The sequence below is a fragment of the Somniosus microcephalus genome, chromosome 21 (genome assembly GCF_052327205.1).
Source record: "Somniosus microcephalus isolate GS21.2 chromosome 21, FLI_Smic_1.0, whole genome shotgun sequence".
Taxonomy (NCBI): domain Eukaryota; kingdom Metazoa; phylum Chordata; class Chondrichthyes; order Squaliformes; family Somniosidae; genus Somniosus; species Somniosus microcephalus.
Window position 1 is genome coordinate 43,842,509 of NC_141007.1, and position 72,089 is coordinate 43,914,597.

Sequence of the window (72,089 nt, forward strand, 5' to 3'; positions counted from 1 at the left end):
GACAAGAGGCTGGTGATCAGTCAGCAAGGTGAATTTCTGCCCGTGCAGATAGTGATTGAACTTTTTCACTCCCCACACTAGGCTGAGGGCCTCCCTGTCAATCTGGGCGTAGTTACGCTCAGCTGAGGTTAGTGATCGTGACGCAAAGGCTATTGGCCTCTCTGAGCCGTCCGAGAATTTGTGCGACAGCACCGCTCCAATGCCGTAGGGTGACGCATCACATGCCAACCGAATCGGTAATGCCGGGTTGTAATGGGCCAATACCTCTTTCGATGTGATTAGTGTTTTGCTCTTCTGGAAAGCTCGTCTACATTCGTCACTCCACTTCCATGGCACCCCAGTTTGCAGTAGGGTGTTCAGTGGGTGTAGTATTGTAGACAAATTTGGCAAGAACTTATGGTAGTAGTTTACCAGCCCGAGGAACGACCTCAGTTGTGACACATTTTCCGGTGCTGGAGCCTTGACTACTGCCTGAATCTTCTCTGGGGACTTATGTAACCCCTCTTTATCGATAACGTGGCCACAATACGAGATCTGTTTTCTAAAAAACTCGCATTTGGGGCGGTTAGCTCGGAGCCCATATTCCTGCAATCTAGTGAGCACCTGCTCCAGGTTGGCAAGGTGATCACTCTCATTTTCGCGCGTGACCAGGATGTCGTCCAAATAACACTGGGTCCCTGGGATCCCTTGCAGGACTTGTTCCATTGCCCTCTGCCAAATAGCCGGAGCTGATGCTACCCCGAATACCAGCTGGTTGTATTGGTAGAGACCTTTATGGGTGTTGATTGTGAGGTATTTTTTTGATGCTTCTTCTACCTCCATTTGCAGATACGCCTGGGCCAGATCAATCTTAGTGAAACGTTTCCCTCCAGATAGCGAGGCGAAAATATCTTCAATCCGCGGAAGTGGATATTGTACGGTGTGAAGGATCGGGTTCACTGTTACCTTAAAGTCCCCACAGGTGCGAACCTTTCTTGGTTCCCCAGGCGTGCTGCTCAACGACTTTTTCATCACAGGGACAATGGGTGTAGCCCACTCGCTCCAGTCTATCTTGGACAGTACACCTGAACGTTCCAGACTCTCCAGCTCTGCTGCGACGGCTGGGCGGATCGCATAAGGTACCGGTCTGGCCTTAAAAAATTTTGGGCTTGCGTTTTCTTCAATTTTAATCGTCGCTGTCATGCCTTTTAGTGTTCCGAGTCCTTGCTGGAACACTTCTTTCGCATCAGTTAGGATCTTTGACAGTCGCCCAGGTGTGACGTCGTCATCCTTTTTGTCAGCCACAGTCAGTGCCTGTATGGAATGCCAATCCAGTTGTATTTTCTGGATCCATTCACGTCCCAGTAATGGTGGTCCTCCATCTTGCAATACATACAGGTCTAGTTTTGGTGTTTCCTTACCGTTATATATAATGGTCACCTTTATTTTTCCTTTGGGGTAGACTTTTTGCCCCGTGTACGTCTTCAAAATAATTTTTGTTTCTCTCAAGGGTATGTGTGAGAATAGCCGCTCGTAGTCCCGTCAGTTTATGACTGTTAGGGCTCATCCTGTGTCCAATTCCATCTTTACCTGGACTCCTGCTAACTTGAGAGTGACCCAAATGGTTCGATGATCCTCCGTTGTGATCACATTATGTAGTTTCAGACAACTCAGTTCCCTGCTTTCGGAGTCGTTCTCACTCTTTTGTTCGTCTGAACTATTCTCCGTCATCTTATGTACCTTCTTGTACTTTCTTTTGGTAGGTTTCTTATTGCTGGTTTTCTTTCCCGACCTGCAGACTCGTGCTATGTGTCGTACTTTTCCACACTGTCTGCACACTTTGTCTTTGAACCAGCAATCATTCTGGTCATGTGTTGTTCTGCCGCAGTGATAGCACTTCTCTGTTCCATATGACATTTCATTTGTGCCATATTCTTGCGGTGTCTGTTGCATCTCTGCAGCGCCCCGTGCTGCTGCTTCATATTATACCGCAATGCTGAAAGCCTTTTCCAGCGTAAGGTCCTTTTCAGATAAAAGCCATTGCTGGGTTCCTTCACTTTGAAGCCCACACACAAACTTGTCCCTTAAGGTATCTGCCAGTCCCGCTCCAAACTGGCAGTGTTTCGATAGTTTGCGCAGTTCTGTTAAATAATCAGCATTGCTTTCATCCTTATGCTGGTTCCGTTGTGAAACTTGAATCTTTCTTCTATCAGCAGCGGTGTGGGGTTTAAATGTTCCTTTAGTATCGTTACTATGTCTTCAAAACTCTTTTCCATTGGCTTCGTTGGGGTTACTAGATTTCGTAATAAACCATACGTCTTTGCACCCATTAAATTTAACAGCACGGTGGCATAGTGGTTAGCACTGTTGCCTCACAGCGCCAGGGACCCGGGTTCGAATCCGGCCTCGGGTGACAGTCTGTGTGGAGTTTGCACATTCTCCCCGTGTTTGCGTGGGTTTTCTCCGGGTGCTCCGGTTTCCTCCCACAGTCCAAAGATGTGCGGGTTAGGTTGATTGGCTATGATAAATTGACCCTTAGTGTTAGGGGGATTAAATACGTGGGGTTACGGGGATAGGGTGGGATATGTGTTGATGTAGGGGTTACGGGGATCGGGTGGGATATGTGTCGGTGCAGGCTCGATGGGCCGAAATGGCCTCTATCTGCACTGTGGGGTTTCTGTGTGATTTCTGTGTGAATACCGACGCTTTCTTGACATCTGACACCTCATTTGCCTTGCAGTACACCTCTATTCGTTCGACATATGTAGTCCAATCTTATAATAATAATTCAACTTTATTGTCATTGTACAATGCACAAGTACATGAACAACGAAATGTGATCTTGCAAGCTCCCATGAGTCCAGTACAAATAACATTAACATTAAACGTAAATAGCACCATCCTGGGAGAAGCAAAGCCGCTGCGTCTGTGCGCGCCACCATTCCATTTCCACCATTCCTCCTGTCCGACAATCTTCAGCCCAACGCCTGGGCCTGCTCACCAGCCGCCCCTCCCGTGACCTTCTCACCAACCGCCCCTCCTCGGGGCTCCTTCCGTGACCTTCTGCACCTGGTCTTCCCTGATGGTCACCCCTCCAGGTACTAACCAGGCCTAGGCTCTGCTTAGTTTCCAAGCCTTGCCAGTGACCCTGTCCCTAGTCCCAGGAACAGGGCTTCATTGTCAAATGCGGTGATACTGCCACTCTTCGGCATTTTGGGTGTGGTTTAAAATGGCCTCTCCTGCGCTTTCCTTCCTCCCCCGCTGCTGCCAACGCCGCTCCCGGCAGTTCTCGTGGCAATGGCGGCGCCCTGTAGGTTTCATGCGCTTCTCCTGTGCTGCTGCCAACGCCGCTCTCGGCGGTCCTCGTGGCAATGGCGGCGCCTCGCGAGTTTCTGCGCGTCTCTCTCTCCCTCTCTCCGACGCTGCTCGGCCCCTGAACACTGGCTGCGCCCTGTGTGCTCTGCCCTCTCTCTCTCTCCCCCGTCGACGCTGCTCGGCCCTTTGCTGTGCCGCTCGGTCGGGCTCTAGCCCGCCGCTGTCTGGGAAGGGTCTGTGCAATACCTGTTGCCAGCCCGTTTCGCTGGACCACCTCGACTGGAAAGCCAAGCCTGGCTCTCGACAGCCTCCCCCGCAATTCTCGTGTCTCTGCTGGATGACTGGGCGGTTGCCCGTGGTCGACGCCTGAGTCTCTGGCCTTGACCTCCAATCCACTGATCTCCAGGAACGAATCCCCGGGAGGTGATGCAGAGTTGCAGGTAGGTTCGAACCTGCCTCGTCGCCAATGTTGCGTCCGTGTATAATAAGACACAGACTGCGGAGAACGGTACAACAGGTGTTTACTCAACGTGGCTCACACTGCAACTGATCTGTACAGATTACTACTCAGTGCTATATACAGGTGTGGTCACTGCCGGTACTGCAGTATACATGAGCTGTAAAACATAGTTCCCCCCTTAAAGGTATATACATTACAGCTATTTGCACCTGCAGCTCACCAATCTTATTTACCACGCTTCGTGCGTTTACACACATGCACTCTAAACCTATCTTATACCTTCTTGTATTCTCTCTTAGTCTGATCCCACCTAATACCGTACTATCTCTTACTCTAGTGCTATCTGTCTCTTCCAATCCTTTGTGCACCTTGTTTCTCCTTTCTAATGGTGCAGCCTGGTGCACATCCCCCTGCCAAATTAGTTTAAACCCTCCCCAACACCACTAGCAAACCCCCCAGCGAGGATATTGGTCCTGGCTCTGTTGAGGTGCAACCCATCCGGCCTGAGCTGGTCCCACCTCCCCCAGAACTGGTCCCAATGTCGCAGGAATCTAAAGCCCTCCCTCCTGCACCATCTCTCCAGCCACGCATTCATCTGCTCTATCCTCCTATTTCTATACTCACTAGCTCGTGGCACCAGGAGTAATCCGGAGATTACTACCTTAGAGGTCCTGCTTTTTAATCTCTTTCCTAACTCCCTGAAATCTGCCTGTAGGACCTCATCCCTCTTTCTACCTATGTCGTTAATACCGATATGGACCACGACCTCTGGCTGTTCACCCTCCCGCTTCAGAATGTTCTGCAGCCACTCAGTGACATCCTTGACCCTGGCACCAGGGAGGCAACATACCATTCTGGAATCACGTCTGCGGTCACAGAAACGCCTGTCTGTTCCCCTAACTTTTGAATCCCCTATCGCTATTGCTTTCCTGATCTTCCTCCTCCCCCCTTGTACAGCTGAGCCACCTGTGGTGCTGTGGACTTGGCTCTGGCTGTATTCCCCAGAGGAACCATCGCCCTCACCAGTATTCTGAATACCGGTTAGAGAGTGAGATACACTCTGGGGACTCCTGCACTACCTGCCTGTTCCTCCTTGTCTGTCTGACGGTCACCCATTCCCTCTCTGCCTGCACAGTCTTAATCTGCGGGGCAACCAGGTCCTGAACCGTGCTATCCACATAGCTCTCAGCCTCACGGATGCAACACAGTGACGCCTGCTGCTGTTCAAGCTCTGAAACCCGGAGCCCGAGCTCCTCCAGCTGATGACACTTCCTGCACATGTGGTTGTCTAGCACACGGGAAGCGTCCTGGAGTCCCCACATGGCACAAGATGTGCATTCCATGGGACTGAGGTGCCCTGCCATGCCTCTATTTAATAGGCTATTAACTAACTTAACAGAAATAAACTCGAGACTTAAAGAAAAAATCACCAGCTACTCACCAATTTTTTTTCTTTTCAGCTCCTTCCCTTGTGCTGACGTCACTTTTGTTTTTTTTACCTCACTCCCTGACGCTCATGCTCCCTCCGGCTCCAGGCTCTCGGGCCTACCTTTATCTCCGGCCACTCCTCTTGCTCTCTCGTCCTTCCCCCTCCGCTCCGAATTCCCACTTTCTTCAAATTGACAACTTTAGCACTCTGTCTAGAAGCACTCCGCTAAATCCCTCTCTTGTGCTGCATTAACTGCTCTCGGGGTAGCGGTGGTAGCACTAGAATTGACTTCAGTTTCCTCACCTAGCTCCTAATAATTATCAACTGAGCCCTGGTGGAACATGTTTATATGTGAATAGCAGGTGACAAGTTCAACAATCGAATAGTCTGTAATAACTGCACAAGATCCACAATTCGTAGATAGATAAGGAAGGGTTCTTTCTCGCAATGAGCTACCATCTAGTTGTGTGATATTGTGTTTATTCCACGGACTGTTCTATTGAATGAGTTAAAATTAATATTAAAAAATATAAGTGTTTGAGTGTTTAGTGCACTCAGTAACTAAAGTGCCAGCTGTCATCCAGCCTGAGTAACTGCATTGCTATTCCTCACTAGGATTGCGGTATCGCTGGAGGGTTGTGGGCAGTCTGATATTTTGTGCACTACAACCGCATTTTCATGGAACTAAACATCAACACAGTGAACTGTTTTTAAAAAAAATAGAACAAATGCCGACTATTATTATGCTTCTGTTAATCATAAAATAACCCTGGGGGATTGCAATGTGGTTGGGGGCATTTTCAGGTAAGGTAACATCCTGGAACAGAATGTGCCGGAAAAAAAAGGACAGAACTTCCATCAAATTGGCATCAGACAAAATTTACACCACATCAGAGTAAACGTTTGCAACATTCAATATTGTTTTGCTAATGCACAAAGGCGTATGAAAACAGTGTTCCATTTGCATCAAGACACATCAACAAACTAATTGCAATCATTAGTTGTTCGCAAATGTATTGAGTGATGAGCTGTTTCATAAAACAGGAGTAGGCTATTCAGCCTCTCGAGCCTGCTCTGCCATTCAATTAGATCATGGCTGATCTGTACCTCATTCCATTTGTCCATCTCTGTTCCATATCCCTGGATACCCTAACCTAATAAAAATCTATAGATCTCTGTTTTGAAAGCTCCAATTGTCCCAGTATCCACAGCCTTTTGGAGGAGAGAATACCAGATTTCTACTACCCTTTGTGTGGAAAAAGTGCTGCCTGATGTCCCGCCTAAATGGCCTGGCTCTAATTTTAAGATTATGTCCTCCTTTTCTTGATTCCCCCATGAGAGGAAATAGTTTCTCTGTATCTACTCTGTCGAATCCTTTTAACATTTTAAAACCCTCAATCAGATCACCCCTCAATCTCCTATATTCAAGGGAATACAAACCAAGTTTATGCAACCTGTCCTCATAATTTAACCCTCTAAGCCCCATTTTCATTCTGGTGAATCTGCGCTGCACCCCCTTCAAGGCAATATATCCTTCCTGAGGTGTGGGGCCCAAAACTGAACGCCGTGCTCCAGGTGGGGTCTGAGCAAGGCTCTATGCAACTGAAGCATCACTTCCTCCCCTTTGTAATCCAGCCCCTTGAGATAAAGGCCAACATTCCATTAGCCTTTTTGATTGCTTTTTGTACCTGTCTACTAGCTTTAAATGATTTGTCCACTTGGACCCCCAAATCGCTGATCCTTTAGATGTTCTAATTTCTCACCTTTTTAAAAAAAAACTACTCCGATGTATCTTTCTTTGTTCCAGGGTGGATGGATGAACTCTCACTTGCCCACATTAAATTCCATCTGCCATAATTTTGGCCACTCACTTAATCATGAATACAAGTTCCATTCACTGAAAATTAGATTTGATTTCAGGTTGGTGGGATGAATGTTTCCTCTCTCTGTCTCTGTGTTTGCCTTCTTGCTATATCGCTCTCTGTCTTTCTCTGCAATGCTCTTTTGTAAATGAATATATCAAAATCCATCGTACAAAATTGATCATAATTCAGCATCAATTTGGCGTTAAATCTGAAGCCTTGCCCATTATAAGAATGATGATGGACATGGGATGGGGGAGAACAACCTTGTGTAGCGTGAGTTTCTCCCCAACATATCCTCCCTGAGCGACACCTCATCCTCATCCTCGTTGATTTCAATGTTCACCTCTGTGAAGAACCTAAGAATATTTTTCTACATTAAAGGCACTGTATAAATTTTGTGTTGTCATCTTGTGCCACTTTACCCGGCCATCTTCCTGCTTGATTGTCTTCCTTGCTTTTGTAGATGAACAGTGCCTGGACCTATGGGATTGAGTCTTGCCTCTGCTTTGCTGCCAGAGGATATTTCTTCTGCAAAGAGATTATGAAGCATTACCACATTACTAACAACCGCCTCATCTCGGGTGGAAGCTGAAGCGAGCGAATGGATAAGACTTGTGGTAACTATTCTTAAAATGTCACGTTCAGCACAAGCATGATGGTGGTAGTTGTTGTGGTGTTGCCAGTCATAGACCACATATCTCTCTGCAGTAGCATTTAGCATGAATTTTACATTTAGTCTGCTGCCTCTGAGCTATGGGTGTGTTTAACGCTTATGAAAGGATCATATGAAAATGTTAACACTTGCTTTAGGAAGGGGGTCAAACCTCTCAAGAAATAAAATAGAAAAACACTTTTAAGGAAATCTTCTGGGTTATGCAGTTCTGCAAAAATAGATTGCTCAAGAAATACAGCTTCTAAATTATATGGAAAAGGACAGATTTATGGGAAAATTATGGATAAACATAATTTAATAGGATAGCGTCAGCATGGTTTTATGAAGGGGAAGTCATGTTTGACAAATTTGCTCAAATTCTTTGAGGATGTAACATACAGGGTGGATAAAGGGGAACCAGTGGACTTCCAAAAGGCATTTGACAAGGTTCCACACAAAAGATTACTGATCAAGATAAGAAATCACGGGATTGGGGGTAATATACTAGCATGGGTGGAAGATTGGCTATCTAACAGAAAACAAAGAGTTGGGATAAATGGTTCATTCTTGGGCTGGCAATCAATAACTAGTGGTGTTCCGCAGGGGTCAGTGCTGGGACCCCAACTCTTTACAATCTATATTAACGATTTGGAGGAAGGGACCGAGTGCAACATATCCAAGTTTGCCGACGATACAAAGATGGGAGGGAAAGCAGTGAGTGAGGAGGACATAAAAAACCTGCAAAAGGACATTGACAGGCTAAGTGAGTGGGCAGAGATTTGGCAGATGCAATATAATGTTGGAAAGTGTGAGGTTATGCACTTTGGCAGAAAAAATCAAAGAGCAAGTTATTATCTAAATGGAGAGAAACTGCAAAGTGCTACAGTACAAAGGGATCTGGGGGTCCTGGTGCATGAAACACAAAAAGTCAGTATGCAGGTGCAGCAGGTGATCAGGAAGGCCAATGGAACCTTGGCTTTTATTGCGAGGGGGATGGAGTATTAAACAGGGAAGTCTTGCTGCAGTTATATAGGGTATTGGTGAGGCCACACCTGGAATACTGCGTGCAGTTTTGGTTCCCATATTTAAGAAAAAATATACTTGCTCTCGAGGCGGTTCAGAGAAGGTTCACTCGATTGATTCTGGAGATGAGGGTTTGACGTATGAGGAAATGTTGAGTAGGTTGGGACTCTACTCATTGGAGTTCAGAAGAATGAGAGGCGATCTTATCGAAACATATAAGATTGTGAGGGGGCTTGATCGGGTGGATGTGGTGAGGATGTTTCCACTGATGGGTGAGACTAGAACTAGGGGGCATAATCTAAGAATAAGGGGCTGCCCTTTCAAAACTGAGATGAGGAGAAACTTCTTCACTCAGAGGGTAGTAAATCTATGGAATTTGCTACCCCAGAGAGCTACGGAAGCTGCAACATTAAATAAATTTAAAATGGAGATAGACAGTTTCCTAGCAGATAAGGGAATTAGGGGTTACGTGGAGAGGGCAGGGAAGTGGACGTGAGTCTAGATTCGGATCAGCCATGATCCTATTGAATGGCGGAGCAGGCCCGAGAGGCCGTATGCCCTACTCCTGCTCCTACTTCTTAAGTTCTTATGTTCTTATGTACTGTTGAATCCATTGAGAGAAAAATCATCCTATAAATACCTGAAAAAGTAAGCGTGAGAAACTCCTTCAGAAAATAATGACTATCTTTCAGTTCCCTGTTAAGTGAAATATTGTATGTCACAACAAAGATGAATATAACTTGTTTTGGCAGTGCCTGGTCTGCTGGACAGCCAGCAAGTTATGGTCTTCAAGCTAACTTTTAGGGTCGCCCTTTTAGAACTGAGATGAGGAGGAATTTCTTCTCTCGGAGGGTCGTAAATCTGTGGAATTCTCTGCCCCAGAGAGCCGTGGAGGCTGGGTCATTAAATACATTTAAGGTGGAGATAGATAGATTTTTGCAAGATAAGGGAGTGAAGTGTTATGGGGAGCGGGCAGGGAAGTGGTTTTGAGCCCAAGATCAGCCATGATCTTATTGAATGGCAGAGCAGGCTCGAGGGGCCAAGTGGCCTATTCCTGCTCCTATTTCTTATGTTCTAACTTAGTGCCTAACATCAACACAAGATGATCGTCGTAAGATTGAGATAGTTGCTTTAATAACATGCCCAGGTTACTTTGTAATACCTTGTGATTTGATTGGTTGAAAGGAACAGTCTTTGGAGCTAGGGACTAAGGTTAATTGATGTGAGCTACACCTCAGGATTGGGCACCATACCTGTGTAGGAAGTGCAAAAGAGGCAGGCTAAAATCTTAAAAGTAAAGTCAATAAGAAATGAGGTAAAATAAATGTTAAAATAAGTATGAACTAACACGAGTTAAAATGATGAAAATAGAAAAGACGAGGAAATGGTTGCACAATAAGGTGGGGGGCGGGAAACTGAAAATAAAAATCAGTAAAATTTGCCTTTAAGCTTTTCAGTGTCTATTTCAGAAATATAACTTATTGGAATGATTAAGCTACTGCTGACATTTGAGTGACATTGTGGCCCTAACAGAGAATTTTTCAACATCATGGTGCACCAGCTGAATCATGGTAGCATAGTGGTTAGCACTGTTGCCTCACAGCGCCAGGGACCCGGGTTCAAATCCGGCCTCGGGTGACTGTCTGTGTGGAGTTTGCACATTCTCCCCGTGTTTGCGTGGGTTTCCTCCGGGTGCTCCGGTTTCCTCCCACAGTCCAAAGATGTGCGGGTTAGGTTGATTGGCCATGATAAAAATTGGCCCTTAGTGTTAGGGGGGATTAAATACATGGGGTTACGGGGATAGGGCATGGGTGGGATGGCTGTTGGTGTAGGGACCGGGTGCTAGGTTTTGGATGATCAGCCATGATCTCGTTGAATGGCGGAGCAGGCTCGAAGGGCCGAATGGCCTACTCCTGCTCCTATCTTCTATGTTTCTATGAAAGCTGTTTGAATCAGGAAGCACTGAATCCCCTGAGGCTGCTGGCAATCTGAGAATTAACCCCCGTTACCTCGTCACACAATTCTACACTTACTGTAATCTGCATATGGGGAGGTGGAAGATATTATGTCCGTGTGTACTTGAGACACGGACTGCAGGAGTTGGTTATAACAGGTCTTTACTGAGTGGAGACAACCTGGAACTACTATGCAAAAGTTACTACACAGGCTTATATACAGGGGTGGTCACTACTGGTACTGCAGTATACAGGGGCTGCAGAATATAGTTCCTTCTGCAAAGTACATACACTACAATTCCTCCCCTTTTAGCTAAACAGTACATAACATTCGATTAATAATTAAATAACATATTTACAATTACAGTTGCTAGATACATTAGTTGAAGTTAAGCAATTATAAGTTCAGTCTTTGAGGAGGCTTCCTGATTCTGTCTGGATAACGCCTCTTTAGGGTATCAGGTTCTTCTGGCAAAGTTGATTCGGGATCAACGTCGTTGTTTGGTTCATCGGCTTCCAATGTCACCGATTCTGAGGTAAATGCAATTGGTACTTCGGTTTCATCACCAGGTGTATCGGATCGTGGTGTGGAATTGACGTTTTCCAGTGACTCTAGAATCTGGTCAGCATGGCGTCTTACAATGCTCTCTCCAACGTCCACAGTATACATTAGAGGTCCTTGCCGTGTACAGATCGTTCCTGGCTGCCATTTCTCTGTGCGGTAGTCCCGGGCCAAAACTGGTTGACCTATCTTGAAACTCCTGGTTGGCCTTTCATTCATATTCTGAAACTGCCTGTTCTCCACATCTCTTCTGATGTTTGGCTTAACCAAATCCAAGCGGCATCTTAGTCTTCGATTGAAGAACATCATGGCTGGGGTTTGGTTGGTAACCGCATGTGTCGCATTCCGGTAGGCAAACAAGAAGTTGTCCACCTTGTGTTGTAGGGGTATGTCTTCATTACACATTGCCTTGATAGCCTTCTTGAATGTTTGAACGAACCGCTCAGCCAATCCATTGGTGGCTGGATGATATGGGGCGGATGTGTAATGCTTAACACCATTGTTCTTTAAGAACCGCCGGAACTCTTCAGACACAAACTGTGGTCCATTGTCGGAGCAAATCTGTTCAGGCAGCCCATTTCTGGCGAATATGGTTCGTAAGACTGTGATAGTTTTTTCTGTGGTGGTTGAGGACATTTTTATTACCTCTGGCCACTTTGAATGTGCATCCACCGCAATTAAAAACATCGAGTCCATAAATGGACCAGCAAAATCAATGTGCACCCTTTGCCATGGAGATGAGGGCCACTCCTAAGGATGTAGAGGGGCTTGTGGTGGGGCGTTTTGGACCTTCTGGCATCCTGTACAGCTCTTGGTCATCGCTTCGATTTCTCTATCGATTCCCAGCCACCACACAAACGCTCTGGCTAAGTTCTTCATTTTTACCCATCCCAGATGACCCTCATGAAGCTCATTGAGCATTCTATCCTTCAATTTGGGTGGAATTACTACTCTGGATCCACACATCAAGGTTCCTCTGCACACTGACAGCTGTTCTCTTCTCGGCGAGAACGCTGGCAGCAGTGGTTCGCCATGTGCTGGCCATCCCTTCACCATTAAATCATAGACCCAGGAGAGTGTCGGGTCATTTCGTGTTTCCTTTTCTATGTTTGCATTCGTCACAGGGAGACATTCGACTATGGTCGAGTGGAATATCTCCACTGGATCCACTGCAGGTGCTTCTTCCACCGTCGGCAACGGTAGGTGCGACAATCCATCAGCATTCCCATGCTGTTTAGTTCCTTTGTACTCGATGTCATATTGGTGTGCCCCTAGGAAAAGGGACCACCTCTGTAGCCGTTGTGCTGTCATTATCGGTACGCCCTTCTGAGGGTTGAAAATGGAGACAAGAGGTTGATGATCAGTTAGTAGAGCAAATTTCTGACCGTGCAGGTAGTGATTGAACTTCTTCACCTCCACACCAGGCTGAGGGCTTCTCTGTCAATCTGGGCATAGTTACGCTCGGCTGAAGTTAACGAGCGTGACGCAAAAGCTATCGGCCTCTCTGAACCATCAAGGAGTTTATGTGACAGTACCGCGCCAATGCCGTAGGAAGACGCATCACACGCCAGTCTTATCGGTAGTGATGGGTTGTAGTGAGCCAATACTTCCCTTGAAGTGATGAGGTCCTTACTCTTCTGAAAGGCCCGCTTACATTCATCGCTCCATTTCCATGCTACTCCGGTTTGTAGTAGGGCATTCAGTGGGTGCAGAATTGTGGCCAAATTCGGCAAAAACTTATGGTAGTAATTCACCAATCCGAGGAATGACCTCAGTTGCGACACATTTTCAGGCGCTGGAGCCTTAACTACCACTTCAATTTTGTCAGGGGACTCATGTAACCCCTCTTCATCAATCACGTGGCCACAATACGATATCTGTTTCTTAAAAAACTCGCACTTGGGGCGATTGGCTCGTAGCCCATGTTCTCTTAGTCTAGTGAGCACCTGTTCTAGGTTGGCAAGGTGTTCACTGTTATTTTCACCTGTCACTAGGATGTTGTCCAAGTAACACTGAGTCCCCGGAATCCCTTGCAGGACTTGTTCCATCGCTCTTTGCCATAGCGCCGGAGCTGATGCTACTCCGAATACCAGTCGATTATACTGGTAAAGACCTTTGTGAGTGTTTATCGTGAGATACTTCCTAAAGGATTCTTCAACCTCCATCTGCAAATATGCTTGTGCTAGGTCAATTTTTGTAAAATGCTTCCCTCCAGATATTGAGGCGAAAATGTGTTCTATCCTCGGAAGAGGGTATTGTACTGTGTGAAGGACTGGGTTCACTGTCACCTTGAAGTCCCCACAGATGCAAACCTTCCTTGGCTCCTCAGACTTATTGTTCAACGTTTTCTTCATGACAGGAACAATGGGTGTCGCCCACTCGCTCCAGTCTACCTTAAATAACATGCCTGCATTCTCCAGATTCTCCAGCTCTGCCTCGACGGCTGGGCGAATTGCATATGGTACCGGTCTTGCTTTGAAAAACTTGGGAATTGCATTCTCTTCTATTTTTATCGAGGCGGTTACGCCTTTAAGAGTTCCCAGTTCTTGTTGAAATACCTCTTTGGCGTTAGCTAAGATTGTTGACAATCATCCAGGAGTGACGTCGTCATCCTTTTTACCAGCCACCGTCAGTGCCTGAATGGAGTGCCAGTCTAAACTTATCTTTCTGATCCATTCACATCCCAATAATGGTGGTCCACCATCTTGCAGTATTTACAGATACAATTTCTGAATTTCCTTGCCGTTGTATTCGACAGGCACCCTTATTTTTCCTCTGGGGTATACTTTTTGCCCCGTATACGTCTTCAAGACAATGGATATCTCTTTCAAGGGTATGAGTGAGAATAGCTGCTCATAGTCACGTCGATTCATGACGGTCAGAGCTGATCCTGTATCCAATTCCATTTTGACTTGGGACCCTGCTATCGTGAGGGTGACCCAAATGGTTCGGTGATCCTCTTTTGCGATTATGTTGTGAAGTTTGAGACAGCTTAGTCTCTTGTTCCCGGATTCACTATCGCTCATCTGGTCTTTGGAGCTACTGTCCGTCATCTTTTGTACTTTCCTGTACTGTTCCTTAGTAGCCTTTTTGTTGTCGTTAGCCTTCTTCCCAGACCTGCAAACTCGTGCAATGTGTCCCATCTTTCCGCATTGCCTGCATATTTTGTCCTTGGACCAGCAGTCCTTCTGGTCATGGGTTGTTCTGCCACAGCAATAACATTTTTCAAATCCCCGTGTCATTTCGTGGGTGCCGTATTCCTGTGGCTTTTGTTGTATTTCCGCAGCTCCCCTTGCTGCTGCTTCGTACGATACTGCCACGCTGAAAGCCTTATCTAGCGTCAGCTCTTTCTCTGAGAGTAACCTCTTCTGGGTTCCATCACTCAGGAGTCCACAGACAAATTTGTCCCGTAGGGTATCTGCCAGTCCTGCTCCGAACTGGCAGTGCTTTGATAGCTTGCGTAGTTCCGTAAGGTAATCAGCATTGCTCTCATCTTTATGCTGATTTCTCCTGTGGAATTTAAATCTTTCTGCTATCAGCAGCGGTGTAGGATTTAGGTGTTCCTGTAGGATATCAACAATTTCGTTAAAACTCTTCGCCTTCGGTTTGGCTGGAGTAATCAGGTTCCGCAATAGGCCATACGTTCTTGCACCCATTAAGTTTAGTAGTACCGATGCCTTTTTCTCATCGGCTACTTCGTTTGCCTCGCAATATACCTCGACTCTTTCCACATATGTGGTCCAATCTTCTATTGCATTATCGAAGGCAGTGATATTGCCAGTCTTCGGCATCTTGGAAATCTAAGATGGCGCCTCCCGCGCTTTGCCTTCTTCCCCGATTTACAAAATGGTGCCTTCCGCGCTTTGCCTTCTTCCCCGCTGGATTAAGATGGCGCCTCCTGCACTTTGTGCCTTCTCCGCTGCTGCTAGCGCTGTTGCTGGCGTTTTATGCCTTGATGGCGACGCCCTATGGCCTTCGCGCACTTCCCCCCGCACTGCTGCTAACGCCGCTCTCCGTGGTTCCCGTAGCACACTGCAGCTCCTCGCGGCTTTCTGTGCTTCTAATTTTTTTAATATTTCCCCGTCGTCGGAGCAACCCTGCGGAACACTTGCCTCCCTCTTCTCGGATCTGTACGCTGCCCGGCTTCGTAGCACCAGCCGCGCCCTGTGTGCTCCACCCTCTCTCTCTCTCCTCTTCCCAACAACGCTGCTCGGCCCCGTTGAAAAGCCACCCGATCGAGCTCTAGACCGCCGCAGCCCAGGAAGGATCTGTGTACTAGCTGCCACCAGCCCGATTAGCTGAAACACCATCGACAGGATAACCAAGCCCCGCTCTCGACAGCCTCTCCTGCAAATCTTCAACTCCGATGAATCAGAGGCGGATGCCCACGGTCAACGCCCGTTTCTTCTGTTCGTTTGACTTTTTTTTTCTTTCTTCTGGCTTCGACCTCTGATAACTTCACTTCAGGGATGGATCCCCATGAGGTGGTGCAGACTGTAGGTAAGTTCGGATCTGCTCATCGCCAGTATTATGTCCATGTGTAACTGAGACACGGACTGCAGGAGTTGGTTATAACAGGTCTTTACTGAGTGGAGACAACCTGGAACTACTATGCAAAAGTTACTACACAGGCTTATATACAGGGGTGGTCACTACTGGTACTGCAGTATACAGGGGCTGCAGAATATAGTTCCTTCTGCAAAGTACATACACTACAGAAGAAGAAAGAGGGTGAGAGGACATCTGGGATAGAGACTCACTGGAGTGATTAAAGGGCAGACCCGAATGTTAATTCCTATTTCTGTTTGAAGATAGGCTTTTGTACCTAATGCAGAAATTTGTGCTTTTGACATTGCATTTTAACAGCTGTCAAGCCCATACATTCTTGAAGCTAAGTTTCATGCACTTGGTCAAGTTCTGTGTTTACTGGAAATGTGGCTCACAAATAATTACAAGATTCACAATATTCAGCTTAACAACATGGCTGTATATTGATTCCAGCTGATGTGATTATGCACAAGCATTGTTACCAGCAGTGCATAGAATTTTAAACCGTGAATTTTCAGCAAGTGTTTTTAATGAAATGTGTTGTAACATTGTAGTTTCTGGTGTGTGGGTTGGGCTGACTCTTCAGCGGAAATTTAGATTGATATATACCAGTGCTTTCCAAAATGTGTTGACAGAAGTAAACTGTGAATAATAAGTATGGCTGCACAAATATTCCACCTTCTTCAGTTCCTTTTCTTTTTAATGATTTCTGGAGAACAGACAGGTAAGAGATGGCTTTGCTGTGAAATCTTTCAAATGTTTAATAATTGCGGTATATTATACTCAAAGAAAATGTTCAAACTCCATTAAAAAATTATATTAGTCTAAAGTTATCTGACGCACTCAATCTGCCTTTGGAATTCTCTTCAGAAAGCCCTCTGCCTCGGTTCAGCTTTAAGACTCTCTCTAAAACCCACCTCTTTAACCAAGTTCTGGATCACTCCTCCTAATCTCTGCTCTTTGGCTTGGTGTTGGATTCCCTCACACCTCTGTTGGAGAACTTTGGGACATTTCTCTACGTTAGAAGGACTTTATAAAAGTGCAAGTTGTTGTTCTATTATGTGGCGATGTGATAACTTGAATGTGATTTTGATTAAAGCTTAGAATGATGAAATAGAACTATTTTAATATTAAAGTATTTTTATTTACATACCAAAAGTAAAATGTTACAAATAGAGTTCTTGGCAGAACAGCGTTGAACAAATGAAAATCTCTGTGTGATGAAGAAGCTTAAACATAGGACATGCTTCAACAACCCTGGTGGGACTTTTTAGCTTATTCAATATGAAAACTGCAATCAGTAGGTATAAAACAGTCAGCTTTCATAGACTAAGATATGAAACACTCTTTCCGTATTTCAATCCTGCAATGGATAATTTATAGAAATCATTTGCATTTCAACTGAAGTGATTCAACTGAAACTAAGCTGACTTTTTACTAGTCGAGCACATTTGCCCTCAACCTGGCATTTGTTGATAAAGAGGTTCAATAAAACTTACTCAAATTTCTTTTGTTTTCCATATATAATTTTAAAAAGTATTTTCAGGTGTAATGATTTTTTAGAGCAGAAGTGAGCATTATGTGTGTACTGCCACAGATATATTGCTAAGTCTCTTCAAAATAATTTTGATTAAATTCACAATTTCTTTGACACCGTGAATACATCCTTAAGTCCTAATGTACTTTATAGGGATACTATTAAATGCGTGACCGTCAGATCAGCAGCAACGATGGCGCCGATTGAACTGTTATAACTTTCAGAATTTGTCAGTAAGTTGACAACTAAACCACAATCTTTCATTGCATCTGAAAATTCGGGGAGTATATGACAAACAGCACACGGCAAAAAAAAATTATTTGACCATATTTTCCCTCAAATGCTAAAACATAGTTAGGTCTTCCTCACTTAATACCTGATTAGAAGTACAGGCAAAACACCCATTGCAGATTATGCACTATCAGAAAAACTGTGATTAATTTGAAAAACTGAAAAGGTTTTCAGTGTGCCTGCCCCTCTTTGCCCCGTTTCAAGGTTTTTTTTTAATGTGCAATCTCAAAAGTGAGCAAACACTTTTAATTTGAACCAAAAATATTCTATTTTTGCCTCTCTAATAATTGAAGCTCCAGCCAAATGTGTTTCTGAAAATCAAAACCACCGTCAGTTAACCCAACACTATTTTTGGACATGAGCCACACAGCTCTTGAAATAACTAAGTGTGTGTTACATTTGAAATCCGCCATACAACAAATATTCTTATATAAACTTTCCACCAAACTGCAGTTTAGTGGAAACCTAAGAATATTTGTTAAATGACTCGTTTTCAAATGTGACGGTCATGATTGTTTCAAGAGCTGCGCAGGGATGGTAAGGAAATTGAGAAGGTAGTCTTGGCATGGCTGCTCTTGCACACATCCTAGTGGCTGGCCAAGGATGTCATTGGTAGCTGTATGAGAGTAGAGTACCTGCTCTTCCCTTTTGGACAGGGAAGGTATATGGCGTGAGAGTAATCAGACCACCTAGACATAACCAAAGTTAATTTTCAATGTTATTTTTCGGGATACGGGCCTCACTGGCAAAGCTGGCCTTTACTGGCCATCTCTAATTGCCCCAAGCTGGCGGGGTCCTCTTTAAATATACAGATCAGGCTCTGTTGATGTCATTGGGGCCCAATCCACTATTTTAACTAGAGGCCTAAGCGGGGGATCAATGATGGCTTCCCCACCAGACCAAACCTGTCGGGAACGGGATCGTGGGTCAGAAGAGGCCCAGGCAGGAAAGTTTTTAAAATATTTTTTAGCTTTCCTTGTGGGGCCAGGAGGAACAGCAGTGCACTTCTGTGCGCCTACACTGCCGCCCGCCCCCACCCCATTGCCCCTTTTGCCATTGCCCCTCACCACATACTTCACTTCTAGGAATCATTCCCGTGGGTCCCTGGCAGTGACCTCCTGCCGCCCGAATTTCCATTCCCTTCTGGTGCCAATTCAGTGATTTCTGCCGGGTCCAGGTGGAAATCGGGGCCTGGATGTGGAAATGAGGCCTGGGAGTTAAAATCACTCCGGGCCTCAACATGTGAGCTTGTTGCTCAGACAGACCAATCCCACCCTGATTTAAAACCGGGGCCCTAGTGTTCCCTACAATCTGCAATGTACGTGTTACTACCCAAATATCTACTTAAAAGATAGTACGACCCAGGGATGATAACAGAGCACCCTTGCCCCATATAATGGTCACGGGAATACAATTCAGTACTGCTACGGGTATTCTCCTCTTTACAGAAGACGGGTAGAAAAGCTATCGAGATGAGAGACATCTTGAAACCATCAACTGGTTTATTTTCGATTAATTATATTGAATGAATAGTATAGAGTTTTTACAGTGAGGACAGCCAATTACTTATACTCCTCAGTTATAGAAAATAATAAAGATGCAAATATCAGCTAAATATAGGAATCTTCTAAAGCTGAGCTATACAAAGCTAGTTGGTTCAGAACCTTTTTAACATGCAGATTTTCTAGAACACTGCTTCCTCTGTGGCTGGACGGATAGAGAGAGCACCAAGGAAACGTTTCTGTCCATGCTTTAAATCTGTGAGATGAAGGGGGGTTTGACTCACTGATCTGTCAGTCAAGATTACTACCATTTGATGTGTGGGCATGAGGCATTTTAGCATCTGCCTTAGCCGTGCCCCTTATTATGCGATGGAGTGGTGTGACACCTAGGGCTTGATTTTAATAGCCCTGAGGAGGCGGGTTTGGAGGCAGGCCTGTTGGGGAAATCGGGACAAATGGCTTCAGACACCCAACCTGCCTCCATCCCGCTCCCACCCGGTTTTCCTGAGTGTCTGGTTAGCCGCTCCCAAACTGACCTGTCTCCAACCAGTGGGACAGGTAGTTAAGGCAGTTAACAGCCTGTTAACTGCCTTGCTAATCCTATTTTGATAGTGGTTTCCCATTTTCCTGTTTCTGGCTCCTGCTTCCCAACTAGTCAGAAACAGGCCAGGTTCAGGGAGACGAGTTGCTGAAGGGCATGATTTGTATGCATTGGTGGAGTGCTTTAAAAGCGCTCCTGAAACATGGCTGACACTCAAATGCAACAACTTTGCTGTTGTAGGTTTGGGATAAGATTTTGCACATCTACTGACCTTGTGACTGTTCAAGCTGACACTCATCTGCAGTGTGACCTGAATGGAATAATTTCAGGCCACTTCGACTGTGCGCTTGCAAGATTGTTACCTCAATTGAAATCTCTAGCAAGGGGATGGGAAACATTTATGCCCTCTCATCCTGGTCCTCATAATCGGAGGAGCAGCAGCCATGTGGCTCACCACATATCTTCCTGTGAAGAGGAGTAGGAGGAGGACGAGGGGAGCCTTGCATGCCCTGTTGTGACCAATGCAGCATCCCTCCAGTTCACTGCTGCCCGTCAACCAGGGTATGCACACTGCCATGCCACACTACCATAAGCTTACTCTTCAACCATAGGTGGCCACCATATGGCTCTGTAATTGCAGGCGACAGTTGTCCAACGTCTTACTTCTTCTCTGCTATACCCTCTTATTTCCTATCACTTTTACCATCAGCATTACAAATGTAAGTCACCCTGGGCCCTCAATGTGCTTTTGCCATTTCCAAGAACACATAGGCCACACAATCAACTGTTTATCATAATTTATCTTTAACACATGACAAAATATACCTACCATAATTTATCTTTAACACATGACAAAATATACCAACAACAGTTAGAAAAAAAAGAAACATCACCCAAGTGAGTCCCTTTGTGACTATAGGACAGAGATGTCATTCCATTCTGAACAGTCACCATGGTGACTTATTTCCTCCATGGCCATAGTTATCCTTTCCACTGAGGTAGCCATCCTTTCCACGGAGGTTGCCATCCTATCCATGGTGGTGCATTCATGTGCCATTGCCTCCACCACGGCAGTGCTGGTATTAGAGATGGACTCCTCCATTCTCTCCACACTCGTACTAACCCTGGAGGCAAACCCTTCCAGAGACTCCTGCACTTGTTCCTGTATTTCCCGAACCGCTCTTTCTGGATGGCCCCAGAGGCACAGCGTCTGCATGCAGCCCAGCAGAGCTAGGAGAGTCCTGCGACCTCCGCAGAGGACTCTCCACTGCTGTCGCTGTCTCAACCATCTGCTGATGCTCTCTTGTGCGCTGTGATTGACCAGGTGGCAACACTGCTCTAACTCGCGATGGCCCCACCGAGGTGTGCGTATCTGCGCTGGTGCTGGGTGCGCTGAGTCCTGGTGATGCTGCTCCCCCAGAGGCTTCGGGTTCCTCTGAGGAGATGTCCGGCTCTTCATCCTCGAGCGTGGGGAGGGGGGCGCTCGATGGTTCTGTGGGAGAGTAAAGGCTTGAATTAGACATCTGATATTGATGTAGCAGACACAACCTTTTGAGTAGATGTTACAAAGCGATTCTCTATGAACATCATATGCCATTGCTTTCTGAGAGGAGTGAAAATCTATTACGTCACCAGCTTCCTCTAGTGTGCCCGTCTCTCCATCGCCCACTTCTAGGTCCTCGCCACCTCCAACAATCTTGTTTGCGGCCTCCTCAGCTCTGGTCAATGTTCTCTCCCTCTTATTGTGGGCTATCTTTTCCTGCAAGGAGGGACACAAGCGGTGTTTCAGCCACAGTGATGGAGTGAGTGTGATTAATCTCTACCATAGAAGATTTGCGGGAGACGAAGATGGGGTAAGGTGCCAAGAGGAAGAAAGCTCCCTGTGCATTGTTAGTTGTTGTCATTGCACGTGAGAGCGAGTCTAAAGGGTGCATAGGCAGGATGCTGAAGTGACTCAGTACAGAGATAGAGATGGATAGGAAAGGGTGCAAGGGAAGTAAGAGTGAGGTGGGATGTGAAGGAGGAGGCTTACTAAGCAGAGTGCAGGTGATGAGAAGAGAAGGGAAGCAAAGTGAAGGCAAGTGAGATGGGTTACTCACTTTTGATGTTCTCACAAGATCATTAAACCTTTTGCGGCACTGGATCCATGAGGGTGTATAAATGCACCTTGCGCTGACCTCCTGAGCAATGCGCAGCCAGGCTGCCTTGGTCTGCTGAGGAGGCTTCCTCCAGCCATCAGGAGGGAAGAGAATCTCCATGCGCCCTCTGACAGCATCCACAAGAACTTGGAGGGACTCATCATTAAACCGAGGAGCTGCCTTGCCTCTGGAAAAGTCATAGCTTTGAAAAGAAGTGCAGGAAACCACAATGGAAAGGCTTAGGCTGGAAGGCAGCTTTAAAAGCAGCTGCTATTATGATGTCATCAGTGACGGCCAGCTGACCCGATCCCACTCATTGGACCGGCCAGCGCGCCTCCATGAAATTAACAAGCTAGTTTAATAAAAACCACAACTCTGCAGCTGATCCTGCCGGAAGCGGCTCCCAAACCCGCCCACCATGCAACCCGACGCCAACCCGCCTCGGGAATTAAAATCGCGGCTCTGGACACTCAGATGTTGCAAGGGAGCCATCTTTCTCCAGTGACATGAAATGTTAGAGATTACCCTCACTGGTCCCCTCTTTCTGCACCTCTATTCTTTAATTCAAGAAATATTTACACAAAGGGAAAGTTTTGTTTGATAATTGATGATCGCATTCAGAGCTTTCTGACTGTACTGACTATATTTTCAATTGTGTATTTTACAGATGTCCGTGTTTCCCAGTCTCCTCTCATTAAACAAGTGAAAAATGGAGAATCAGTTTCAATAAACTGTGAATTTTCATCCACAGAAGTGACCCTTGTAGGCACCTATTTAAAAAGGAAACTTTCAAATCCCATTGATCTGATCTATGTCCACAAACAAGGTAATACGATAGACGAGTCATACAGGAGTCGTCTTGTGTATGAAGGAGATGTGAAAAAATTCACCATAACCCTCAAAGATCTTCGGGAAAATGACACGGATATTTACTTCTGTGTCTTTGGGCTAAGACAGGGTAAAGTATCAGACCGATTCGGACAAGGAACAATGCTTACTGTCTCAGGTATGTTTAATGTTTCAAATATTCATCTGACATAATTTACTGAAATAAAACTTCTACTTAAAAAAACGATGTCCCAGAATTTGCGGTCGAGATGACGGTGAACTGGCAGCGATCGCCATCAATCTGCCTTTGAAACTGACCGCACCTTCGGGATTTGGCGCAGGCGCTTGCGGAAGTCCCGAAGTTCCGGTCGGTCAGTGACAGCTCCGAAACAGGCTGCGCTGTGCACTTCCGGCAGAGCTGGCAATCTGTGTAATCAGCCAAATCAAGGAAACTGACAGAAACTTCAGCTCTTCTGCAGTAATTACGCTGTTAGATTCCTCACTAAAAGTTAGACCCAAAGGGATTAGGTGTAACTGGGGTTTTAACAGAGTTGTTACTGCTAAACAAATGTTAAGGGCCTGGAAATCTTCTCGCCGCGCCCGGTCGGTAACTGCTTAGCACCACGTTAGCGCCCCCTGGAGGCGCTAACGGGAGGAGCTAAGGTGCCCAATTTCTAGCCCAAAATTTTCAAGAAACTTTTCAAAAAATATTTTAAACTTTTTTTTTTAAGTTTGTCCATCTTTAATTCAGGTTTGCCTTTTCCCCAATGTGACAGCCCCAATCTTTGTTTTGCTCTCTAACATTTTTTAAAAGTTTAAAATTTGAAGAGCTCACTCATTTCCTTGTTCGCTGTCTATGAGACTTCTGCATTTTGATCGACTGCTTAGACAGCCTCTTGATGCCACAGCAGCTCGCACAAGAGAATCCCCATTAACTTCTGTTGATATCGAGGGTCGGAAAACCAAAGTTCTCGACACAGGGATTGCGAGATCCTTGTGCAAAGTGTACTTCAGGGGCAGCAGTGAACACCTTCGCATCGCTGCTGACTGCAAAATCCAGGCTGATATATACATAGAGAAAAATGGATATGTGAGGGCACGTGTCATTTTGTTGGTTTTCATTAATTTTGTGTGTACAGGAATCCGTCAAATAAAAATGCCATTCATTCTGATCATTTGTCCCTGAACAATTCCATCAGTTTGTATATTCAGCATCTTTTAAGCTTTACTTCCTGAAAAATGACTGCAATTGTGTTCGTCAGTTGTATCTTAACCCTTTGTATGTTGAATCTCATCTTTAAATCAAAACAAAATTCCTTCCAGGTCATGGTAAAAATCCCCAAATGCTACAGGGATCTTACTGCCATTGTACGGCGCATTGGTTGGAGATGTCACTGTTGTGAAAATAGATATGCCAGGGAGGAAAGACAAAAGGATATTGTCCTGGCATTAATATTCCCTCTAATTTTTTTTCCTTTGCGCGGTATCTGTTCCAGGGGCAGGAGCTGTTGAGTGGCCTGCACAGAACCGCATGGTTGGTGCGTGGCCGCGTACCTTAGGGGGAGCATTACCTAGCATTATCTTTTCCCTCTCTTTATTCAGGCAGAATCCCACTGATACTATGCGAGATTGAATAAATTGAACATTACGAGTTGAGGAAACTGGGTGATGCAGTGAATTAAAAATTTGTCCTTTTATTCTGGGAGCCAATGCTCATCTAACCCAGCAGAGGGTACTTTTCTTTCTTTAGGGTTATTTCATATTGTTGTGGGCTGTTGTAGGAGTGCTTGATGCTAACAGTTATACTGGCCGTTAAAAGTTGAGCAAATGTTCTCTTTCTTATGAATGGCATTTCTCACCTCCTAGGATCTATAATTCACTTTGGAGGTCTGAAAAAAAATTATAACACAGTAATGTACTAATGATTCGGACAGAAGAAGACTATTGGTCTATCTTGGTTTCAGCCATGGCTTACTGGTAGCACTCTCGCCTCTGAGTCAGAAGGTTGTGGGTTCTAGCCCCACTCCAGAGAGACTTGAGCACATGATCCAGGCAGACACTTCGGTACTGCACTGTCGGGAGGTATCACCTTTTGGATGAGACATTAAACCGATATTCCATCTGCCCTCTCAACTGGACATAAAAGATCCCATGGCACTATTTAAAGAAGAGTAGGAGAGTTCTCATGGTGTCCTCCCTCAATCAACATCAGTAAAAGAAACCCACAGATTATCTGGTCATGTATTTCATTGCTGTATGTGGAACCTTGCTGTGCACAAACTGGCTGCCGCATTTCCCTACATTACAACAGTGACTATAGTTCAAAAGCACTTCATTAGCTGTAAAGTGCTTTGGACATCTTGAAGTCATGAAAGGCACGATATAAATGTAAGTTCTTACCTGTTTCATTTATTGATCCTGCACTTCCAAACGTCCCATCAGTTTCCTTTCTGTGATTCTGGAACAAATAGCACTCTTTTTCCTTTCTTGTTAGAAATTCATTCTTTTTAAAACCAGCCATGAGTTTCTATTCCACCACTCCTGCTGGTAATCTGTTCTAGAATTCTATCACCCTCTTACAGGAAAAAGTTGCCTAAATTTCTTCTTTTCTTTTGGCACCTTTAACGTTAAATTGTGTCTCTCTGCCCTTGAACCTTGTGCCTGACGGAAGAACTTCCTGGATCTACATTTTCCATGAAAATCTTGAAGACTTGTATCAATTTTCCCCCTCATCCTCTTTCCCTATGGAGAGTAAAGTCCCAGGGTTGATGATCTTTCCTTGTGACTGTCTCAGCCCTCTAAATTCAGGAATCAGTCTCATAGCTGTCCTCTGGAGAGCTGAGACCAAAACTTAGCACTCTACTCCAGATGTGAGTACAAGACAAGATACAATACAAGTCATGGCCTCAGCTAGACAACTTAATAATTGATTTTCTTTCTTCACTGTCTGGAAGCACTGACAGATGATTTTGACAATTTACCTGACAAAATCTCAACAACTCTATCCTGATCTGTACTTTGAGCACATTCTCATTAAGAATCTTGGGCTAGAAATTCATTATAGAAATATAGAAGATAGGAGCAGGAGTAGGCCATTCAGCCCCTCGAGCCTGCTCTGCCATTCAATGCGATCATGGCTGATCATCCAAATTCAGTACCCGGTCCCTGCTTTCTCCCCATACCCCTTGATCCCTTTAGCCTTAAGTCATAGTCATAGAGTCATAGAGTTATACAGCACAGAAAGAGGCCCTTCGGCCCATCGCGTTCGTGCCAGCCGGAAATATATCCAACTCCTTCTTGAATATATTTAATGAACTGGCCTCCACCGCCTTCTGTGGTAGAGAGTTCCACAGGTTCACCACTCTCTAGGTGAAGAAATTCCTTTTCATTTCTGTCCTAAATGGCCTACCCTTTATCCTTAGACTGTGTCCCCTGGTTCTGGACTCCCCGACCATCGGGAACATCCTTCCTGCATCTAGTCTGTCCAGGCCTGTCAGAATTTTATAAGTTTCAATGAGATCACCTCTCATTCTTCTAAACTCCAGTGAGTACAAGCCCAATCGACCCAATCTCTCCTCATACATCATTCCTGCCATCTCAGGTATCAGCCTGGTGAATCTTCGCAGAACTCCTTCCATGGCAAGAACATCGTTCCTCAGATAAGGCGACCAAAACTGCACACAATACTCAAGATGTGGTCTCACCAAGGCCCTGTACAACTGCAGCAAGACATCCTTGTTCCTGTACTCAAACCCTCTCGCTACGAAGGCCAACATACCATTTGCCTTCTTAACCGCCTGCTGCACCTGCATGCTTACCTTCAGCGACTGGTGCACAAGGACACCCAGGTCTCATTGCACTTCCCCTTCTCCCAATCTATTGCCATTTAGACAATAATCTGCCTTCCTGTTTTTGCCACCGAAGTGGACAACCTCACAATAATCCACGTTAAATTGCATCTGCCATGTTTCTGCCCAATCACCCAACATGTCCAAATCATCCTGGAGTTTCTCGACATCCTCCTCACAGCACACACACCCACCCAGCTTTGTGTCATCTGCAAATTTGGAGATATTACATCTAGTTCCCTTGTCTAGATCATTAATATATATTGTGAATAGCTGGGGTCCAAGGACTGATCCCTGGGGTACCCCACTAGTCACTGCCTGCCACTCGGAAAAGGGCCCATTTATTCCAACTCTTTGCTTTCTGTCTGCCAACCAGTTCTCTGTCCAAGTCAATACCTTGCCCCCAATCCCATGTGCCTTAACTTTACATGCTAATCTCTTATGCGGGACCTTATCGAAGGCCTTCTGAAAGTCCAGATACACCACATCCACTGGTTCTCCCTTATCTGTTTTACCAGTTACATCCTCAAAAAATTCCAGTAGATTAGTCAAGCACGATTCACCTTTTGTGAATCCATGTTGACTTTGTCCGATCCTGTCACTGTTTTTCAAGTGCTCTGCTATTACATCTTTTATAATGGACTCTAGCATTTTCCCAACTACCGATGTCAGGCTTACCGGTCTGTAATTCCCCATTTTCTCTCCACCACCTTTTTTGAACAGTGGGATAACATTAGCTACCCTCCAATCCATGGGTACTGTTCCAGATTCCATCGAATGTTGGAAGATGATCAGCAATGCATCTGCTATTTCTAGGGCCACTTCCTTAAGTACCCTATGATGTAGATTGTCGGGCCCTGGGGATTTATCAGCTTTCAATCCCATCAATTTCCCTAACACCATTTCCCTACAAATACTGATTTCTTCCAGTTCCTCCCTTTCATCAGACCCTATGTTCCCCGGCATATCTGGGAGGTTATTTGTGTCCTCCTATGTGAAGACAGAACCAAAATATGTATTTAGTTGGTCTGCCATTTCTTTGTTCCCCATTATACATTCCCCTGATTCTGACTGCAAGGGACCTACGCTTGACTTCACCAATCTTTTTCTCTGCACATATCTAAAAAAGCTTTTACAGTCAGTTTTTATGTTCCCTGCAAACTTACTCTCATATTCTATTTTCCCCTTCTTAATTAATCCCTTTGTCCTCCTTTGTTGAATCCTAAATTGTTCCCAATCCTCAGGATTATTTCTTTTTCTGGCCAATTTATATGTCCTCTCCTTGGATCTTATGCTATCCCTAATTTTCCTTGTTAGCCACGGTTGAGTCACCTTTTTTGTTTTATTTTTGTGCCAAACTGGGATGAACAGTTTCTGTTGTTTATCCATGCGGTCTTTGAATGTTTGCCATTGTCTATCCACCATCAACCGTTTGAGTGACATTCCCCAATCAATCCTACCCAACTCGTGCCTCAGACCATCGTAGCTTCCTTTATTTAAATTTAGGACCCTAGTCTCTGAGTCAACTACTTCATTCTCCATCTTAATGATGAATTCGATCATATTATGATCGCTCCGACCCATGGGCCTCGTACAACAAGATTGCTCATTTATCCTTTCTTGTTACATAATACCCAGTCTAAGATGGCCTGATCTCTGGTTAGTTCCTCGACATATTGGTCCAAGAAACCATCCCGTAAACACTCCAGGAATTCCTCCTCCACAGTATTGTTACTAATTTGGTTAGCCCAATCTATATGTAGATTAAAGCCACCCATGATGACTGCTGTGCCCTTAATGCACGCTTCTTTAATTTCCCTTTTAATGCCATCCCCAACCTTCACCTTACTGTTTGGAGGTCTATATACCACTCCCACTAATGTTTTCTGCCCCTTGGTATTTCTCAATTCTACCCATACAGATTCCACATCATCAGAGCTAATATCCTTGCGGTCTGTCAGTAGCTGCAGCTGGATACACTTCCTGCACATGTAGTTGTCAGGGACACAGGAAGTGTCTGAGTTCCCACATAGCGCAGGAGGAGCATACCACGTGGCCGGGCTGTCCTGGCATGACTTACCCTTTAATTAATTGAAATTAAATGAAATCAATCAATCCCACCAATTACACTACAGTTAAATGGTTTACCAAAAGTCCCCATTACACCAGAGAGACCTTAGTAACTATAAACCACAGAGTTAAAGTTTTAAAAGAGAGAAATACTCACCAACCAATCACCTACCTGCTTTCTGGTGACGTCACACTTCAATTACTTTTTACTTCTCTCCCTCCCTTTGAGCTCGGAGAGTGCAGATTAGTACGCCTACCTGGACTCTGGCACTTTTATCCCGCCTCTCGGCCCTCGTTCCTCGCAGGTCCGCACTGCCGCCGCCTCTGCTGCTGCTGTGGGGCCTACCTGGACTCTGGCACTTTTATCCCGCCTCTCGGCCCTCGTTCCTCGCAGGTCCGCACTGCCGCCGCCTCCGCTGCTGCCAAGAAATGGGCAGTATTTAGACTAAAAATGGTTAAGTAGCATCAGTTGAAAATCTTCTAGGCTGCACGTAAAATTTGTCCTCACTCCTCATTAAAATGATTGCAGTCATGATTCTCATCTAAAAACCCAAGCTCATTGGCATTACACTAAAAAGATGGACCAATATTGGGGGCAGTCTAAACGCAAGTAGTTTTTGCCACAGGCTTTTTTCATTGCTTAACGGGGAGGTTCATTGATGCTGCAGCACCTCATTCTCAGCACTGTTGGGTGTGCAGCTGCTTCAACAACCATAAGAGGAAGGACAAGCAGAAGGAGCACTTATTTACAAATTCTGATGTCAGATCGTTGCCCCATGGAGAGAGCCCGCAGATTTTCACAATGAAAATTTGGAGGCATTGGTTTTAGCGGTGGAGAGAAGGCAGGCAGTCCTATACCCGTCAACAGGCAGGAGGCTTTCGCCACAAGCCTATTGTACTGTGTGGAAGGAGGTGATACACCATGTCTCGGGCAGCACTGTGGTCCCCAGGACCCACACACAGTGCAGGAAGAAGGTTAACAAGCTCACACGGGTGGTCAGGGTGAGTGAAGGCTTCAACAAATGCTACATATCACCATCTGTACCATAGGCTTCACACACTGCTCAATGCACCACACTCCCAGCACAATATTGTTCTTGTCTATATGTGATTAATTGTTTTTGATAAATTTATTACTGGATTGTTGCACATTTGGTGCGGTGTCTCATTTCAGTTCTGGGGTGTGGCATGGAATTGCAAAGTGATATAATGACGTCTGATGAGGTGGTCACGGACCGACCTTGCAGAACGCTGATTGAGTGGCTGCCTCCTCCATCTTGCTACTGTCCGTCCTCCTATTCCTGCTGCTCCTCTGACTCCTCCTCCTCCTCTTCCTGAGGTGGTGTGGCTATGCCTGGTGGTGCCCTCATAATGGCCAAGTTGTGCAGCATGCAGCAGATGACGACAAAAAGTAACACCCGCTCAGCCGAGTACTGGAGGGCTCCTCCCGAGCGGTCAACAGTTGCTTGAGCACTCCGATGGTCTACTCAATGATGTTTCTTGTGACAGCATGGCTCTCATTATATGAGTACTGGTCAGGAGTGTTGGGGATGCGGAGGGGAGTCATGAGCCAGTTGAAGAGCCCTTGTCTCCCAGCAGCCAGCCGCAAGCTTCATATGGTGGCTGGAACAGATCTGGCACACTGGTCTGGCGCAGGATGAAGGCATCGTGGCTGCTGCCAGGATAGCGGGCATTGACGGTCAGGATTCGTCGTGTGTGGTCGCACATCAACTGCGCATTAAGTGAGTGGTAGCCTTTGCGGTTTCGGAATACCTCAGGATTGTTATGAGGTGCCCGCAAAGCGGCGTGGGTGCAGTCAATGGCACCCTGCACCATGGAGAAGCCCGCTCTCCTGGCAAAGCCACATGCTGCTTCTCTCTAGTCATGGGGAAGGAAATGTAGTCTCTTCTCGTTCTGTACAGAGCACCTGTGACCTGGCGGATGGAGCAATGGTTGGCAAACTGGGAGATGTTGCAGATGTCGCTTGTCGCACACCGGAATGATCTGCTGGTGTAGAAATTGAGGGCGATGGTGACCTTGACTGCCACTGAGAGAGCCATGGTGGTCCTGATCTCAGGCTCGAGGTCTGGCTGCAGGAGGTGGCAGAGCTCTGTGATCACGTCCTCGCTGAAGCGGAGCCTTCTAACACACTGGTCCTAAGTGAAATTCATGTAGGAGAACTGCTGCTGGAATACCCTGGGTGGGTAAGGCCTCCTGTTGAGAGCTCTGTTGGCCCTCCTACCTCTGGCCACATTTTGCACTCTTTCTCTGTGCCTCAGTTGCCTCCGATGTTGATGCTGGAGGGCGAGGTCCAGTGCCAGTACAGCCCCCATGATAGGATCCAAATATTGCACTTTCAAATCTTCCCTCAATGAAACTGAAGAATCATTATGTGCCAGAATACTCGTTAAAATGGAAAACGCTCAAATCGGTCAAAAGGCCTCTTTGCCGATGTGAAACTAACAACGCAGCATTGTTGGCCAACGAAAACTAAACCGGATGTAGACACCTTTAAATAGCACTCCTCCAGGGGACATCTGACTGAAAACCATCGCCTCTACCCATTACCACCCCGTTAGCGCCCCCGGAGGCACTAATGGGAGGTGAAACGGAACCCAATTTCTAGCCCATGGTTATTAATTGTGTTTGGAATATTATGTGGTCTCTCTCATTTCACCTTTGCACACAGGAGGACGCAGTGATATGGCGTGAGACAGGGATTGTAAGATGGGGATGTGGTGAACTATGGGGAGCTGGGGTTTCATTCATGCAAATCAGAGTCTGATGAGCCAGTCATGGAAAGCCCGTCCAGAAAGCTGACTGTCTCATTGCCTTCGCTCCCTCTGCTGTAGATCCTGGAGGGCAAGGACCATTGCCAGTACAGCCCCCATGACCTTTAGCAAGTGTTGTAGGTTGGAGCTTTTCAGAAATAATTATGGGGTTTTGTACTTGCTACAACACTCACTGATACCAAAGAACCTTGAAATGAATAAAGAAAACTGTTCCAGTAGCAGGAAGTAACATTCAACCACTCAAACTTCAAAAACCTGTCAGGTCTGAGTGATTGCTGATGATCTCTTTAAAAAGCGTCACTGGCACCGGCTTCCTGCTGTTGCATGCCACCTCAACCTGTCATTGTCTTCTCCAGCCAGTAAATTCATTGGCTGCAATGAATTTGGGAGATCGGGCATTAAGTGAGCATTGCACACTCACTGACGTCATGATCTTCATGATGGCGAGGTCCCTGGCAATCATGTTCAGTGGCAGCACTAGTGGCAACAGCAATATGGTGTGCCGTGTTGGAACCTGCATCAGGTGACATTAAACCTCTCAATGGCATTTTAACGCCATCTCGTAGCACTAACGGGTGGCGCAAACTGTTGTGTATGTACCTTTAAGGGAATAACTGGTCTCAGACTGCAGTACCGGCATGACCACCCCTGTATAAAAGGCCCTAGCAGGCTTCTGTAATTTCAGTTTCCAGGTTGTCTCCATTCAGTAAAGACTTGTTATAATCAACTCCTGCAGTCCGTGTCTCAATTATACACGGACATAATACTGGTGACGAGTAAGAAATGAACTTACCTGCAACTCGGCAGCACCTCAGACGACGTTATTGAAGGTTGGAGCCAGAAGAAAGAAAAAAAAATAATCCAAAGAAACTCGAGAAATGGGCATCGACCGTGGGCAAACGCCCTCCAAGTCATTGAATTGAAAAGTTGCAGGAGAGACTGTCGAGAGCCAGGCTTGGTTCTCCAGTCGGTGGTTTCCCAGCTAATCGGGCTGGTGGCAGGCAGTGCACTGATCCTTCCTGGGCTGCGGTGGGCTAGAGCTCGATCGGGTGGCTCTGCAACGGGGCCGGGCAGCGAGTTGGGAATCAAAGAGAGAGAGAGAGGGTGGAGCACACAGGACGTGGCCGGTGCTTCGAAGCCGGGCAGTGTTTGGACCTAAGAAGAGGGAGGGAAGTGTCCCAGAGGATCCGCTCCACGACGGGTACGGTTCTTCAATTAACGGAGCAAATATTGAAGCGCGATAGAAAAAGAAAAATACCGCGGAGAGCGGCGTTGGCAGCAGCGATCGGGGAGGCGTGAAGACCATAGGGCGTCGCCATGACAGGATAGTAAAATAAATATAATCATCAGCAACAGCGTTGGCAGCAGCGGCAGCGGCGGGAAAGCGCGGGAGGCGCCATCTTAACTCGGCGGGGAAGAAGGAAAAGCGCGGGAGGCGCCATCTTAGATTTTCAAGATGCCAAAGACTGGCGCTATCACTGCCTTCGATAATGCAATAGAAGACTGGACCACGTATGTGGAAAGAGTCGAGGTATATTGCGAGGCAAACGAAATAGCTGATGAGAAAAAGGCATCGGTACTGCTAAATTTAATGGGCGCAAGAACGTACGGCCTATTGCGGGACCTGATTACTCCAGCCAAACCGAAGGCGAAGAGTTTTAACGAAATTGTTGATATCCTACAGGAACACCTAAATCCTACACCGCTGCTGATAGCAGAAAGATTTAAATTCCACAGGAGAAATCAGCATAAAAATGAGAGCAATGCTGATTACCTTACGGAACTACGCAAGCTATCAAAGCACTGCCAGTTTGGAGCAGGACTGGCAGATACCTTACGGGACAAATTTGTCTGTGGACTCCTGAGTGAAGGAACCCAGAAGAGGTTACTCTCAGAGAAAGAGCTGACGCTAGATAAGGCTTTCAGCGTGGCAGTATCATACGAAGCAGCAGCAAGGGGAGCTGCGGAAATACAACAAAAGCCACAGGAATACGGCACCCACGAAATGACACGGGGATTTACAAAATGTTATCGCTGCGGCAGAACAAACCATGACCAGAAGGACTGCTGGTCCAAGGACAAAATATGCAGGCAATGCGGAAAGATGGGACACATTGCACGAGTTTGCAGGCCTGGGAAGAAAATCAACGACAACAAAAAGGCTACTAAGGAACCGTACAGGAAAGTACAAAAGATGACGGACAGTAGTTCCGAAGACCAGATGAGTGATAGTGAATCCGGGAGCAAGAGACTAAGCTGTCTCAAACTTCACAACGTAATCGCAAAAGAGGATCACCGAACCATTTGGGCCACCCTCACGATAGCAGGGTCCCAAGTCAAAATGGAATTGGATACAGGATCATCTCTAACCGTCATGAATCGACGAGGCTACGAGCGGCTATTCTCACACATACCCTTGAGAGAGACATCCATTGTCTTGAGGACGTATATGGGGCAAAAAGTATACACCAGAGGAAAAATAAGGGTGCCTGTCGAATACAACGGCAAGAAAATACGGAAATTGTATCTCTACATTCTGCAAGATAGTGGACCACTGTTATTGGGACGTGAATGGATCAGAAAGATAAGTTTAGACTGGCACTCCATTCAGGCACTGACGGTGGCTGGTAAAAAGGATGACGACATCACTCCTGGATGATTGTCAACAATCTTAGCTGACGCCAAAGACGTATTTCAACAAGAACTGGGCACTCTTAAAGGTGTAACCGCCTCGATAAAAAAAGAGGAGAATGCAATTCCCACGTTTTTCAAAGCAAGACCGGTACCATATGCAATTCGCCCAGCCGTCGAGGCAGAGCTGGAGAATCTGGAGAATGCAGGCGTGTTATCTAAGGTAGACTGGAGCGAGTGGGCGACACCCATCATTCCTGTCATGAAAAAAACGTTAAACAATAAGTCTGAGGAGCCAAGGAAGGTTTGCATCTGTGGGGACTTCAAGGTGACGGTGAACCCAGTCCTTCACACAGTACAATATCCTCTTCCAAGGATAGAAGATATCTTCACCTCACTATCTGGAGGGAAGCGTTTTACAAAAATTGACCTAGCACAAGCATATTTGCAGATGGAGGTTGAAGAATCCTCTAAGAAGTATCTCACGATAAACACTCACAAAGGTCTTTACCAGTATAATCGACTGGCATTCGGAGTAGCATCAGCTCCGGCGATATGGCAAAGAGCGATGGAACAAGTCCTGCAAGGGATTCCGGGGAATCAGTGTTACTTGGACGACATCCTAGTGACAGGTGAAGATGACAGTGAACACCTTGCCAACCTAGAGCAGGTGCTCACTAGACTACGTGAACATGGGCTACAAGCCAATCGCACCAAGTGCGAGTTTTTTAAGAAACAGATATCGTATTGTGGCCACGTGATTGATGAAGAGGGGTTGCATAAGTCCCCTGACAAAATTGAAGCGGTAGTTAAGGCTCCAGCACCTGAAAATGTGTCGCAACTGAGGTCATTCCTCGGATTGGTGAATTACTACCATAAGTTTTTGCCAAATTTATCCACAATTCTGCATCCACTGAACGCCCTACTACAAACGGCAGTAGCATGGAAATGGAGCGATGAATGCAAGCGGGCCTTTCAGAAGAGTAAGGACCTAATCACTTCAAGAGAAGTATTGGCTCACTACAACCCATCACTACCGATAAGACTGGCGTGTGATGCGTCTCCCTACGGCATTGGGGCGGTACTATCACATAAATTCCTTGATGGTTCAGAGAGGCCGATAGCTTTTGCGTCACGCTCGTTAACTTCAGCCGAGCGTAACTACACCCAGATTGACAGAGAGGCCCTCAGCCTGGTGTGGGGGGTGAAGAAGTTCAATCACGACCTGCACGGTCAGAAATTTACTCTACTAACTGATCATCAACCTCTCGTCTCCATTTTCAACCCTCAGAAGGGCGTACCGATAATGATGGCACAACGGCTACAGAGCTGGTCCCTTTTCCTAGGGGCTCACCAATATGACATCGAGTACAAGGGAACTAAACAGCATGGGAATGCTGATGGATTGTCGCGCCTACCATTGCCGACGGTGGAAGAAGAACTGGCAGTGGATCCAGTGGAGTTATTCCACTCGACTATAGTCGAATGTCTCCCTGTGACGAATGCAAACATAGAAAAGGAAACAGGAAATGACCCGACACTCTCCTGGGTCTATGATTTAACGGTAAAGGGATGGCCAGCACATGGCGAACCACTGCTGCCAGCATTCTCGCCAAGAAGAGAACAGCTGTCAGTGTGCAGAGGAACCTTGATGTGTGGATCCAGAGTAGTAATTCCACCCAAATTGAAGGATAGAGTGCTCAATGAGCTTCATGAGGGTCATCTGGGAGGGGTAAAAATGAAGAACTTAGCCAGAGCGTTTGTGTGGTGGCTGGGAACCGATAGAGAAATCGAAGAGATGATGAAGAGCTGTACAGGATGCCAGAAGGTCCAAAACGCCCCACCACAAGCCCCTCTACATCCATGGGAGTGGCCCTCATCTCCATGGCAAAGGGTGCACATTGATTTTGCTGGTCCCTTTATGGACTCGATGTTTTTAATTGCGGTGGATGCACATTCAAAGTGGCCAGAGGTAATAAAAATGTCCTCAACCACCAGAGAAAAAACTATCACAGTCTTATGAACCATATTCGCCAGAAATGGGCTGCCTGAACAGATTTGCTCTGACAATGGACCACAGTTTGTGTCTGAAGAGTTCCGGAGGTTCTTAAAGAACAATGGTGTTAAGCATTACACATCCACCCCATATCATCCAGCCACTAATGGATTGGCCGAGAGGTTTGTTCAAACATTCAAGAAGGCTATCAAGGCAATGTGTAATGAAGATATACCCCTACAACACAAGGTGGATAACTTCTTGTTTGCCTACCGGAATGCGACACATGCGGTTACCAACCAAACTCCAGCCATGATGTTCTTCAATCGAAGACTACGATGCCGCTTGGATTTGGTTAAGCCAAACGTCAGAAGAGATGTGGAGAACAGGCAGTTTCAGAATATGAATGAAAGGCCGACCAGGAGTTTTAAGATAGGTCAACCAGTTTTGGCCCGGGACTACCGCACAGAGAAATGGCAGCCAGGAACAATCTGTACACGGCAAGGACCTCTAATGTATACCGTGGATGTTGGGGAGAGCATTGTAAGACGCCATGCTGACCAGAATCTAGAGTCAGTGTAAAACGTCAACTCCACACCACGATCTGATACACCTGACGATGAAACCGAAGTACCAATTGCATCTACCGTAGAATCGGTGATATTGGAAGCAGACGAACCAAACAACGACATTGATCCCGACTCAACCTTGCCAGAAGAACCTGATATCCCAAAGAGGCGTTATCCAGACAGAATCAGGAAGCCTCCTCAAAGACTGAACTTATAATTGCTTAACTTCAACCAATGTAGCTAGCAACCGTAATTGTAATTGTAATTAGTTATTATTTAGTTGTTAAATGAATGTTATGTACTGTTTATCCAAAAGGGGAGGAATTGTTGTGTATGTACCTTTAAGGGAATAACTGGTGTCAGACTGCAGTTCCGGCAGTGACCACCCCTGTATAAAAGGCCCTAGCAGGCTTCTGTAGTTTCAGTTTCCAGATTGTCTCCATTCAGTAAAGACTTGTTATAATCAACTCCTGCAGTCCGTGTCTCAATTATACACGGACATAATACAAACCACACAAATTTCTCCCCCCTTGTTTTTTCTACCTCATCTCACAGCTTTACGTTTATTCATGTTGAACCCCATCTGGCACCTAGCTACCGATTGATCTAACTTGCTCAAACTTCTTTGAATTATTGCACATTGGCTAGCATCATTGACACTAGCCCTGAATTTTGTGTCATCTGCAAACTTAGATATCTTGTAAAATATTCCTCTAAACCATTTCTAACAATTATACACAGAGCAATCCCAAACACCAACACCTGTGGGACTCTACTGATGACACCTCCCCACCCTTTGTTGGTTACTTCTAAACGAAGGATCAATTCACCCTAATATGATGCTATGTATCCCATGGGCACATATCTTGTGAATCAGTCGCTTCTGTACAATAATGTCAAGTGACTTCCAGACATCCAGCTAGATTAACATTTACTGCCTCAACCCTTATCCATTAGATAAAACCTCCTCAACCAATTCCAGAAAACTGGTCAGTCATGATCTGCCCCTTTTAAACCCCTGCTGACTCTCTTTGATAAGACTGTCCTTCCAGATGATCCCTTATGCTATTCTTCATCAACATCTCAAACACTTTCCCCACAACAAGGGCAAGGTCCAAAGATCTGTAATTTTCAGGTTTTATCCCTTGCCCCTTTTTCTAAAGAATAAGGTCACATTTTCTACTTTCTGATGCATTGGGACATTGCCCAATTCCAATGAACTTTAAAAAGTATCAGTGAAAGGATTGGGAATCAACTCAGCCATCTCCATAAGTATCCTTGGATGGAACTTGTCTGAGCCTTGTTGGATTCAGCCTTCTAAACCGATCTACATGATCTTCGCTTGTAAAGTTTTATCAGTCTGCTTTCGCCCTTATAACCCTCTTTAAACGCAGGCTTATCTTCCTTTAAAAATAATCACAAAATACTGATTTGGTTATTAAACAAAACATGTTTGCAAATTTTACTGTGCAAATTCTATAAATGTGCATTAAATATCCAGCCTTCCAACATTACATGGCTTTGGTCTGTGAAAAATCACCATTTGAACCATTGACAGCATATCTTATTTAAAGACCTCTTAGTTCATGAGCTCATAAGTGTACACAGAACCTTAAATGCAGAAAATGATGTGGCACATATTTGTGTTATAATCAGTAACACAATATATTCTGTCTTCTGTACTTCATTCTTATCTTCTGTAATGGTTTCAAGAACATTGTAGAAAAGGAAAAGGAAATAATTTAATGACAATATAAAGATATGAAATGTGCACCTCTTTTGTCAAAACAATAATATATTTTGTATCCTCCCAGATCCCAACATGGAGCGCTGTCCAGACGGCTGTGTGGAAGCAGAAAAATGCAAAGAAATTTCATATAAGGATCCAATTGTGATTGGTGTGATTGTTGCTGCAATAGTTGGCATGCTTTGTGTACTGGTTCTGTTACTTTGGCGCGTAAGTTCCTAATTTCTTTATAGCAAATATTGATTAAAATATACTTTATAGATATTAAATAATACAAAGTGAAACAAATGAAATAAAATACAAATAGTTCTAGTGAAGAATTTACCAGATTGTTAAACTGGTTTAAAAAAATGTTGCTCTGAAGAACAAATTGTATGTCCTTTACTGTCCATTTGAAAATGGATACCTGTAAATCATACGCTGTCTGCTTTTTCCTTGCCTGGGATACATTCAAAAAACCTGAGACATATGCATTAAAAAGATTATGGGTTGCCCCGATCTATCATACTCCCCTCACCTCCCTCCTCCATGGAAAAGGGAGGAGATTCGTAATTTAAAACAAAATCAAAGCAGCTGCCTTCCTTTTCAAGACTTCTGATAATGATCCCTCTGAAATATGAGGTTAATATAAAATAAACTTGGTTTTACCAGTCTTAGACAAGAACCTTAACACGTAAGACAAGGTTTGTCTAATTAAATGTATTAGGGCCCCGACAATCTTTGGGAGTGCAATCCTGGCAGTTCCTCCATGATCATATGAACTGCTCAACTCTGGGATCACACATACTGCTGAACTCCACTGCTGATGTAGCCGAAGTCTGCAGGCTCCGGGAACATCCCATGACGACTGAACATTTGGCACTTTGGGAGCACATCTGCAGCAACCTCCCCTCCCCTCGGAAGCTTGCTAGTCCTTGCGGGGGGGGGGAGGGGGGTGCGGGGTGGGGTACTGGGAACTGGGACTGGGCCCCCCACCCCCTCACAACAATGCTCGCCCTGCCCTCTGCAGCCCCCCCGTGTCATTTATTTTCCATACAGTTGTGTAATTCAGTGATTCTCAAACCTTTCTGTCTGGGGGGACACCCTCCAAATATGAACATATTTCTGGGGACTCCCTGTTCTAACTTCAGAAAAGTTGTGGGAGGCACCCGATGGAAGACAGTGCAGAGAATGTCTTTTATTAGAGAAACAAAAATAATATGCTAACAGGCACGGTAAAATATAGAAAGCGGATGCCAAATGATCAGACATTTCCAGGATCCACCAGGCTTCCTTGTGAATCGCTAGTGTCCAGGGATCTCTGTTTGAAAATCTAAGTAATAATTCAGAGGAATGTGATTTTTTTTTAAATATCTTAATTTTTAGGTGAAGAAACTCTGCCAACGTGACCAGCCACAACGAGGGCGAGCCCCGAACTCCGTGTATGAAGATATGAACCTGGTTCGAACACAAAGCATGGCACGATAGTTCTCAGATGAATTGTGTTAATATGACTGGATGTCACGGCCTTGTGCTTTCGATTCACTTTTGCTATGAAAGGTGAAATGTATCCATGGAATTGTAAAATTCTAAATTTTTTACAAATTTATAGTGCCTTCATAATTCTTTTTGCAATGCAAGAGTTTGTTGAATATAAAACATCATTTGTTTTATATTTATAGAATTAGTACAGTGCCAGCTTTGTAGAAGCTGGTACTTGTATATGTGTTACATGTATATTATGATTGAACAGTACACCATTGTAGGGGGGGGAATTTAATTTGTACAGCTCTTTTATCTCATTAAAAAAAACTCCCTTTCTCTCTGCTCTTCCCTGCCCTCACTGCCTTTAAGTGTCCATGTGCTGTTCCACAGGCAAGAGAGAAAGCCCACATGCCCCTGCTGCCAGGCATCTATCAATGCCACACTTGTAGTACGAGTGTGAAACAGGAGGACGTGCCTGTCTGTGAGGATCATCTGATCTTTAATCAGTGCCTCCTTTTAATAGCATAAGAATCTTTAATCAACCTCATGAAGAACAGTGGATGTATATATCTATACGCAAATGTGCTACACCACTCTACCAGTGATTTAAACACCGGAAATACTTATCTGAGATGCTGGACAGCTTGTTCTGTTCCCAGATATTAGCTTCTTTGTTAGTGTGCAGAGAAGCCTAACTCAGTTTATAGCACAAATATCTAAAGGGTTTATACTGAGACTTTCATGAGCCATTCTGTGCCAGAGCTAACAACTTGAAACAAAAAACTCCAGGTTCCCCTCCTTTCTATCCTGATGGTGGTCACCTATATAAGCATAGGGTTTCATGGGCTCCAGCAACTCTTGTCATACCTCATCTCACTGAGCCTTCACATGCGACCCTAGACAGTGTCAGCAGGCTGTTTGACTGTGTGGGGTTGGGAAGGTTTATTTTGTGTAGCAAAATCATTGCCCAGGGCACACGGCGCGCGGAGGAAATCTTCCTGTGTGGAGGCAGTGCAGCTGAGAACCATCTTGTCCTGATCTGACAGCCATACCTGCACACGATCCAGCAGGGGCTCGCTGCATTGCATTGGGAGCAGGATTTACAGATACGTTTTTCTTCCTTCCTTGCCCGAGGCCAACTGTAGGGTCAGCCTTACTGTCCGTGCTGAGACCAGCTATTTCAGCACACATTGATCACACTTGGCAGCTTTTGGTATTTGTGTGTCACATCCACACAGTGGAATTGTTCATTTTATCTGGTTTTTGGTGCACCTTTTTTTGTGATGTTTGCAACAAAAACGTGTCCAGATTACATCTGCCATTTAGTTAGTTATATGTTTGTGGCTATTCTGTAGTTTGTGGTTATTTCACCATTCATTCTAAACTGCAACGCCCCCTCCAAATTAACGTTCATGTTTCTGATAACTAGATGTTGGTCCAGGTTCTATTGGCAGGTTCGCCAAAACCTTTTCAGTTGTTAGGTTAAATCTTTCCAGAGTGAGCCGTGTTTTCTGAAATGAATGTGGAAATCTGCATTGTAATTATCAGATTATTTCTTGTTCACATAAATCAATTGTGTGAGTTTAAATTCAAGGGTACCAGGACTTTGCCAGAATTAACAGAAACTCTAATAAAATAAAGTAATGCCACTTACTGAAAAGTTCTCATTTAAAAATGAGAATGGTTGTACAACTTTAAACCATGAAAATAATTTTAAACATAGAAACTGTAGAAGGTTTATCGCAATTATGATTTTATGACTCTGATAATTCTCATCTTCAATTTCTCTCCCTCTTATTACTGCTGTTATTGCTCCTTTGAACTTTTCCTTTAATTCCCCTTAATCTCCAGATTTGCTGCCCCTACGCCCTTCCTCCTGGCTGAATTCCCTTCACCCTCCCTCGTATTGAAACAAGATTCATAGTAACCTCTGCTCTCATTTTTTCCCACAATATCAAAATTGTGGAATTTCTTAACTCCCTTCGTCTTTCCTTCCTCCTACAATCTAATGGCTTTTTAAAACCTAAGCCCGGTATCTCCTTATCCTGCTTCTCAGGATCTTTTCAACCTTGATGGTTCCTTGCACAAGTGTCCTTGGGTCTTTACCAGGTTTCTCGATTTAACAAACAAGGCTAAATCTCAGCTGTAGCATGATATTAAAACAAAACTCTGTGGCAAGGCATACAAACTGAGTCCACGAGTGCCTTCTTACAGTTTGGTTTGTTTTACAAGCCTGTTAGCAAGATCTTTTGTTCTTAAAAATGGATGCAGAGTACAACTGAATTATGAAACAATGTCATGAATACCTTGATGGAAACATAGCCACGTGCTGTGATGAATCAAAGAATCCTACAGCAGTGCTATTGAAAAACAAGTTCAGGAAATGTGGACATCAGTGGTGATATCTCAGTGTGACGTTAAAGCTAACCACTAAATGTCAGCTGTATCATAAGGCCTCAGTAGGGTGTTTTTTTAATTTGAATTATAGTTTCCTCTTATCTAGTATACAATGTCTTGAATATGCTTTAGTGTCAGTAGCAGTACATTTATGTTGACATTTTTATGTACTTCCACATACCATTCCCCAACAAACACGGTGAATACAATGGCCTAGAAATTCAGTTGCGTTCGCCAGCCGTTAACGCCATAAGAGGGGTATATTTCCAGCGCTAGGCACTTAGCGCCCGGGCGCAGGCCGATCTGCGCCTACGCCCAAATTCAGTAGACATTTAGCGCCGGCGCAAAGTGTTTGCGCCCGCTCAGCTGCGCGTGCAGCTTATGACGTCATTTCGTCGTGCAACGCTGTTTGTGCGCCCCAAACCGGAAATTCAGTGGCGCCCGCCCAATGTGGGCGTGGCGCTGTTAAGAACTGTGAAGTGGAACGCAACAGAGGCCCTGTGGGCCTCGGGGAGCACTAATTAAAGGGCACTTACACTGACCTATAAAGCCCAGCCATTTTGCTGCAATGACTTTACTGCTTTGGATTTCTGGACAGAGACCAAGGAACAGAGCTTACTGATTTGGGACAACATAGGAGAGGTATTTTTGGCTTCTGGCCAGAGCTTTGACATTTGAATCATTGTGATTTCACTGTTTGCAAGTTTATTATGGGGGCTGTATGGGGTTCCAACCCTCAGTTGCAGCATTATGTGCGAAGGGCTCGCAGACGCTGTGTGAGAGGGCCAGCCATGCCTAGACGCAGAGGGGCCATCAGGCGTCGGCAACGTAGGCCTTACCCACTCAGGCAATACCGGCAGCAGGTGTCCTATCTCACCATGACTGCGGCGCATTGTGTTAAGAGGCTGCGCTTCAGAAGGGAGGTGGTTGCAGAGATCTGCCAGCTGCTTCACAGAGATCTGCGTCCACAGCTGATGTGCAGGACGTCTCTCTCGGTGGAAGTGAAGGTCACGGTGGCTCTGAACTTTTATGCAAGCGGCTCCTTCCAAGCCGCTGCTGGGGACATAGCGAACATCTCCCAGTTCGCCGCGCATCGCTGCATCCGGCAGGTCACCGATGCACTTTTCGCGAGGAGACACCAATTCATCTCTTTCCCCATGACCCTAGAGAGGCAGGAGCAGCGTGCAGTCAGATTTGGCAGGATCGCGGACTTCCCCATGGTGCAGGGCACCATTGACTGCACGCATGTGGCTATGCGGGCACCTATCGACAATGCCGAGGATTACCGCAACCGGAAGGGCTACCATTCCCTCAATGTACAGCTGGTGTGTGACCACAGGCAGCGCATCCTAGCTGTCAATGCCCGCTTTCCAGGAAGCAGCCACGATGCATTTATCCTGCGCCAGACTACTGTGGCTGACATGTTCGAGGCACAGCCTCCACCAAGGGGATGGCTTATTGGGGACAAGGGCTACCCTTTGTGTACATGGCTCATGACCCCGCTCCGCGCGCCCAGGACCCCAGCGGAGGAGGCATACAACGAAAGCCATCAAGCCACAAGGAACATCATAGAGCAAACGATTGGCGTCCTCAAGCAACGGTTCCGCTGCCTGGATCGTTCCGGCGGACCTCTACAGTATTCGCCGGATAGAGTCTCCCAGTTCGTCGTCGTGTGCTGCATGCTGCAAAACCTGGCTATCCGCAGGACTCAGGCACTGCCACCTGACGTTGCACCACCACCTCAGGAGGACGAGCAGGAGGACCATGAGGAGGAGGAGGAGGAGGAGGAGGAGTACCAGCCCAGGAGGGAGCCACAAGGTCCAAGGGCCGTCCGCTGGCGGCTTATTGAACGACACTTCTAGGCCCCCTGTCAGGGAATGGCCTGTGGCAATGAACGCACCTGAATGCAGCCGCTCCGCAAGCCCTCAGCCGGTTAACGCAACAACCACTTGAAACATGACACCTGGACATGCTGAATAAATAAAAAGCTTTATTTTACAAACTCAGGGCCCTTCCCACATGAAACAGAAAAACAGACGAGACCCCCAAAAACAGTCAAAAACATCTGTCACTCCCACAACCTGGGGAGGAATAACAAAACTTGACCATCCAATTGGCCTTCATCATCGGCCTTACAAAAATAAGCCCCCCCCTCCACAACACAAACACCCCCATAAAAACAAAAAATGCCTTCATCTTCGGCCTTACCAAAATAAGCCCCCCCCAGAACATAAACACCCCCATATAAAGAAAACCGCTATCACCACACTCTACTGGGTGTGCCGAGAGGGCGAGTCCTTATGCAGGCTTCTCCGGCCCCTGCCCGACCTGCTGCTCCGCCTCAACCTGGGCCCTGTGGGTGTGGCAAGGCTGGGGGAAGGCTCATGAGGGCCACAATGCGTGACGGCAGATGCCCTTGGGGGTCGGCCTTGACGAGGCCCGGCCCGGGAGGGGCCGGCTGCTGACTGCTGCAGCTGTGGCTGGCCAGCATCAGTCTCAGCAGCAGCTCGTCGCACCTTGGCTGGGGGAGTGGCAGTGTCGGCTGCACCAATGGGGGCAAGCTGGCTGATGCCAGGCGCGCGCTGTTCGCCAGAGACACTGGCACTCGGCCGGGCTGGCAGTGCAGCAAGCGCAGCAATCTGGTGGAGGCCAGACCGCTGTGCTGCAGCAGGGCGGCGGGTGCCCTGGCGATGCCTCCGCGCCACAGCGAGTGTGGCAGAAGTGAGTGCCCGAACTGCCCTGGTATGTGCCCGCATCAGATCTGCCAGTGTCTGGACGGCACCACTCATGGACTCGCGACTCGCGTCCTGCGCTGCCGCGAGTTGCTGGACACCCCTGTCCTGCGCTGCCGCGAGTTGCTGGACACCCCTGTCGTGTGCTGCCGCGAGTTGCTCGACCCCCCTGGCCTGTGATTCCCCGAAAGCGACCACACTATGAGCCAGGGACTCAATGGCCTGAGGCAACTGTCCCACAACCCCCATGAACTCCTTGTGGCGCCGCTCCGACGCCGCGGACATCTCATCAAGGAGGCGCACCTCCTGGGCGAGGACCGTCTCCGGACTGGAGGGCGGACTCTCCCTCTGGGGAGAAGGCCGCCGAGCTGCCCGACCCTTCCCGCGTGCCTCGACCCCACTGGGCCCAGGAACTGCCCTCCCCTGCAACACTTCCTCCCTCTGGGGAGAAGGCCGCCGTGCTGCCCGACCCTTCCCGCGTGCCTCGACCCCACTGGGCCCAGGAGCTACACCCCCCTGCAACACTTCCCCCTGCCTCTCCTCCAGGCCAGACGTCTCCCCTCCATTGTCATCCCCTGGCGCAGATGAGGGTTCCCCCGATGTGCCACCTTCCTCCTGGTCCTCGTCGTCCTCCTCCTCCAAGGGCCTGGCACTCTGAGCTTCAGGGACCACCTCCTCCTCACCAGCTGAAAGCAGGAAGGCACAAGAGTAGCTTTAGAGTGAGGACAGGGCATCAGCGAGGGAGGCATGAGTGGTGGCATTATGCGCATTGGTCGGACAGTGGGAAAGGATGTAGATCTGAAGCGCAAGGGCAACGAGAGAGGTCCAACCGGTCATGTCCTTACCAGTGGGTCCCAGTACAGGGTCCGCATCTCCAATGGCAACAGGGCCAGTCACCCGGCCACGCATGAGTCGAGCCACGCTCTCCTCCAGCTCACTGAGCGCCTGGTACTGGGGACGGCCTCCCCCGGTGGCAGACTGGCTCCTCAAATTCCGCGCCAGCTTGGCCTGCAAGAGAAAGGATGGCCTCTAAGTACAGTGTGGTGCCCTGTTGCTGTGTGCACTGCCTCCCATGGTCGAATAGCTTGGCCAGTGTGTTAAGTGCAGAAAGTGCTATTGATGATCATGCCAGTGCCATAGCTGCGGGAGGAGGGCTGGCCATTAGGCCTTTGAGGTCCCTTTGCCCGTAATGTGAGGTGCCCATGCAAGGATGAGGAGGACACTGGAAAGGGTATTCACCTTCACCATCCGAGTGAGGTCGTTGTACTTCTTGCGGCATTGGTCCGCACTCCTGGGGACATCGCTGGTGGATGACACCCTGTGGGTGATTTTCTTCCAGGCTCTCCTGTACTGCCTCCTGGGAGCCTTCTTGCCACTGTCTGGGCACAAGATCTCTCTTTTCTTTTCCACACCATTAACCAGCACCCTCAAAGCATGCTGGGAGAAGCGCTGCGCTCGTTCACGGGCCTTCTCCATGGCTTCATGCGCGATTTGGGTCCACCAGCAGTGTTGAGGCCTAGCTGCAGGGCTCCACTATGCAGGGCGTGGCAGCAGTCAAAGTCGACCCTTCCCCCTTTAAGAGCTGGTCGGCGTCAGGGTGTCTGCTGTCAATCAAAACATGACCGCACCTGCGCTGCGCCCGGCCTCGGTGTTATCAGTCCGCATCGCCGGCTTAGCGCCTGAAGATAGCAGTGCAACGCCAGTTTCAGCGCTCGCCCAAACTCTTGGCCAAATCTACTGAATTTCGGCGAAGTGGCCTACACTTTCCGGCGGGCGCTAACTTTAGCGACCGCCCGACTTTACCGCCCCAAAAGTGGCCAGACTGAATTTCTAGGCCAATCTCTTGCTGGATCGGGGCCAGTGCAGCACCAGTCACCAGAAAGAGGGCGAGTGTGACCTGGCTTGCCTCCTTCGCCTCTGATTCTCCTTCCATTCTGTGGGAAAGTGCCTTTCATTCACTCAGTGCATCTCCTAGATGGTTCAGCTAAGACCCAGTGCCCACCTTATGAATGGTGGGCACTGGGTCTTAGCTGAACCATCTAGATTACAGCAACGTAAACAGTTTCCAAACCCACAGCAAATTCGAGATTGATTTAACTCTCAGTTCACTGTGTGCAGTGTAAATGCATCATTAGTAGCACAGTACACCGATGTACCAGTTTGCTGAACCTCATTGTTCTTTGATGTAATGTTTTCCTGACTAACCTGTTTGGACATCATTCACACCTTTGATCGCTGTGATTATCTCTCTGCCGAGGTGCGACAAATGGCAGTTAGAAAGATTACCTGTAATCATCTGGCATTATTCTTTGACGATATAAGCTGTGTCTTTATGCATCTTTCCACTTCACCTGATGAAGGAGCAGCGCTCCGAAAGCTTGTGATTTCAAATAAAACTGTTGGACTATAACCTGGTGTTGTGTGACTTCTTACATTCACCTTATGAATGGCCAGGGCAAACTTGTGTCCTAACGGTCTTCAGTTCAGCAAACTGGTACATCGGTGTACTGTGCTACTAATGATGCATTTACACTGCACACAGTGAACTGAGAGTTAAATCAATCTCAAATTTGCTGTGGGTTTGGAAACTGTTTACGTTGCTGTAATCTATAATTCAAGTGAAAAACTCTTCGCTGGTGTTGTGTAAGTTCCCAATGTGATTGTGGTTGAACTTTATTGCTTACACACCAATCCCTGCAGCGCTAATATTTTGGTGTGTAAGTGCACCCCACATCATCATCTTTCTCATGTTTTGATTTTTATGCATAATAGATAATTGTCTGAGAATAGATGTATTTCATGGATTGTGATTGATGAGTAGCGGCCCTCATCAAAATTCTAGCTACAACCATGGAAAGGCTTTGTTAATAGGTAGGTAACAACTAGTTATGTGTGTGGATACAGAACCTTGTTCTTTTTATGATTATGTAATTTGTCATGTTGTACATTGAGCGACTAATAAAAATTTAATATTCAGTGTTTTATGGCCATCCTTTCCTGCATAGATGTTCAAACGTTAATGCTGAAATGTAGATCATGATCGCTTAGCTCTGAACCCTTTGTGGTTTCCTTTTTCCGTCATAGGTTATTAACGCGACCTTTCCAGCGTTGTTTTCAGTAATCACACCGTTCTAAACCTAAAGCCTTGTGCTGCTTGTCAAGTGCATTTGCAACAACATCTGTCACTTCTATAGTCCCTTTAACACAATAAAACGTCTTGAGCACTTCACAAAGGTAAAAATAACCTGGCACCGATCAATGATGTGAGAAAGGGTAGGGTTGGTGACTGAGGGCAAGAATAAAGAGAGGGTTTTGAAGAGGCTGTTCTAATGGGATAATATTATTCTCTGCAGAAATGTGAAATAACTTCACCATTTCCAATATTATCCTTGATTAAAACAAAACAAGTTCATTGGATTACATAAAATTATCATTTTACTTTATCGTCACCAACTAGTGATTTAAAGCAACATAACTTTTCTAAATTTGACACAATCAAGCTAATCCATTTTTGTTTCAACTTTGTTGGCTGAAGTGTAAAAGAGGCCACACAAAGGTTGGCTTTTTGTATCCTACATGCAGATTGACCCAATTCTGCTGTACAGTATATACTCACAATTTTTAAATACTTTTATTTTTTTACATCTCTTACACAAATGATTAATTCCATGACCAATGCCTGCTCAGGCCTCTGCCAGTGTTGCTGCTGAGCCAAGTGGCAGGATATGCTCAAGTAACAGAATGGTGAGAAGTTTCCAAGAGTTGATGCCTGGTCAAAACCTCCCCAAGCAGCCTGCCCAAAGCTGGTAACTCACCATTTACCCAGGCCATGTTCTACCATGCTAAGGTGCAGTGTGTTGATAGGCTAAAGAATGGCATGCTGGTATATCAGTACATATCTGTTTCAAACACTGCAATCTGAATTTGTACAGCATTACTGCTGGCAAAATAAATTGCAAGGAAAAATCTGTCCTCATTTGAACTTAACTCTCTTATGCACCAAGCTAAATGTTTAAGACCTCTTTATTTGGCAGCTATCAAAGAGCTGACACAGACATGATGGGCCAAATAAATGGTCCCTTTCTATCCTAAAAACTTCTATGATTCGATGATGATATCAATGTGTCTCTCAGTTCCTAAATTCTCCATATCACTCTGCTTTGTTTACTTAAATGAGATTATTATTTAATATCTTAAGATTCAATGCAAATGTTAAGATTATAAAATTCAAAGGAAGTTTGAAGAGTGTTTGGATTAAGCCTTATGCTACAGATCAAAGTCCCTGTTCCAAGGAATATTTGATTTCCATACACTGAGTGCACAGCTCTGGTAAGCAAAGGTTAGTTCATACTTTAGATGTTTGGCCACAGATTCATTATTTTCTGCAAGATGTCCAGAGACTATTAAAAGCTTTTTAGAGATTGACATATAGCAGAACCAATAAAAATCCTAGTTTTATCTGCATGAGCAGTTATAGGTGCATGAGCAGAACTATTTACTGATCTACACAAGGCTGAGGTATGGCTTCTCAGGCCGAGTATGATTGTCAGGTGATCAAAGTAAGATTCTGACAAAGAGCACAGCCTTTTGATACATCCAATCTATTTCCCACCAAAGTGGAATCATAAATTGTAACCATGGCATCCAGTTCAAATATTACCAGGTACCCATGATACTTTCCATTAGCAACAACTCCTCGCAATTATACAGAATATTTTAACACAGAAAATGTCAGAAGCGTAATAGAGGAGAAATGCATACCAAGCAATAGTGGAAGAGTTTGGAGAGGTGACAAAAAGTGTAGTTGAGAAGATAGGTTTTAAAAAGACTTTTAAAGGTGGGTATAGATGTAGCAAAGGGGACTGGTTTAGGGAGGGAGTCCCAGAGGGTAGGACCAAAAGTGGTGGAAAGCCTTGCCACCAAAGGTAGAACAGAGTGATTGGAGTGAAGGCAAAAAAGGCCAGAGTTGGAGGAATGAAGGGCACAGAACGGGTCGGTTGGGATGAGACTATGGAAGAATTTGTACATAAGGATGAGGAACTTGAATTTAATGGGCTGGATTTTACTTACTGAGATGAGTTGGGGGCGGGACTGCTGCCTTCTGGGTTCTAGTCCCGCCCCCAGTGATGTCTGACGAACTGACGCTATTTTGCCCTGATTGGCCCTGTTAAGCCTGCCCTGCGAGCTTGCCGGCCAATTAAGGGAAAGCTGGTGTCAGATGATGTCAGTTGATGACGCTTCATCTGCCGATTTTCTTAAAAGCATATGCACCACATTTGTTTGACAGATGATTTGACAGTGTTTGACAGTATTGAGGTGCAATACTGACAATCACCGCCCAAAGGTGAGCCCTTGCACCCAGACTCCCCAATTACTCTCTCCTTAGGATAAAACAGATGGCAGCTGCAGCTGAGATTGCAGAAGCCGTCTGTCACTTCTCCTGATGAGATGAGGCTACACAAACACTTCACAGCTTGTCACCTACAGAAACATCTAACCGCATTAAACAGTACTTTCACAACATTCTCTCACTTCTCATACTCACCGTTGTCACTGTGCATCCTTCACACCACTTCTGCAGCTGTCATCCAAACACCAACATTACAACAGACCCACAGCACGCCTCACTTATCTGGTGGGGTTCCCCGACATCGGGAATCCCGCAGCAGAAGGCTCAAAATGGGAAAAAGCCTCTTAACTGCCTGTTAACTACCTGGTAACAGGCAGTTAAGTGGCTATAATCCTCTTCATGCCACTAGCAGTCAGGTCCCTGCGCAAATCGGGTACCCGACTCCCGGGAAGATTGGTTGGAGGCGGGTTGGGAGCGCGTTTGGGACCCGCTCTCATTTAAAAAAATTCCCAGCAGTCCCGCCTCCAAACCCGCCTCCTCAGGGCTGGTAAAATCCAGCCCAATGTGTCCGATGGGACAGGAGAACAATGGAAGTTGGCAAGGATGGGGGTAATCTCATTTTGTTTCAGTAGGATTTTCAGTAGAAAATTGAGTAGAAAACCGGTAGGAGGGGAGGCAGCCAGCGGACCGAGGGCGGGAAAAGCAGGCCCTGGAAGTTCGGACACCGCGGGAGGCTCGGTGGTCAGACTGGGTGGAAGGAGAGCCAGGGAGAAGCAGGCCCCGGGACGTCGGTACCACGGCAGCTGAAGATTGTCGGGCAGGAGTGCGGGAAAGGCGGAGCGAGGCGGGAGCGGACCCTATTGTGATGGCGCCGATGAAGATGGCTGCCGTCCTTGCGGGCTCCGTGCGCACCAGGCAGCTAAGTGTCCTTTGCTGCTTGGTGCGCTCGGCTCGTTAAGAAAAAAGCATTTCACTGACTGGATTTCACTTGCTGTATTTGGTTATGTGACAAATAAAATTAAAATTGAAATTGAAAGTAACTTGCTGAGGTGGGTTTGTATCACATTGACACAGCCTACTGCAATTCCTCTTTTAGGTCAATTCTTGCATCTTCACATCAATACTTAGACTAAATGTTCCAGCTTGGCACAGTAGTAGCACTCTCACCTCTGAGCCAGAACGTATTGGGTTCAACCCCACTCCAGGTCTTGAGCACATATTCCACCTTTACACTTTTGTCTTATTCGTTCAGGGAATGTGGGCATCACTGGTAAGGCTAGCATTTATTGCCCATCCCAAAGTGCCCTTCAGAGGGTGGTGGTGAGCCACCTTCTTGAACTGCTGCAGTCCGTGTGGTGAAGGTAATCCCACAGTGCTGTTCGGGCGGGAGTTCCAGGATGTTGACCCAGCGATGATAAAGGAACAGAATGTATTTCCAAGTCAGGATAGTGTGTGACTTGGGGGGGAACTTGGAGGTGATGGTGTTCCCATGTGCCTGCTGCCCTTGTCCTGCTAGGTAGAGGCCATGGGTTTGGGAGGTGCTGACGAAGAAAGACTACCGTGCTGCTGCTGTTGCTGTCGTTTGGAAGAGCTGTTAAACTAAGGCCCTGTCTGCATGTTCAGCTGGATGTGAAAGATCCCATGGCACTATTTGAAGAAAAGCAGGAGAGTTCTCCCAATGCCCATGCCAACATATATCTCTTACCAAAACATTTAAGCATATTAACTGGTCATTTATCTCATTGCTGTTTGTGGGATCTTGCTGTATACAAATTGGCTGCCCATAAAACAACAGTGAATACACTTCAAAATAATTAATTGCATGTGAAGCACTTTGGGGCATCCTGAGAATGTGAAAGATGCTATGTAAATGAAAGTTTTCCTTTCTTTATAAGTGTCAGTCCTAACATTAGGAAGGTGAACATCTACGGTCCATTTTTATCACCGGACTGAAAATCATGGGCAGCGTGTCCACAGTATCCCTATACGCACAGCTGGTGGGCAAGGCTTACAATCATAAGATCAGCCTGTCATGTCCAAAATGCTTCCTCTGAAATTAAGAAAAAGAACAGGAAGTGCTGTAAATACACAATTGGCCAGCTAGCATTTGAAAGAAGAAGACAGGTTAATCATTCAGGTAGGATTGGTCATCAGAAATGAATCGTTCCTGACATGCTGGAGGCCTGGAAACGTAATGAGATGAAATAAAAATGATCTGATATGTATAATGTAAGGGAAGTTAGATATTATGGTACTTAGCATATTTTGCACATTTTACTTTGGAGATTAAATGGGCTGCGTAGAGTTCATGAAATTGTACTTGAACAAACAGAACAACTGGCATTTATATAACCCCTGATCGTGTCTCAGAATAACCTCAAAGGATTTCACATACAATTAATTATATTGAAGAGCAGTGACTGTTATGTGAGCAAACATGGCAGCTATTTTACATACAGCAACGTCTCACAGACAGCAATGAGATGATTGGCCAGTTAAGTCGTTTTTGGTGGTGATTGAAGGAGGAATATTAGGCAGGACACTGGGAAAGCTCTGCTCACACTGAGAGATCTTCCTGCTCATAAGCTCCATAATATCGCCCGTCCACACCCCTGCCTCAGCACTTCTGCTGCTGAAACCCTCATCCATGCTTTTGTTATCTCCAGACTTGACTATTCCAATGCTCTCCTGGCTAGCCTCCCAATTTCCACCCTCAGTAAACTTCAGCTGATCCAAAACTCTGTGACTCGTGTCCTAACTTGCACCCAGTCCCGTTCGAGCCGAGCAGTGAGGTCGATGCCCAGGACTGGCGCAGCGTGGACCAGTAGCGGGGTCGGGGTCTGCAGCCTATGAAACCCAGGCAGAGGGGACCTGCGGGAAGGAGGGATGAGGACAGTAGGAGTATGTTTGTGTGTGTGTGCTAGGCCGATGTAGCAGAGCCTGGTCTCCAATCGTCTTGGATCCCCTTGCCATTGGACCAAGACCTTGCTCTGTCAAGCCATTGTGGTCGCTGGTGTGCAACGGCCACCCCACGTTAAAAGAATTCACGCACAGGCATCTTCCACCCTTTAAAATGAAGTTCGGGACCTGGAACGTCAGGACCCTCATGGACAACCCCAACAGCGACAGACCGAAATGCCGTACTGCTATCGTTGTGCGGGATGTTTCGACATAGACATCGCCGCCCTAAGCGAGACCCAGCAGGCAGGAGAAGGCCAGCTCAAGGAGCAAGGTGGTGGTTACACTTTCTTCTGGAAAGTCAAAGCTGAAGAAGAATGCCACCTCCATGGGGTAGGCTTCGCCATGAAAAATGAGCTAGTTGAATGTCTCAGTGACTCGTTTTGTAGAATAAACAAATGCATCATGACTCTATGGCTCACCCTAGCCCGGAACCAGTGCGCTACAACCATCAGTGCATACGCCCCAACACTGGAAGTCACAGACAAGACCAAAGAGGAATTCTACTCCAGTCTCGAACAATCCCTGTCCCGAGTCCCAACGGGCGACAAGCTGATCCTCCTTGGCGACTTCAACGCCAGAGTTGGAAAGGACACAGACCTCTGGGGAGGCGTGATCGGCAGAGAGCGGGTAGGGAAAGCCAACTCCAACGGTACCCTCCTCCTGACGAAATGCTTAGAACATGGCCTTGTCATAACCAACACCTTGTTCTGTCAGAGAGATAAGTACAAGGCATCATGGCAACACCCTCGCTCAAAGCACTGGCATCTGCTGGACTATGTCACTGTCCGAGCGAGAGATTGCAAGGACGTCCACATCACCCACGCCATGACAGGAGCTGACGACTGCTGGACAGACCACTGCCTAATCCGCTCTGTCATCTCCATCAACGTAGCCCCAAAACAGCGGCGGCAGCAGAAGCAATGCCACAGGAAAATCAACACTGGAGCACGCAAAGACCCTGCTAAAGAAAGCCCTATTCAGCCTGTGCCTCACAACCAACCTGACGGCTCCCAGTGATTCATAGAAACTTAGAAACATAGAAGATAGAAGCAGGAGTAGGCCATTCAGCCCCTCGAGCCTGCTCCACCATTCAATGAGATCATGGCTGATCAATCAAATTCAGTACCCTGTTCCTGCCTTCTCTCCATATCCCTTGATTCCTTTAGCCTTAAGAAATATATCCAACTCCTTCTTGAATATATTTAATGAATTGGCCTCTACTGCCTTCTTTGGCAGAGAATTCCACAGGTTCACCACTCTCTGGGTGAAGAAATTCCTCCTCATCTCTGTCCTAAATGGCTTACCCCTTATCCTTAGACTGTGACCCCTGGTTCTGGACTCCCCGACCATCGGGAAAATCCTTCCAGCATCTAGTCTCTCTAGTCCTGTTAGAATTTTATAAGTTTCAATGAGATCCCCTCTCATTCTTCTAAACTCCAGCGAGTACAAGCCCAATCGACCCAATCTCTCCTCATACATCATTCCTGCCATCCCAGGTATCAGCCTGGTGAATCCTCGCTGCACTCCTTCCATGGCAAGATCATCCTTCCTCAGATAAGGCGAACAAAACTGCGCACAATACTCAAGATGTGGTCTCACCAAGGCCCTGTACAACTACAGCATGACATCCTTGTTCCTGTACTCAAACCCTCTCGCTACGAAGGCCAACATACCATTTGCCTTCTTAACCGCCTGCTCACCTGCATGCTTACCTTCAGCGACTGGTGCACAAGGATGCCCAGATCTCGTTGCACTTCCCCTTCTCCCAATCTATTGCCATTTAGATAATAATCTGCCTTCCTGTTTTTGACACCAAAGTGGATAACCTCGCATTTATCCACATTATATTGCATTTGCCATGCTTCTGCCCAATCACCCAACCTGTCCAAATCATACTGGAGTTTCTCAGCATCCTCCTCACAGCACACACACCCACCCAGCTTTGTGTCGTCTGCAAACTTGGAGATATTACATCTAGTTCCCTCGTCCAGATCATTAATATATATTGTGAATAGCTAGGGTCCAAGGACCGATCCCTGCGGTACCCCACTAGTCACTGCCTGCCACTCGGAAAAAGACCCATTTATTCCAACTCTTTGCTTTCTGCCTGCCAACCAGTTCTCTATCCAAGTCAATACCTTGCCCCCAATCCCATGTGCCTTAACTTTACACACTAATCTCTTATGCGGGGCCTTATCGAAAGCCTTCTGAGAGTCCAAATACACCACATCCACTGGCTCTTCCTTATCTATTTTACCAGTTACATCCTCAAAAAATTCCAGTAGATTAGTCAAGCATGATTTACCTTTTGTAAATCCATGTTGACTTTGTCCAATCCTGTCATTGTTTTCCAAGTGCTCTGCTATTACATCTTTTATAATGGACTCTAGCATTTTCCCCACTACCGATGTCAGGCTTACCGGTCTGTAATTCCCCGTTTTCTCTCTACCACCTTTTTTAAACAGTGGGGTAACGTTAGCTACCCGCCAATCCACGGGTACTGTTTCAGAGTCTGTCGAATTTTGGAAGATGACCAGCACTGCATCTACTATTTCTAGGGCCACTTCCTTAAGTACTGTAGGATGTAGATTATCAGGCCCTGGGGATTTATCGGCCTTCAATCCCATCAATTTCCCTAACACCATTTCCCTACAAATATTGATTTCTATCAGTTCCTCCCTTTCATTAGACCCTATGTTCCCCGACATCTTTGGGAGGTTACTTGTGTCCTCCTTTGTGAAGACAGAACCAAAGTATATATTTAATTGGTCCGCCATGTCTTTGCTCCCCATTATAAATTCCCCTGATTCTGACTACAAGGGACCTATGCTTGATTTCACCAATCTTTTTCTCTTCACATATCTATAAAAGCTTTTGCAGTCAGTTTTTATGTTCTCTGCAAGCTTACTCTCATACTCTATTTTCCCCCTCTTAATTAATCCCTTTGTCCTCCTTTGTTGAATCCTAAACTGCTCCCAATCCTCAGGTTTACTGCTTTTTCTGGCCAATTTATATGTCCTCTCCTTGGATCTTATGCTATCCCTAATTTCCCTTGTTAGCCATGGTTGAGTCACCTTTTTTGTTTTATTTTTATGCCAAACTGGGATGAACAAATTCTGTAGTTTATCCATACGATCTTTGATGTTTGCCATTGCCTATCCACCGTCAACCCTTTGAGTGACATTCCCCAATCAATCCTACCCAACTCGCACCTCATACCATCGTAGTTTCCTTTATTTAAATTCAGGGCCCTAGTCTCTGAGTCAGCTACTTCACTCTCCATCTTCATGAAGAATTCTATCATATTATGATCACTTCAACCCAAGGGGCCTCGCACAACAAGATTGCTAATTAATCCTTTCTCATTACATAATACCCAGTCTAAGATGGCCTGATCGCTAGTTGGTTCCTCGACATATTGGTCCAGGAAACCATCCCGTATACACCCAAGGAATTCCTCCTCCACAGTATTGTTACTAATTTGGTTAGCCCAATCTATATGTAGATTAAAGTCACCCATGATAACTGCTGTGCCCTTATTGCACGCTTCTCTAATTTCCCTTTTAATGCCATCCCCGTCCTCTGCATTACTGTTTGGAGGTCTATATACCACTCCCACTAACGTTTTCTGCCCCTTGGTATTTCTCAGTTCTACCCATACAGGTTCCACATCATCAGAGCTAATATCCTTATTTAAAATTGTGTTAATCTCCTCTTTAACCAGCAATGCCACCCCACCTACTTTTCCTTTTTGCCTATCTTTCCTGAATATTGAATACCCCTGGATGTTGAGTTCCCAGCCTTGGCCAACTTGGAGCCATGTTTCCGTAATCCCAATCATATCATATTCGTTTACCTCTATTTGCGCAGCTAATTCCTCCACCTTATTACGAATGCTCCTCGCATTAAGACACAAAGCCTTCAGGCATGCTTTTTTAACGCTCTTAGATCTTTTAGAATTATTATTTACTGTGGCCATGTTTGATTTAAACCCTTGGGCCTAGAAATTCGGTTGGTTGCGCCAGCGATTAGCGCCTAAAGAGCCCGAGAATTGGGGCATTACCCAATGTTCGGGCGGGCGCAATGAAGATAGCGCCACCTCCCATATTGAGTTTCTTTTTAGCGCCTGCGCTAACTCTTTGCACGTGCCCGCGTGCGCAGGCAGATCATGATGTCATTTCAGTGTGCAACGCCCTTTTGGCGCCCCGGACCGGATATTCGGTGGTGCCCGCAACCTTTCCGCCTGGCGCTATTAGTGACAGTTGGATGGAACGTTCCCAGGCCCTTCTCGGAGTCGGGGGGCGCTATTTAAAGGGGAGAGCTCTAGTATAAAAGCTGCAGCCACTTGGCCTGTTCATTTTGATCGTTGCTGGAGAGAGTTGCTGACCTTCTGTTGCACAGTAATTTTCTGATTTAGCCTTCGGAGACTTGGGACCTGCAGCCCTGTCTGGAGCAGTTGGAGCGCTAGACTTAACTGTGTCTTGCCTGTCTGGCACAGCAATGGGAGCTGCTTTGGAGGGGCACGTCCTCATGGCCGGACATTTGGCAGGGGCACAGAGATGGCGGGAGAGAGGGCCGGGATTGGCCAGAAGGAGGAGGGGCAATGGAGGTCGCCCAATCCGACGATACACTGATACGTTTTCAGGCAGCAGGTGTCATACGTTACCATGTCGGAGGAGCAGTGTTTGCGAAGGCTCAGATTCGGTAAGGAGGTTGTGACTGAGCTATGCCACCTGCTTGCTGCAGATCTGCAGCCGCGTCTACGGTGCAGGACCTCTCTGTCAGTGGCCGTCAAAGTGACTGTTGCCCTCAACTTTTACGCCAGCGGATCCTTTCAGTCAGCCACTGGGGACATCGCGAATATATCACAATTTGCAGTGCATTGTTGCATCCGGCAAGTGACAGCTGCCCTCTATAGAAGGAGGTGTGAATTAATCACCTTCCCTGTGACCCTGGAGAAGCAGGGGGAGCGCGCGCAGGGCTTCGCTGCTATTGCAGACTTCCCCATGGTGCAGGGGGCCATTGACTGTGCACACGTGGCTTTGCGGGCGCCATTACAGAATCCTGAGGAGTTCCGCAACTGCAAGGGGTTCCACTCCCTCAATGTCCAGCTGGTCTGTGACCACCGGCAGATGATCATGGCAGTCAACGCACAATTCCCTGGGAGCAGCCACGATGCGTTCATCCTGCGGCAGACTTCAGTTTCTGACCTTTTTGAGGGCCCAGCTCACCCACGAGGCTGGCTTCTTGGTGACAAGGGCTATCCTCTCTGCCCATGGCTCATGACCCCACTCAGTTTGCCCGCCACCCCAGCAGAACAGCTTTACAACAGCAGCCCTCAGGCGACCAGGAACATTGTGGAGCACACTATTGGTGTGCTCAAACAGCGATTCCGCTGTCTAGACCATTCAGGGGGAGCCCTGCAGTACTCGCCGGAGCAAGTGGGTCGCATCGTCGTCGTCTGCTACATGCTCCACAACTTGGCCATTCGACGAACGCAGCCAATGCCAGCCAACCCTCAAGGTCCAGCAGAGCAGGCAGACGAGGGGGAGGAGGAGGAGGAGCAGGCGGATGAGGAGGAGGAGGAGGAGGAAGATGGGAGGGCTCCTGAAACTGGAAGGGCCGTTCGTCAGAGGCTCATAAGGACTCGGTTCTAGGCCCCTCTGACGGAATGATGGGTGTCATTCGTACCGCGCACTTCGGCTCGCACAAAGCCTATGAAGGCCACCATGATTGTAAATAGTTCGGAGTACCATTGTAAATAAAAAATGTTCTTTATTGTCAAAAAAGTGCTTTCTTCCAGCATTACAACGTCATGTCAACAGAAACCATAACTAACAAAATAACAGATAACTCTCTGGCAAAGCTGCAAAACTAAACAAGCCATCACAAACAATCACAACAGGTGAGGGCATCCTTGAATTTGGAGAAAGATACATCTCAGCACCTCCCTCTACTGCTGGCCCCTTGATGGAGACCGACTTCTCTTTCCTGTTCGCCCCCTTCCCTCCCTGCAGCTCCTACGTAATTGAACCCCAGTGGCGGCGTCAAGGCTGGGGGACACCTGCTGAGTGCCTGCAAGCGCAGAAGCCCCTGAGGGACGGCCTGGACGACCTCTGGGCTTGGAGGGCGCGGAAGCTGGCTGCTTCAACAGGGCATGGCTGGGAGCAGTGTGCACTGCAGGTGGTGGCAGCTGCACTGCAGACGTTCCAGCGGTGGCATGAGCAATGCTCACCTGCCGAGAGAGGACACCTGCACCATGGTCAGATGACACACTGGCTCTCTGAGGGGACCGGTTCGGATCATCCGCCACAATCGCCTGCTCCACTGATTCATGGCCTCCTGTGGTACTGGAAGGGCCCGGGGTGATCCTGGCTGATGCAGATAGGGTGGCAGCAGTGAGAGTTCGCGTTGCCTCAATTTGAGTGTGGACGAGGCCAGCAAGTGACTGCGTGGCAGCAGTGAGGACCTGTGTGGCAGGTGCCAGTGCTTCGGAGAAGCCCTGGACAGTTCTTTCCACTGCTTCGGACAAGGCCGGAGCAGTCCATTCCACTGCCTCGGACAAGCCCTGGACAGACCTTTCCAGGGATTGTCCGAAGCCCTGGACAGTCCTCTCCATTGCTGCCCCGAAGCCCTGGACAGTCCTCTCCATTGCTGCCCCAAAGTCCAGCACACTCTTTGCCAGTGTGTCGATCGACTGAGGCATCCTCCCCACTGCAGCCATAAGCTCAGTGTGCCTGAGCCGGGCCTGGGTGCTCATTTCGGCAAGGCTACGCACCTCCTCTGCACTCTGTGCAGCAGTCATCGTGCCCTGCCTTGCCCTCCGGGGAGCTGGTCCCCGAACTTGCCTACCCCCCTCGCGTTGCTGCAGGCCGCTTGTTCCGGCAACAGGCTCCTCATCAGAGGCCCCCCCCCTCCCCTCCAGGGAACTACTATCCCCAGTCTGCAGATGTGTAGGCTCCCTTGAGGCTGGAACGGATGGTCCGGCTTCCTCCTGATCCTCGCCTCCGGAGGCACTGGCACTGGCAGCTTCAGGGCCCGGCTCCCGAGCTGGTGATGCAGCATCTGAAAGCAGGGAGGTGGAAGAGTGGCTTTAGCAAAAGGACAGCTTGGCAGCAAGGGATGCCAGATTGCGGCAAGGCTATGACATGGGTCCACAGTGAGAAAGCATGCTGGCGGGGGGAACAAGTGGAAGGAGACAGTTGTAAAAGGTGAGAACCTTACCATCGCTGTCGACAATGGGGTCAGCAGCTGCAGTGGTAACAGGACCACTCACACGTCCTCCAAGAATCTGGTGCACTCTCTCCTCGAGATCCGTGAGAGTGACCACTTGTGGGGGTCCTCCACCGGTTCGAAGCTGGTCTTTGCGAATCTTCGCCAGCTTGGACTGCAGGGGAAAGGAGGGGAAGTTATGTTACATGATGCCCTGACTGATCATCTCATGCCCCCCATGGTGCAAGAGCCCTTACATGATGCCCTGAGTGAGCATCTCATGCCCCCCTTGGTGCAAGAGCCCTTACATGATGCCCTGAGTCAAATGTGGATGTGTGTGCCCAGAAAGGGCCATCGGTGCTTGCTGGCAGATGGGCAATGGGGCACAGCCTACCCTGTAGCCATAAAAACAGGTGCAAATGAAGGGATGCAGAAGTTTGCAGAAACAACACTCACCCTGACGACCCAAGTGAGGTCGTTGAATTTCTTTCTGCATTGGACAGGGCTCCTGGTCACCATGTTGCTGGAGTTGACCCTCTGGCATACATCCCTCCAAGCTCGTCGGTAGTCCTTATGATTCAGCCTCCTGCCATTGTCTGGGTACAGAACATCTCGACGGCGCTCCACTGCAGCCACCAATTGCTCCAGAGCCTCATTGCTGAAGCGCTCTGCTCTCTGTCTCACCTTCTCCATTTGGTCCAAGTTTTTAGCGCCAGAGAAGGGCCTGTGCCGATTCTGAGGCCTACAAGGCGCTGAGTGTGGAAGCTGAGGCAGACTGACCCACCCCTTTAAGAGCTGGCCGGCGCCTGGAAGTCTCGTGGTTATCGGTAATTGAGAGCACCTGCGCTGCGCCCGTCCGCGCCGATATTGGGTTGCGCCGGAAGTTTTGCGCCTTAGGAGTCCCGTGCAACGCCTGAATTCGCGCCTCAATCACCTTTGGGGGCGATGCAACCCAATATCGCGCCAGGCGGCGATAAGTTGCGTCTGGCTATAAACTTTGCACAGTGCCAGTTCTAACGCCTCAAGCGGGGCTATACCCAATTTCTAGGCCTTGATTTCTCTGCCTGCCACTTCTGTTTTTCTCCTTCCTGTCTTTTGCTTTTATCCTTGTTTCCCTTTCCCCTGTCTACCCGCTCAGGTTCCCAACCCCCTGTCATTTTAGTTTAAACCCCCCCCCGCCAGAGCACTAGCAAACACTCCCCCTAGGACAATGGTCCCAGCCCTGCCCAGGTGCAAACCGTCCGTTTTGTATTGGTCCCACCTCCCCCAGAACCAGTTCCAATGTCCCAGGAATTTGAATCCCTCCCCCTTGCACCATTCCTCTAGCCACATATTCATCTGAAATCTCCTTCTATTTCTACTCTGACTAGCACGTGGCACTGGTAGCAATCCTGAGATTACTAGCTTTGAGGTCCGATTTTTTAATTTACCTCCTAACTCCCTATATTCAGCTTTTAGGACCTCATCCCGGTTTTTATCTATATCGTTGGTACCTATATGCACCACGACAACTGGTTGTTCACCCTCCCCTTCCAAAATGTTCTGCAGCCGCTCTGAGACATCCTTGACCCTTGCACCAGGGAGGCAACACACAATCCTGGAGTCTTGTTTGCGGCCGCAGAAACGCCTATCTATTCCCCTTACAATAGAATCCCCTATTACTATAGCTCTACCCCTCTTTTTCCTCCCGTGCTGTGCAGCAGAACCACCCCTGGTGCCAGGAAGTTGGCTGCTGCTGCCTTCCCCTGGTAAGCCATCCCCCCACCATTATCCAAAGTGGTATATCTGTTTGAGAGGGGGATGGCCACAGGGGACCCCTGCACTACCTGCCTGCACCTACAACTCTGCCTATTGATCACCCATTCCCTTTCTGCCTGTGCAACCTTTACCTGCGGTGTGACCAACTGATCAAACGTGATATCCACGATGTCCTCAGCATCGCGGATGGTCCAGTATGTATCCAATCGCAGCTCCAGCGCCACAATGCGGTCTGTCAGTAGCTGCAGCTGGATACACTTCCTGCACACGTGGTTGTCAGGGACACAGGAAGTGTCCCTGAGTTCCCACATAGCGCAGGAGGAGCATGTCACAGGGCCGAGCTGTCCTGCCATGACTTACCCTTTAATTCATTCAAATTAAATTAAACAAATCAATCCCACCAATTACACTACAGTTAAATGATATACTTAAGGGCCCTGGTTTACCAACAGTCCTCGCTACACCACAGAGACCCTAGAAACTATAAACCACAGAGTTTAAGTTTAAAAAAGAGAGAAATACTCACCAACCAATCACTTACCTGCTTTCTGGTGACGTCACACTTTGATTACTTTTTACTTCTCTCCCTCCCTCGGAGATTGGAGATTGGCAAACCTACCTGCGTTCTGCCGCCGCTTTCAAACTCGCTCCGCCGCCGCTGCCGACTCACCCAGGTCCGCCGCCGCTGTGGGGCCTACCTGCGCTCTGCCGCCGCCGCCTCACCCAGGTCCGCCGCCGCTGTGGGGCCTACCTGCGTTCTGCCGCCGCTTTAAAACTCGCTCTGCCACTGCCGCCGCCTCACAGAGCATATAAGGGCATATAAGTTAGCCAAATCTCGTGGGAGGATAGAAGATTGGGAAGTCTTTAAAAGACAGCAAAAAATAACTAAAAGATTGATTAAGAAAGGGAAGATAGATTATGAAAGTAAATTAGCAAAAAATATAAAAACAGATAGCAAGAGTTTCTATAGTTATATAAAAAGAAAAAGGGTGGCTAAAATAAATGTTGGTCCCTTAGAGGATGAGACAGGGAAATTAATGGTGGGAAACATGGAGATGGCAAAAACGCTGAACAAATATTTTGTATCAGTCTTTGCAGTAGAGGACACTAAGAATATCCCAACACTGGACAAACAGGGGGCTCTAGTGGGGGAGGAGCTAAAGACGATTAAAATCAATAAGGAAGTGGTACTCGGTAAAATAATGGGACTTAAGGCAGATAAATCCCCTGGACCTGATGGCTTACATCCTAGGGTCTTGAGGGAAGTGGCGTCAGGGATTGTGGATGCATTGGTGATCATTTTCCAAAACTCCCTGGACTCAGCAAATGTCCCGGCAGATTGGAAAACTGCTAATGTAACACCCTTATTTAAAAAGGGTAGTAGACAGAAGGCTGGAAACTATAGACCGGTTAGCCTAACATCTGTGGTTGGTAAAATTTTAGAGTCCATTATTAAGGAGACAGTAACAGGACATTTGGATAAACATAATTTAATAGGACAAAGTCAGCATGGTTTTACGAAGGGGAAGTCATGTTTGACAAATTTGCTTTGAGTTCTTTGAGGACGTAACATACAGGGTGGATAAAGGGGAACCAGTGGACGTAGTGTATTTAGACTTCCAAAAGGCATTTGACAAGGTGCCACATAAAATATTATTGCTCAAGATAAAAAATCACGGGATTGGGGGTAATATTCTGGCATGGGTGGAGGATTGGCTATCTAATAGAAAGCAGAGAGTTAGGATAAATGGTTCATTCTCAGACTGGCAATCAGTAACTAGTGGTGTTCTGCAGGGGTCAGTGCTGGGACCCCAACTCTTTACAATCTATATTAACGATTTGGAGGAAGGGACCGAGTGTAACATATCAAAGTTTGCAGATGATACAAAGATGGGAGGGAAAGTAGTGAGTGAGGAGGACATAAAAAACCTGCAAAGGGACATAGACAGGCTAAGTAAGTGGGCAGAGATTTGGCAGATGGAATATAATACTGGAAATTGTGAGGTTATGCACTTTGGCAGGAAAAATCATAGAGCAAGTTATTATCTTAATGGCAAGAAACTGGAAAGTACTGCAGTATAAAGCGATTTGGGGGTCCTGGTGCACGAAACACAAAAAGTTAGTATGCAGGTGCAGCAGGTGATCAAGAAGGCCAATGGAATGTTGGCTTTTATTGCTAGGGGGATGGAATATAAAAACAGGGAGGTATTGCTGCAGCTGTACAAGGTATTGGTGAGACCACACCTGGAATACTGCATACAGTTTTGGTGTCCATACTTAAGAAAAGACATACTTGCTCTCGAGGCAGTACAAAGAAGGTTCACTCGGTTAATCCCGGGGATGAGGGGGTTGATATATGAGGAGAGGTTGAGTAGATTGGGACTCTAATCATTGGAGTTCAGAAGAATGAGAGGCGATCTTATTGAAACATATAAGATTGTGAAGGGGCTTGATCGGGTGAATGCGGTGAGGATGTTTCCAATGATGGGTGAAACTAGAACTAGGGGGCATAATCTTAGAATAAGGGGCTGCTCTTTCAAAACTGAGATGAGGAGAAACTTCTTCACTCAGAGGGTGGTAGGTCTGTGGAATTTGCTGCCCCAGAGAGCTGTGGAAGCTACATCATTAAATAAATTTAAAACAGAAATAGACAGTTTCCTAGAAGTAAGGGGAATTAGGGGTTATGGGGAGCGGGTAGGAAATCGGACATGAGGCTAGGTTCGGATTGGTCATGGCTCTGTGGGTGGCGGAGCGGGCCCAGGGGCCGTGTAGCCTGGTCCTGCTCCTACTTCTTGTGTTCTAATTCTGTGTTAGATTTCAGGAGATGGTTCTATTCACAGGGATTAGTGGAGACCTCGGGAACAGGCTGCCAGCTAGGGGTCCTTCAAGAGTAAATTGAGCCTGTTCCTGGTTGGGGTGGAGATCGCCTCTTACAGAAGGTAAGTACTGCAGGAAATACAGGGACAGAGTGATCTCCGGGACGAGTTTCGATCGCCTAGATGGGTCGGAGAGGAATTTCCCAGATTTTTTCTCCCAAATTGTCCAATGGGTTTTTTATCTGGTTTTTCGCCTCTCCCGGGAGATCACATGGGTTCGGGTGGGATGGAGAGTGAAAGTAGATTTGAGGTTAGGATCAGATCAGCCATGATCTTATTGAATGGCGGAGCAGGCTTGAGGGGCTGATTGGCCTACTCCTGCTCCTATTTCTTATGTTCTTATGTCCACAGCGCCTGGTCTGCATTCAAGGCCTCCATAATCAGCACCTGTGAAGAGACGCTCGGTCACTCGACCAGGAAACACCAAGACTGGTTTGACGAGAACGACCAGGAGATCCAGGAGCTAATAAGCCGCAAGCGCAAGGCATTCCTGATCTGGAAACAGCAACAGAACTCGAGAGCAAGAAAGCAGCTCTACAGATGCCTGAAGGCCGAGGTCCAACAAAAAACTCGCGACCTAAAGAACAGATGGTGGGTGGAGAAAGCGCAGGAGATCCAGCAGCTAGCCGACAACGTGAATTCTTTCGCGCAGTCAAGACCACCTACGGCCCGAGCACCCAAGGTCCTACCCCACTGCGGGCCAAAAACGGAGAGGTACTCATCAAGGACAGAGAGGCAGTCAGTGCCCGCTGGAAGGAGCACTTTGAAGATCTCCTTAACTGAGACTCTGTCGTCGACGCGAGTGTCCTCAACTCCATCCCGCAGCATGCTACCCACCACCACCTCAGCATAACCCCAGTCTGGCATGAGGTTGAAAAGGCCATCCGACAACTGAAGAACAACAAGGCCTCAGGAGCAGATGGAATCCCCGCCGAGGCGCTAAAACATGGCGGAGAAGTACTATTGGTGCGAATGCATGAACTCATTGCTCTTATTTGGTAGGAGGAGAGCATGCCAGGGGTTCTCAGAGACACTGTAATCATGACCATCTTCAAGAAAGGTGACAAGTCTGATTGCGGGAATTACAGAGGAGTCTCCCTGCTGTTTGCCACAGGGAAAGTTATCGCAAGAATCCTCCTCAATCTCCTTCTCCCAGTGGCTGAAGAGCTCCTCCCAGTGTCGCAATGCAGATTCCACCCACTAAGGTGCACAATGGACATAATTTTCACCGCGCGTCAACTACAAGAGAAATGCAGCAAACAGGACCACTTTCCATACCTCGGGAGCCTACTGTCAACAAGGGCAGACGTCGATGATGAAGGCCATCACCATCTTCAGTGTGCCAGTGCAGCCTTCGGTCGCCTGAGGAAGAGAGTGTTTGAAGACCAGGACCTCAAACCCAGCACCAAGCTCATGGTCTACAGAGCAGTAGTGATACCCATCTTCCTGTAGGCTTCAGAGACATGGACCATGTACAGCAGGCACCTCAAAGCACTGGAGAGGTACCACCAACGCTGCCTCCACAAGATCCTGCTAATCCATTGGTAGGATAGGCGCACCAACTTCAGTGTTCTCGCTCAGGCCAACATCACCAGCATCGAAGCTTTGACCACGCTCGATCAGCTCCGATGGACAGGCCACATCGTCCGCATGCCCGATACAAGACTCCCAAAACAAGTACACTACTTGGAGCTCCGACACGGCAAGAGAGCCCCAGGTGGGCAGAGGAAATGCTTCAAGGACACCCTCAAAGCCTCCTTGAAAAAGTGCAACATCCCCACCGACACCTAGGAATCCCTGGCCCAAGACCGCACGAAGTGGAGGAGAAGCATCCGGGAAGATGCTGAACACCTCGAGTCTCTTCGCCGGGAGCAAGCTGAAGCCAAGCGCGAACAGCGCAAGGAGTGCACGTCAACCCAAGCACCCCACCCACCCACCCCTTGAACCACCATCTGCCCCACCTGTGACAGAGACGGTAAGTCCTGCATTGGACTCATCAGTCACGTGAAAACTCATTTTTAGTGTGGAAGCAAGTCATCCTCGGTTCCGAGGGACTGCCTAAGAAGAGAAGAGTCCCGTTCACCCATCACCCCTGTGGTCACTGACCTACACCGGTCCAGCAAAGCTTCAAATTTATAAATCTCAACCCCCTCCCCTCCCCTTCCCCTTCCCCCCCCTCCCCACCCCCCCCCTCCCCCACAGAGCTGGTAATCAGTGTAATCTCTCAAATCAGGAAAACGGACAGAAAGCTTCCCACTAAAAGTTAGACCCAAAGGGATTAGGTGTAACTGGGGTTTTAACAGCGTATTGACTGCTAAACAAAGGTTATGGCTCTGAAAAACTCATTTTAATTTTGTGCAGTGTGAAATATACCCATTTTTTTTTTAATTAAAAATTTTCCGAAACTTTAAAACATTTTTAAAAAAGTTTTTTAATCTTTATTTCAGGTTTGTCTTTTCCTCATGTGAGAGCCCCAATCTTTGTTTAGCTCTCTCTAACAATTTAAAAAGTTAGTATTTTAAGAGCTTACTCACTTCCTTGTTCGCTGCCTGTGAGAATTCTATGCTTTGATTGGCTGCTTAGCTTGTTGATGTCACAGCAGCTCGCACAAGTGGATCCCCACTAACCACGGATTATTTGAATTGAACGTCGAAAAATCCGAAGTTCTGCAAGATGCATGTGTGAAGCGTACTTCAGGGCCGGCGGCAAACACCTTCGCTTCACCACTGACCACAAATTCCGGGCCGATGTATTGATTGTGTACTGAAACTAAAATACTGATGCCTTTGTTACTCGAAACATTTATAACTTGCTGTTGCTAGGAAGATTGCTACAACGTCTGTAATATGATTTCAAGATTCTGAAAAGGTCAACATGAAGAGCAAAGCTCAGGTGGTTATCAAATGATTGGAATAGGGAGATGCTTTCAGCCTTGTCACATATTGACACTCATTGAACGTCTGGCGTTATATAATGAAGATATTGTGTTCTATGAATAGGACTTCTCTCTGTCACCTGGGCCACCTTGACCTGGTAATATCTATTGGGTATGTTAAGGTGGAGAAGACTTTGTTAGTTCTGACAGGAGCCCCTCTGTTTAGTGAACACTGTATGCATCTCAATGGAACTTCTTATTTTATCTTCAGAAATCCGGATAGTATCTACATGAACTGTCTTGCACGGAGACCAGAGCAATGTGGCTTTCCTAGGGCTGTGTGCTTTCTTAATGGAGAAGAGCCCTTTATCTTGGAAGTTCACTTTTTGTGTATTCCTTGGAGTGTGGAGAGGAATTTTCCGTGCGATTATGGATCTCCACTTATGTCGGAACCTTTTTTTTTCTAACAGAGTTGTTTGAATTATGGTAGCACTGCTCAATCCCAAAACACCTTGCACCCCAATTAGTAAAACACAACAAATGGTGCTGACAGTCTGGCGCTGATTGGGCAGTCATAACAATTTGTAGTGTTCCTGTTGTCAAATACCCTTTCAGCCTCAGAATTACTGTGTAATTCTCCCTCTGCATTTCAGCAACATCAAAAGAAGTAGAATCTCTTGTATGCTTCTTGTTTTTTCATGCGCATACATACAGCTTGGCTCAAAATATCTGAATAGTTTAATTCTGTAGCTTTCCAAGGAAGTTCTGACTCAAGTAATATGCAGAAAACATATTAGGAATTCGCCTAATACCAGGGCTGACTGTGTTTAGACTTATGTATTTATGAGGAGTAAAGATCTTTGCGGCCCATATAAACTTACCCCTTTTCTTGGCTGGGTTAATTGCCATATCCCAGCCTTTCTTTCCGCTAATCTTCTGTAAAACATTCCGCTCTGACCTCTCATGGTCAATCAGGCAGCCCCCAGAAGGCCTGAAGTCCAAGGAAGAAAAGAGAGTTGATATAGGAGGGCGAGCACATACGGGCTTGATGGTCTTGTCTCGTCCTTAATATATAAATAAACAGACATAAAGTACCCCTGACATAATTATAATCGAAAATGGATTACTCTTACCTTCTGTCACAAATCTCATCATCGAGAAACTACCTATGAAATAACACTGGACGGCCAGCTGGTGGCGCCGTCCAAGGAGTATAAATACTCGGGCGTTGGCCCCAGCTTTCCAGGGACATTTTGTAAGACAAGGAGCTAGTGGATACAACTAGACCTCCATGTTCTGAAACAAGTTGATTAAAGCCTTGCTTTATGCTCAAACCAAGTGCGTAGTGAGTTTTATTATGTCAATTTAATCAACTTGATATCGACTCCACGCTTTGGGTGATTTCGGGAACAGCCAGCTATGCCTCGAACCATAGAAGGGAACTCAGACAAGTAATCGATCCATCATGGAGAAACTACTCAGCCCCGCCCGTCTTGACCTGGACCCAAATTCACTTACAGCTGCTAAGGTATGGAAACACTGGTATCGTACTTTCAGCAACTTCCTCAGGGTGTGTGGTGAAAATATTCCTGATAAATTAGAAATACTTGCTAATTACGTATCCCCTTATGTGTTTGATTATATCGAAGACTGTGTAGACTATGACGCCGCTATCCAAATACTACAGCAGCTATATGTCAAGTCCCCAAATGAAATTTTTTCTCGGCATCTACTGGCCACAACTCGACAACAACCCAGGGAATCACTTGACGAATTCCTTCAGAAACTTCGCAGCCTCAGCAAGGATTGTAATCTTAAAGCTGTTACAGCTGAGCAGTACCAGGAGGAGTTAATTTGTGATTCATTTATTAATGGGATTGCGTCTCCCTTGATACGTCAGCGTCTGTTGGAGAATAAAACCCTCAAGTTACAAGCTGCCTTTGAGCAGGCATGTTCTCTGGACTTAGCAAAGAGGAATGCAGACACCTATCTTTTACCACGTGCACGGGCTGCTGCTATCTCTTTTAGTAACTCTTTCAATAGGCCTCGGGCGGAAGCCCTCATGGATGATGACTCCAACCCGGCTGATGACTCCAACCCGGCTGATGACAACCCTACCCTGGAAACCTACACTGATGATGACCCCGCCCTTGCAGCATCTTGGCAATCTGGAAGGAGGTGTTTCTTCTGTGGAGGAGCGTTCCATTATAGGAAATGTTGTCCTACTCGTAACGCGACCTGCAATCATTGCAGCAAGAAAGGTCACTATTCTAAGGTTTGCCAGTCAAGAGCCGCTGTTAGTAAGAAAGGCCACTTTTCTAAGGTATACCGGTCGAGAGCTCCTGTTAGTTTTGCAGCTACTATCTATAAAACTGCTCCTCCCCCAAGAGCCACCACTAAGGTTACAGCTGCAATCTATAAAACTGCTCCTCCCCCAAGAACCACTGCTAAGGTTACAGCTGTCAAGGGTAAAACTGCCCCTCCTCCCATCACAGCTGTTTTTCCCCAAAGTTTTTCCCATGCAGCCACGAAGGTTTCGATAAATGGACACATTTTGAGTGCACTAATCGACTCATGCAGCTCTGACAGCTTCATTAGTGAGCGGGCTGTCAGTAAGTTAAAACTGCGTATTTACCCCTCGGACAGGGAAATTGCAATGGCTCTGACGACACTGACCACCAATTCTTCCGGCTTTTGTCTTGTCGACCTTATTCTCAATGGCTGCACTTATTTCTCCACCCAGCTCGGGGTGCTCAAGAGCCTATGCAGTGATGTGCTCCTGGGACAGGATTTCCAGAAACAACACAAAAGACTCACTTTCGAGTTTGGAGTGTCAAAGCCGGAGCTTACTGTTAAGTCTGTGGGTTGTATTATAAATAATCACAGACTCCACTGTTAACAAAATAAAACACGTCTTTACTATTCAGAGGCTCGGGCGATTCTGCCCTAGTTAACGTATCACAACCCTTATATACTGGTGTGGTCACTATCGGTATTACAGTATACATGAGCCAATAGATAGTGCCACCCTAAAGTAGTGCTCTTAAAGGCGAACGGTTACATTCTATAGTTCCCTTAAAGGTAAACGGTTACATACACAACACTCCTCCCTTCCTAGCTTATTACTTACAGAATCCCGTTAAACATACAATCTTCAACTTTATATAAACAGTTTGCAGATATACTCTCGATGGAGTCAACGTCATATAACAATTTACAGATATACTCTCAATGGAGTCAATGTCATATAACAGTTTACAAACATACTCTCAGTGGAATCAGTTTACAGGTTCAGTCTCTGTGGGAACAGTTCATAAATTCAGTCTCTGGTATTAATTCGTTCCAGACAGCATCCTCCATAGCCTTTTTTTTTTTTTTTTTTAACAGCTTGTACTTTCGTCCTGTTGAACCAGCAGTGCGGACTTATACAACCCACTGGCTGTCTTGATAATGTCCCTGGATTTTTTTTTACAAATTTAGCACCTTTCGTAGTGTTCGGACTGAGGTAGTAGAAGTAATAATATTTTAAACAGTTATTATTTTCTGCTTCTTCTTTTTCTTTTCTGCCTTTTTGAAACTCTCCGAGCTCTTTTCCCGGCTGCCATCTGTAGCGCCACCAACTCTCTATGTTCCTTAGACCTTAAGTGCTTCCTCAGGATTTCAGCACTTTGGGAGTTCCCATCACAATTTGGGCAGACCACATCCTCATAACATTCGGTGTCACTCAACAGGTCAAAACCCTTCTTCAAGCAATCATATTCATCCTGCTCTTCCTCGGATGTCTGCCCTTCCTTCCCTCCTGGCCTCATTTGTGCGTTCAATCCTTTCCCTTCCTTCAGGGATTTCGTTATCAGGCTATTTAATCCTTCTACTGAAGTAGCTGTTTCCCCATTCTCCTGTTCCCCTGGACGTAATTCAGCGTACTCCTCCATTTCATCCATCATTTTCTCCAATGCTTTCATCTTCTCTTCCTCTTGTACTTTGGCTTCCAGTGCTTGGAGAAGTTGCGCCTCGATGCTCTCTAGCTCATGTTCAGGGCCCATTCCCAGTTGAAACTGTTCTTCAAGTCGGTCAACCTCGGTAATTGCCGCCTCATATTTGTCTTGGGCTTCCTTCCATACTTTTATGAGTTCTGCCATGTCTTTCACCTTTACATCCTCATCTATGTATGGAACTTCTACCGATG

At 46.7% G+C, this 72,089-nt stretch overlaps 1 gene segment (V, D, J or C); it reads left to right on the forward strand.

The window, feature by feature from the left end:
- The first annotated feature begins 22,143 nt into the window (after positions 1–22,143).
- LOC147102752 (Ig kappa chain V region S211-like) lies at positions 22,144–42,827 on the forward strand. The segment is given in 4 exon segments: positions 22,144–22,310; positions 22,465–22,803; positions 38,346–38,488; positions 39,644–42,827. Coding segments are annotated over 4 exon segments (591 nt in total).
- Positions 42,828–72,089: the final 29,262 nt, after the last annotated feature.